The sequence below is a fragment of the Megalops cyprinoides genome, chromosome 17 (genome assembly GCF_013368585.1).
Source record: "Megalops cyprinoides isolate fMegCyp1 chromosome 17, fMegCyp1.pri, whole genome shotgun sequence".
Classification (NCBI taxonomy): Eukaryota; Metazoa; Chordata; class Actinopteri; order Elopiformes; family Megalopidae; genus Megalops; species Megalops cyprinoides.
In genome coordinates, this window is record NC_050599.1 from 6124477 (window position 1) to 6196565 (window position 72089).

Genomic DNA, 72089 nt, shown 5'->3' on the forward strand with positions numbered 1-72089 from the left:
ATCTGGAGCATGTAATTTTCGGTCCCTCTTATAAGCACCCCCCCCCCCCCCCACCCCCCATTATCTCATGGCTCACAGGGAACGCTGCGGTGAAAAGGCTTGGGGGGGGGGGGTACAACGGGGGTCTTGCATTCGTCTTGCGGGAAACGTCAGCCGTGAAGCTTGGGGACCGATAGCACCTCCCGGTTCCCCTCTCCCCTTGCACAAGGGGAGTCATTGTTCGGTGTCACTTAGCAGCAATTATGGCCCGTCAAAATAGTTTTTGTTTTACGACAACGTGTTAATGGGCCCATGGCTGGGTGCGAGAAGTAACCCAATCATTCACAGCACCCACCCCCTCACCCCCCCCCCCCCCCCCCCCCCACACACACACACACCCACAGAACAGGGGTCGGAGGTTAATGGAGACTTTCTGATGTAGCGGATGAGATTTTCGCAACCTTTTGCCGGGAGGGAAACCGTGAACAAAGGGGACATAATGTGATACAATTAGTTGGACAGCTACTGGGTCAGAATTTCCCAGACGAAACAGCAGAGGCCCGACCGAGTGAATCGGACCAGCTGGGCCACCTGTGTCCCAGTAAGTGCCAGAAATAGCTTTGGTACTCCACGCTTTGGGGAGCCGAGGAGGTGCATTGAATCTGAAAAGGGCACCAGCGCGAACAATGCCAAGGTTTTTAATTTGAATTCTAGTGATTACTGTTTCCGAAGAAAACTGAAGAGCAGCTAGTCTCTTCTGTGGAAGCGTTATTACGGTGACAGTATTATATTGTGTGCAGTAAGTCAGCTTTTAATAATTCATAACGTTTAAATGTCAGGCCTTTCTCACTTTGACATCACAGAACACGTCAATTAAATATTTCTCGCAAAGCAAGCTCTGTTTATTCACAGTGTTAGCCTTGCCCTGATGGTATTCCATTTGGCCCAATATTGTCTGCCCAAAGAGGGACAGTTACAGCGTTTTACCACTAGAGGCTAGGGCTGAATCAAAAGGGCCTTTCATTATTTTCATTTAGCAGATGCTAATTCTGCACCTTACAATTTTATCCATTTACACAGCTGGATATTTGCTGAGGTAATTTTGAGTTAAGTACTTTGCTTGCTTCTTACCACCATGCCACACTTCTGCCTCTAGTCTAGAGGCTACAGCTGAATCAAAGTGACGTGAGTTACCTGTTTACCCTGTGGTTACAGTGTTTATCAAAGAAATGGCAGATTCTCTCAGGTAAAATAAAATGCAGTACTAACCATATAAAGTCACCATAAGAAAGCCTGAGCCCCTAATACCAGTAATGAGAGAGCGAGGCTTCATGAACCTCAGAAGAGGTGGAGCTATTGTGTGTTTTCAGTGACTTGCTCTGTTTAAGCCAATCATAGTCTTTTGCTGTGAATAACAAATTTATTTGATTGGTTCATACAAAATCTGTGAATTGCAGTGCAACTGTAGAACTACCCATTGTGGTATTCACAAAGTCACCACCTTATGCAGCTCACAATCTGCCCAGCAGCTTCATCTGAGTAAGCAGCCCTGATTATTGGCTCCCGGTCGGACCTCTACGATCACCGCTCCAAACCAGCTTTACAAGGAGCCAGAAATGGGTGCTGGCTCTGTTGGTGGTCTCTCCTATGTTGTGCACGGGCCTGGTCTAGCATCTATGGGCAGGGAATGGGAACCATGAGCCTGGCACAGACAGACTTGACGCAGTTGAGGTCTTCTAATTCCAGGTCACCGCAGTTTGGGGATTTGACTATGATGGATGGATGGCACAGAGCAAACAACAGGTTTTATTTATTTTTATTTTTTTTTTCCTGTGGTGGGCAAGTTGCCTTTCAGGCATCTATTGGTAGGATTGAGGCAGAGAAACAGAGAAGCAGATCTGCAGTTTTGTGTGTCAGGAGACAGCTCAGCTGAAACATTCACTTCTTTAGCTCTCATCATTTGATGAGAGCTAAATGATGACAATGATACAAACAAGCACGCTTCTTATAATTATATTTAATCTAACAAGATTTCATCCATGATGTTGTGACTGAATAACCAGAAAGAAGTGAATAATTTCTTCAGTTTCACACAGATTAATGAATAAATCTAAATATGCGTAATAAAACTGTTTCTCATCACGCACTTGCACATTTCCATTGTATTGATATATATTATAATTGTTAATTGATATTATATGATATCTTAGCTGATGGCCTTTTTCGAAGAAAATTCCATGGCTTGCACCTTAAACCTTCTGTAATCAAGGCATGCTACATGACTTTAACTGGCGGATTGAAGCACAGCATCCAGGTTCACAACAGCACTGTTTCCCTTAGCAACGTTCAAACCCACAACCCTCAAATCCAGACTCTAGAAGCTTAACCACTGCTCCACATGTTGCCCTTTTTAAACAAGTCGGCCATGCCAGTGTAGGCTCTAAAATATCTTTCTAATAAAATAAATGGATGCTGATCCCAATCCCAAAAGCAAGCAGCAAGCAGCAATGCTGGATCTGCTTCCTCGGCCTGCCTCTGTGAAATAATTTATAATCTATAGCCCAAGGACACAACTGGAAGCAAATCAATAACTTGGGCTTGGAAGAATTTTATATTTTCTTTTCCTTTTTTCCCCTTTCAAATGCTTTCTAAAATATGTCTTCACGTACAATAAAACATGAAGTAAATCTCCCACCACTTTCAACTATTTGGGTTTGGACGTCTCAGTGGTACTGGTAGCTCAGACTATAAATCTTGTGCCGATGTTCTTTCGGGTTATCGATAGTGTTAACGACCTTATAAGTTCTGTCCTTGCAGCGAAAAATCATATTGTTTAATTTTTCATGGTTTGAATGAAACATAGTTGTTTGGTTGGGAACATGGGGATTTTGTGTTATGAAGTAATACGGTCACATGGCTCTGAGGTTTGCAAGCTTGATCCCTGCTCAGACCACATTGGTTACATGCAAATCTTATTTTCTGTATCTTTAAGAAACAGGAAATATTTTAGACAGACTTCTGTAGTGGAAAAAGCCATTCTAGGAGTGTTATTAAGTAGTCTGCCCTGTGAGATATGTAGTGTAGAGCTGGTCTTTCTCAGCTTGGAAAGAAACAATCTTTTTCAGCTATACAGACTACAGCGTAATGGATCTGCCTTGGGTGTTGCCTACCTATGATTGGATAACCTTTCTAACCCATGGCCCAACCAGAATGGCTGTTTGCCCTTGCATTTGTGCCCTTCCCTGCCCAACAACCAATCAGACACCTGAATACACTGAATCCAAGTGCAGAGAGCCGAAGACAAAATAAATAAGCAACACTTCATTAATATGATCTGTTAAAGAAAGGTGGCATTCAGTATTTTCCTGAAGATCTTTGACTGCTACCTTGAGAGAGAGAGAGAGTTTTTCCAAGAATTTTGCAGAGCTATCTCAAGCCATAATCCAATGCAACTAGTTTAAATGGGAGCTGAGCATGAAGGAACATTACTCATTATAATAAGCTCTTATAAATAATGCTCCTTCCACAGGATGTTTGGACACTACCGTTTATAGAGCAGCTTCCTCCAGGCATGGTCAAAAAAAGCATATGAAATCCACAACCTCTTTTCTCTGCATGGCGATGAGGGGCATTTTGCATATCTTTAAGTGCAGTCCTACCTGACAAATTGCCTGACAAGATGGTGTTCTTGGCACCTTGCAGCTGAATACAGGCTGACTATCCCATCTGCCCAATGGGTTACGCTGAGAATGACTGACAAGACATTTAGGCCACTGCTGAAAACACTTCATCAAAAGACCTTAAATATTACTTTGTTGTAAGATCGCAAATGCCCCAGCTGGGTCTGAAATGAGCACTTCCTTCGGCTGGGGCCAGCGTGAGCGCGCAGGGGAAGGGACAGAATGCTGAGCCACAGATGGCATGGTAGCCGATGCTAAAGGTGTGTAGCATCAGTTAGCACCTTCACTGAGGTGTAGGAACTCCAGGGTCGGAAAGCTGCTCATGCTGGTTTCATGGCAACAGGTTGCCATGGTATCTAAAGTTGGGAGGAGAAACAGGGATCCAGCCCTCTCGGATGAAAAGCTTTGGCTTCCCTGGTTGCCTGCTAAACTGACGTCTATATTTATCCCACATACAATGCACTTTCTGCTTACTCTTGAGTAATTGTTTTTAGCAAGTGTATTGGTTTCAGTAAGTGTTTTAATTACACAACAGGCTTCCTGTCAAGCTTGCAAACTATTTTACTAGTAGCGTGAAATAGATCAACAGTACCAAGATGGGAACGTAGCAGTTTTTTTTTTCAATCTCTGTCCAGATGAGCCAAAATGATAGAAAATCTCTCTAACCCTGGAGATTAAAACTTCAAACACAGACATTTGTTCACATTGCTGACACAGTTAATTTAGCGTACGGGTTGAATATTTACACAGATGTAGTATGCATGCGGCATTTATAAAGTCTATATCAAAGCTTTTAGTTTAAAACTACCATTGTGTGACTAGGATTGATTTGTGTCTCCCGATATGCAAAAAAAGCAAGTGGAGTCCCCATTTACTAATAGCTTCCCCAAAAGCTGGAAGCTTTCACAGATGAAAAGATCAACAATGTGGTAATGTTTATGTCTGGCCAGTACTTTATATTTCCTGTGTTTAAATAATCAACTATTATCTGATTTGCAAAAGCTACAATTTGTGTGTGGATTAGATTAAATCGCAATTTGTGTGTGCACAAGCTTGAGCGAAAGGCACACAGCTAAGGATATTTGCAACTGTGGGAAAACTATAAACGACCCATCAGTTCTCACATGAAACCTATGCCAGCTAGCAATCAATGGAGGCAAAACAAGGCCTTGCCTCCACTGTAATTAAAGGCCAAAACATGTAATCTGGCAGTACACAATAGAAGATTTTTATTTTCAGATAAATTTCTTAAAATACTCTTTTTGTGTCAGCGGAGGAATCTTCTCAAAGGCCTTCCATCCCGGCAGACTTTCTGTGGCTCACATCTCTAACAAATGACAGGTTTGAATGGGGAGGTAATTGAACTGGATCTCTGAACTGGATTTGTTTAACTGCAAACAGTTCAAATTTACGGTGTCCCTAAAACTATAAGGAGATTTTGGGGGTCATTGATGTTACGATTTGGCTCTGATTGCCTAGTACAAAAGCAGGAAAAGCTCTCAGTTGGATACAGCTGCTCCACTTGACTACCAACCGTAGTCTTACTTCAAAAGTCTTCTGATTGGTTTATACAGATCATTGTGATTTGTATGAGTGATTGCCAGCACATGTTAGCTCCACCCATTATGGTGCTAATGAACTTGAAGGACTCTCTGACTCAACACTTGCTTTTTAATAAACTCAGGTTAATACCATCATTCCCAATGACAGTGAAAGGAAAAACTATTGGCTATTGTGCAAATTTTTAACGTTTAGAGCAAAACGGTGGAACATACAATGATTCAACACCCCACTGAAAAACATGAAGGAAATTCTGTATCTGTGAAGACACACACCGCATCCACCTACACACTCTTTTGTAGCGTGTAGGATGCTTTCCGTAGCTTTAAAACACACACCCCTGTTTCAGCGGGAGGGCATCCTATGGCCTTGAGTGGGAGGGCTTGTTAGAGGAACTCACAGCGGGGATTACAGTGGTCACGGGGTCACGGAGGTTCATCAGCTAATCTGCCGGCCTGTCTCCTCTCATAGGGACCACGGCGGGATGAGACTGGATGAATCGTCTCCGCTGGGGTGCGGCAGCCTAATCAGGGGGCGCAGATTCATTTTCCTACCCTCATTACTCTGCCCTCGCCGTGTCCGCCCCAAAAAAGTGATTTAATGCCCCCACCCCCCCCCCCGCATGGTTCCCAGTGAGCTGTGTAAACCATGGTGACAGGGCGTAATGTGACACTTTGAGCTTCCAATCAGAATCCATGCAGGGAGAGGGTTCTGTTCTGATCATGGCAAACAACTACAGCCTTACAACAGTAACAGCCGAGTGATGTCAGAGTACATATTAAATACATATTTAAAAATATATTTATTGATTTTTTTTTTGTTTAACCCAATTTGTCTGAGCTAACACTCCCTGAATTGACACACAATTACCCAGAAGCAGTCAAGGCTCTCAGCTGAATGGCATTCACTTTGAAAGCTCAAATTTTCCTAAATAAATTAATTTTACATCCTCGTGCCACAAATAAATAGAAGTGTGCTTGTGAGACCCATCCAATGAAAATTCAATCTTTTTTATTATTCATACAACCATGTTTTTATTTATTATTACTTTTCAATTTCAATTCTATTTTATTCAGCCATATAGCTTTTCACACTGGTTTAAGTATGTTTTACAGTATTTTACAGATGGTTTCCAATTGTTTTAATAAAAATGTATACATTGTCTCCATTTGTCTGTTGTTAAAATCCAATTCAAGTGGTTTATATGTTACCACATTTTATAGTCTCTTGTCATTGAGGATACGTGTAAAACCATGACCATGTTAAGATGCAATATACTCTTTACCAAAAATGTTTAAAAAAGTCTAATGATTGAGCTTATTAAATAACTGAAAAAGCATTTAAGGCAGAAAAATGCAGAAAAAATCAGAATCACACACCTCACTCCAGGAACCGGAGGCTAACAACCTGGTTGAAGGAGATCCACATACTGTGTCTTTGGAACAATGTTAAAACCAGTAAAGGACACAAAATATCATCATTGCCCAGATTCAAGGACAGGGGACTTATTTATTATCTATATCACCTTTCATATAAGGCCAGATCCCCTCTCTCGCAGGGCTACTAAATTTGACTTCCAGGAGGGTTGCTGGAAATTGATATAAACCAAAATTATTTCAGATTCCAAAAAGGTCTTTTTCTTTGGCAGCACTGTGGTATTCCCCTGCGACCCCACTCCTCAACAACCTTGATAATATTTTCATATAATTCTCCAGTAATTAAATCAAGATGGGATCTAGAAGGCTTAAGGTGGAATGGTGTCTCTCCTCTGTCCTGTTCCAACTAATGCAATCCTCTGTTCACCTTAAAATAGCCAGATGTGGCAACACCACAGTATCTGGTCTCCCAGGGAGATCAATAGGGCTAATATCTTATCCTTTGCTCAGATTAAGGCAAAATCACTACTTGAATGGTTCTTCATCTACAGATATTTACAACAAATGAACTACACTCCACAGAAACAACAACATTTGGGCCAGAAAATCTCTCAGCAGGTAGGAAATTATACAGATATATGTTGGTTAACAGAACAGAAGTGTCAGCTTGTTAGCAATGTGTTACCAGATAAGTAATGAACATGTAATATATGTGTATGCATTCCATGACTTCAGAAAACAGCAGGGAATTTAACCGTATAAAATATATCAGTTTAACAGTTAAGGTTAAACTTATACTTTTAAAATTGCGTCTGAATCCATCTGGAACTCAACAATCTGTTACTATCTGGTTACCAGTCCTGCTACCAGACGGAGACAGGACCTTTACAATCAAGAAGAAAGAATGCAGATAAAAGAAAGATCCAGCAGCATTCACCTGAAGGTACAATGTATTGGCTTGTATTCTCAAGCAGCAACATTTGGAATCGCAGTGGGAATGCATGAAAACATGTTGTAGCAATCATAAAATAATGTCATTAGCTAATTGGATCACCTCCGCACACTCTTGCCCGACGTAATTTCACTCAAACTTTTATCCTCATGCTCACCACCTTCATTGAAATGCAACACTTTGCGCTCTGCAGATTGTTCCATTTACTCCTGTAGAAGCGCTGAATTGGCAAGAGCAGCTTTAAGTCGTCCCCGGGACTGGCCGCTATCCCTCATCTCCCACAGTTCTTAATCAAATGCACACATTCTGAACATTTGAACTGTCATGACATCTATGCTGAATTTCATTATAAACCTGCAACTTATTGTGCCGTGTCCTTTACTGTCACTATTTTTATTATTGTTGTCTATTGCTATTATTATTAATGTCCATCGTGTCAATTTCCTCCCCCTACTCATTTGTAATGTGGCATATGTTAATAATATTTTGCTAAATGTTTGCCATGGAAAAAAATCATTTTAACTAAATGTTCATAATTGTGTATTGCTTTGTATTGCTCTGTGTGTGGGACTGTCAACCAATTCAATCTTCTTATTTTGACTTTGGTGGTTGTGTGGGGTGGGGGTTCTTTTGGATATTTTGCATCGTAAATATTCCTTTGTCCCCTGTGACATGTTTATTGAACCTAAAGCCAATATCCAATCTAATAAGCTGGACTTAGAAGTGGACCAAGTTCCAGAGGACCATCTCAAGGACTGAGCTGCCTACATTTTCTATGGTTTCAATAAGAGAACACAGACTCCAAAACACATAGTTTAAACACTGTCAGACAGTTTATATATATGTTGTATTGCATGGTATGTAATGTATTTACCCCAACAGTCTTTTGGTCAGGTTTATTCATGAGTAGGGGAGGTTACCTGGTGTACCCTGTGTTACAGGTATGTCCATTCTGTTGCCTGTCTCACCTGTCCACCGATCTCCTCTCTGCCTTTTCTTTTCCTTTTGTGAATCCACTGTACTGCATGCATTGATTACATACCAAACACGCTTTTTCTCCAGTAATAGCAATGTGCCACTGTACGGTATGTTTCCTAAGGCAGAGTCCCAATCCACATTATTGTGCCCTAAGCACTTCCCCTCAAAAAGGCACAGAATCACGCAAAAGTAACTTTCACTTGCCCTCAGCTGCTCCCTTCCAGCGAGCGCACAAGCTCGAACCCTTCACATTTGCCTTGCCATCCCGGGATACCAAAGTGTGGGTTTGCACAGATCATTTTTTGGGGGGAATTTGCAAATTCGAATAAACCACAGGGGGACACCGAAACTGCTATAATGTTAGCACAGATTGAATGTTACTGACAAGAAAATGTAATGAAAAAAGTTGATGGGGGAGATTCAAAAATGAAAGCAAAATATTGTAACATGCATATGTTTGTGCACATATATATATATATATATATATATATATATATATATATATATATATATATATATATATATATATATATATATATATACATATATAGATAGATAGTGGAAAATCTTGAATGAAATGAAACAGATGTTTACATACACCTGACTTGTAAAATAAAATGCATAAACAGCACTGGAATAAGGAATATGTTGGCCATATTGGACAGCACTTCATGGCCAGCACACCTGCTACTGTTCATTTCAGAGGAAATGGACACTCTTTGGATGCAAGTCTCCTGGCCTGGAGACAAAAACCACAGCAACTCAAAATTGGAAACAGGATAAAAAGTGGGGAATGCTCAGATTAAAAGCGTACATCCCATATGGACACAATATACTGAAACTCTACACCTGCACTGAGAACAAAATAAAAGGCGTGCACGCAACCCCCCCCCCCCCCCCCCCCCACCGCCCCCCCCCACACACACACACACACACACACACACACGCACATGCACCAACAAAAGTCTGGTGTTGTTAAAGTCTTGTGCAGCGAGTAAATTCCAAACAAAGATGACAAAGTGGATAAAGGGGAACTCCGCCATAAACATTTGATATATTGCATGAAACAGGCTGAATATTTATTCAAATATTCCACCATGTGGCATCAAATATTCCACCATGCGGCATCAAATGCATCGCTTGGATCAATGATTAGAAGAAATATACAGAGTTGTATTCTTTCTCATCAATATTAGTGAGGGACAGCCCATGGCCCTTTGCATATAACAGAACATTCATTCATTTTACTAATGTTCCTGTCCAATAGTGTGAGTGACTGCAGAGCTCATTACTAACAAAGAAAACACCTCAATATTTGTATAATTATTTTGGGAATAAAAATTGAGGATTGAGGTTTCATTGTACAAATACTAAATTCTGGAAGCCATAGAGGCTTCAGCTGGTGTTCTCAATCCTGTGGTCTGTCCTGTCTCCAGCTGAGCACCTAAGCCTACTCTGAAAGCATTAGTAGACTGGTTTTGCAATGTCTCATTTTCAGGTTGCGAGTGATTCCTACAACAACTTCTTTTGTTTCATTAATGTAAGGACATTAATGTATCTTAATACACAGTATTACCCTCAGCTCTGTAAGACACATTACCCACGATCAATATTCAAGATCAAAGCTATCCTATTGATAATCTGAATTAAGATATGTCCATGCTCCTGGGCTGCAGGTTGAGCATAATCTAGCTGTTAAGTGTTAAATTCAATTTAGCATTTCAAATTCACATTTGAAAAAATAACCTCATGGACACGCCAAAGTAATGAGCTAGAGAATGGATTAATTTCAAGTCTTTGATGCTGCTCCCTCAAACCACACCCCTCCAAAGCATTGTAATGAACTCTGACCCTTTTTAATTGACAGTTGGGGTGATTATTTTGCACTTTGAATGCAACAGAACTCTGCAAAAATTAGTCAGAGGTTTGTGGCATTGGACAGCTGGAGCAAAATAATGCACATTAATATCCAGCAAACAAAATATGCAATTTTCTTAGTCTGTACAAAACACCACAAAACTGAGAATTCCTTCACTCACATGGACTTGTTTGTACAACGTGGGATCTTTCAGCGGTTGTGTGCGATAGGTTTGGGGAGGAATGTCTCTCAGTGGCAGCAGCACAAACTTTCCCACAGAGGAGCGGTCGCGCTGCCCGGCCTGTCAACGGCCAGCGAGGGGAAATAAATGAGGCAGAACTGGCCCGAAAGAGGAAAAACGAAAAACGAAACTTCAGAGCAGTCTGTGAATGTACTTGAAAGCCGAAAGGAAAATAATATTGAAATATGCTCGCTGTCCTCCGCATTCACCTCTCACCCCAACATTAGCTCTTTCCTGCCCCTGCCAGACTTGGCTATTTCCTCCCTGACCATGAAAATAAGCGATAATGCGCCGATGTTTCTGAGACGTCTGGTTCCATCTATACGTTTTCAAGGAAATAAAATGCTGTACAAGTAGGAATTCTGGACATCAGGAGGAAATGCTTTGATGAAGTAGAAGATGTGGAACGCAGAGATGTTTAAGTAAAAACGTCTGCGTATGTTTCTCTACTTTTGGGGTAACAGTTTAGGGGTACAGTTTCTCAAAGATGGATGAAGTAGCCAGTCAGCAACCCCAACCCCCAACCCCCCCCCCCAGCTATATCTTGAAATTTAGACTTTTTCAACTTTGTGAAACAAGTTCAAAACAGGCTAGATTCATTTCCATGGCAACATACGGAAGCTTGATAAACATGCAGGATGGCTTCATAACTCATATTCTGAATTTCATCGTGAGACTGTGCACAAGTCTAAATGAACGAAGCCTTAACATAGTTATGTACAGAGAAACGTCCAAGATGCCGACAATTTGGTGTGAAAGGAAAATCACTTTATAAGTTCCAGGAAGGGCTTTGTGGATGATTTTGGTTCCAGGAACTATGATTTTAGTTAAATTACACCCATAAACAATGTAAATAATGCAGTATTAATAATTAGTACAAATTGGCTCAAGTTATTAGCTCCTGTGACTGTGCAGAAGTTCCAGATTTTTCTGTTGTAAAGAAACATTTTCTTGTCATGAGAGAAATGAGCCACCATTTTCAAAAGGAAAGGATTGTACCAATGTGTCAGCCCATTCAGTATTCGCTGTTAACTGATGTAGTGTAGCCAACCTGATTTCATGGGCAACCCTGGTCCTGGAATGACAAATATATTTCTATTTTTGTTCCATCAGAGCACATGATCATCTGTATTAATCTAAGGGAATATTCCAGTTTATTATGTAATCTTGAAAGATCTTGAATAAAATATTACTCATTGTGTATCCCTAAAGTTTCTTTTGATCCATACATTTATATACAGTATATATAAAGGGACTGAGTACAAGAGAGAAGAGAGGTCATAATATCCATACTATTACACTGTTAAAACTAGATCCAAAATAATAACTGAAAACAGTGATTTTTAGAAAATAAATCTTCTGACATGGGATGCTGGCGACATCCAGAAAAAGTTTCACGTGTGTCTGTGGATGACACTATTTATTTGCTTGGCAGGCGTCGGCGACTTGCATAATGCCACTTGTAATTTACAGACACGTTCTGCCTGCTTATTCAGCTGGGCATTTGAGCCTTTCAGGCGAAGTGCTGTCGTCAAGCCTGTGAGAGCGGCATGTGTCACAACCAAAGATTTGAATCTGTGACCTACACCCTGTCATCCCCACTGTTCCCCAGCTTTTCTGAGTGAAATTAACACACACACACACACACACACACACACACACACACGCGCGCACACCTACTTACACTTACTTACATGTACTCACTCTGTCCCCCTCTCATTCACCCTCTTTAAAATTCATTTTCAGATCCAACAGAGCAACAGAAGAAAACTTCCATCAAGCAACCTGAAAATGAAACTTAAGCAACAGAGGAGAAGATGGAGACCACACGGTAGGGCACCAGGTTGTAATCATAGTCGGAGAGTGCACTCGTCTCTGGTTTTGAACATGTCCATACAAGACGTTCCTTTTGCGAGGATGGATTGGGGGGGGGCTGGTCCAGGGTGCTCTTGCTGTGTAATTATGCTCTTCGCGTGGTAGTGGAGAGTGCAGGCTGTGCCCGGTTACAGTTTGGGGGGTTAGCTGGAATGGGACAGTCCAGGGCAGCTGTTTTTGAGAGCCTTTTTTGTATGGGGGGGGGGGGGGGGGGTCCTTTCCCTTATGGCTATGAGTTCCAGCCATGTTTGGAAAATTACCTCCAAATAATAGACGAGAAGCAGTAGCTTCAGCTTGCCCTGTAATTTAGGCCTTTAGACGAAATTCTTTATTCATCAAGTGGAGGAGAGCGTTGCTTGCGACAGCGCTCGGTGCTGTGACTTCAAGCTGAAACGGAAAGAAACGAAAGCTGTTATGTTCCGTATAATGCCTTCATTTAAAATAATGACAATAAATGAAATTATAGAGCCAAACCAATTCCAGAGGGAAACAGGCTATTACTATACGTTTAAAGCTTTGCATGTCCTCAGAAATCAGTGCACATCAAACCAAGAAAAATGAGGTATAAATTTTCTTGCCTTCACTGTTTATTGTGAATGTGAATTCCTGAGGCTTGTGAGGACTGTAGATGGTTGATTTGGGTCTGTATGACCACTGCCTTGAATGATTACAAGCACTCAGAAGCTACTCTCAAACAACTGATTATTTCAAACAGTCTTAAATAATCAGTTTTTAACATTTTAAATGCTACAGCCTGGATTGAAACTTGAGTTTTCTTTGACTGAGGAACCCTGCCACTTCTCCCAAACTTTGCAAAATATTTCAGATCATGGAAGTATCTCCTGCTTCCATGCACAGTGCACTCCAAAGGCTGGAAACCGGCCTGAAGCACGTCAGACCATTGCACAATACAACACCGTGCAGCACTACATAGCATTGTGCAAACAGACCAACTGTGCCACGGTTTGCTCCTGGGTGTCTGTGTCTCTTTCAGTCTCTCCAACATCAGTGAACATTACAAATGTGAGAGGCATCCTCTACATGCTAACCCGATGAAGAATGTTTGTTGAACCAGATGTTCTGCATCTGGAGTGGACTCTTTAAAAAAAGAGTGAAGGCAAGAAACAGCTAATTGAGTCAGTGGCCTGAAGCTCCACATGGAAGATTAAAACCCATCTCCCTGATAAATGCTCTGCAGCTTTGCCCTATTCCTTTCCTCTTTCGGTTTCAACGTTTCCCAGTCACACTGCTGTTCAGGAGGGGCTCATGATAATGCAGAAAGTTTGCAAAACAGACTGTCGTGATTCTTGCCGTTCTCGCTTCTGATTCTGGTATGGACTCTATGATTTTCACAGCTATAAAATTATCACAGGCAAGCTTTGGTTATGTTGCAATGTAAAGCAGAAAGGACTCTCCTCAAGCTGGAATCATTCTTTTATTGTGGAAAACAATACATGCATTTGAAAAACTTTCACACTCTGCAGACTCCAGCTGCAGACATACGCTCTTGACCTGTCCTTGCTCCCCCACATTCTACAGCATTTTCACACTGTGGGAACATGTTTATGTAGAAGACACAGTTGAAATGTCTTCATTCACTACTGCTTAAGAGAGCACTCCAACAACAACAAAGCCTTTGCAGACAGAATCTCATTTGTACCATTCCATTGGTTTTTTTTGTGAAATATTGCAGATACACATTATTTGTATGGCCTTATTCATTTTAGCATTAAACTGGCACTTATACCAAGTAAGCACCTGTCCTCAGGTTCAAGCACGGCATGTGTTCTGTTAAAGACGTCTCACCCTGTGGTTAAATATGAACATATGTTGAGATAAAATGACACATTTTCATCTGAGACATTACAGGTCTGTGCTTTCCTCAGCTCAAGGGCTTAGCCGACACAATTGAGCCTGGACACAGAGTAATCTTTCGTGTGCAAGAACAAGAAGAGAGCATCGAATTTCCTTCATTCCATCCAGCACAGAAATAACTTACACGAAGAGTTTACAGAAAGGAAATTAATCATTTTTTTAAGTATTTCAATTCTGTCCAACAGGAAAGGCTGAAACCCAGTCAATATTGCCCTCTGGAAATATTTTGTATTAAAGTTATTGATTGTCCTTTTTCAAAGTTGTTGCTGTGAATTATTAGGTTCATACTCCTTGAAGAGAAATACACTTTGAGTTTTTTTTTTATTTTTGTATTTTTGCAGACAATACTCAGACAAGCAACAGCATTCTGGGCAAGAAAGAACAAATCTACACTCATTGAGGTTTTAACCAGGCTACTGTGACCCCAGACAAACATGAAATATTGATAAGAATATTTCAGTACATGATATCAGAGCATCTAAACTATCTGAAAAAGGAAATGGGTATAGGATTAAGCCAGAAATTTTCTAAATTCTCCTTTACCAAAGGGTCTTACTCCTACTGAGGGCTGGAGTGAAATGTTATGATACATGATAGCATAATGATAGATCATATCTTTTCACATAATGATCTGCTTTATGGGGGCACCGGATAACTCAATAAATTGATTTTATCATATTATTTACTTGCTTGGCTCAGACATCCTTATCCATGGTGATTCACAGAGGTGAAGTTTTACATGTTACACAGGTGGATATTTAGGAGCAGCAGCTTTCAGGTTATACACTTTGTAAAGGTACAGCAGCCCATGTGGGAACTGATCCAGCAATGTTCTGGTGACGAGTCTAGTTCTGTTATCCACACCACACTACACCACTTCCATGTAATCATGGCCGCCTCAAACCTCACTCCCTTCTGTGAAAGACTACAGAGTTCCGCAAGCACAGGAATACAAAATCACAATTTGACACCTGCACCTACAGGGTAGTGCCCATCACAGGAGTGCAGTTGGTTCTTGGCACAGGGCCTGTAGCAGTAATTGCATTATGCCTAATCTCAATGGCATGAGTAACCATGGTATTTCACAAGAAACAGACAGAACCAAGGGGCACCGAATGTTTGTAATTAGCCAACACCAGTTCTCACTTTGCCAAATGGAAATTTCTGCCCAGCTGACGGCCGTCTGCTGTGGAAATATATTTTCATTTTCAGATTAGAGTAGAGGCTAGAGTGAAAAACAAACAAATGTGTGAGTTTTGCTAGACTGCATGAAATACATAATCAAGCAATACGCAGCAGCGAAACTTTCCGGATAGGCTGTGACGCCTGTTTAGGTGCTGAATCTTGAGGCGTGGGTGCACAGCACCCCATTTCCTGTCTGATTTGTCACGCTGGTGGGGCGCTTGTGTGAGGCGGGCATGCTGCAATGTTTGATGAAAAGTTACCCCTTTGAACACCTGTCCCTTTTTTTCCACACATCCATGCACCTTGCGAGGCTGGTGCCTGCTGATGTCATTTTTGTGTCTGTCTTCTTTTTTCCATCACCCCCTCATAGAAAACATTTCCTGCCCTGTGCTGTCTACATGGAACACTTTCCTCAGACGCACTTAACAGGATGGAGTTTGGAGTTTGCAGATCTGAGCTGAGTGGATCCATAAAAAAGATTGAATTGCATTAGAAATGCCTTATTTTTTTTTAAATTAACTGTCTGGGACAAAGGCTTCAAGGAGCGGGATGGGGGGTCACGAAACCTGCCTTTGTTTTACTCGCTTGACTCTTCGGTTTGAGTATGAAGAGATAATAAATATGAATTAGCCAAACGCCTTCTGCTCAATCTGCTCTTGAAGAGAGCCGACAGCCCACGATAAACAGGCAATTAAAATGATTGATGGCGAGGCTGCCACATCTGTGCGCTACATCGTTTTGCTTAATCGTGTCAACGGGCCAGTAGCTCGGACACAATCTAACAGCAGTGCACCATACCCTTAAATCTAAATAATGATATTATTTAGATATGATATATTACAATATTTGGTTAAAGTATTCCCTACTTATCATCAGTGGGAGCTGGTGAGCAAAAAACAGGAGGAACAGAAAGGTTACATTTATTTGCTCACTTCTAATTTGTTTCTGTTTGTTATAATCATAATCAATAAGCCCTCCAGTTTAAATAATTAAATGATGAAACTTCTACTGTGACCAGAGAGGCTAAAATCACACGGTAAAAGGTTTACTCAGACAGTCCTGGGTGCACAGGAAATCTGTCTTTCATTTCCAGCCCGGGCATCTCATAACAGTGTGTGATACTTTACTTGATTCTTTCTGACAGCTTTAAACTGTGATCATAAATGGTAAAGGTGATGAATGTCAGTCATTCAAAGTGAAAAACACTGCAGGAATCTTCAGCTTTTCCTCTGCATTCAAAACCAGGAGTCTTGAGGTGTGTGCTGTATCTGATAGTTATGATGATGATGGTGATGGTGATCATCATAATCATCATCACCTTTGTCGTCATCGTCATCATCATTATCATCATCGGTAATTTATAATATTTCAAAGACACCGTTCAGTCGCACACAAATTCTGCGTGCTGTTTTATTTCCCTTGGCACACAGCATAAATACAAATGACTGACAAATAAAATCCTGCAGGGTCTGGTTGAACAGGAATCGCACAGCAGCTTTGAAGCATCTTATCAAAGCAATCGTGCCAGACCTTCAGAAAACGTTAAACACAATGCAGGCGGGGGATGGTGTAAGGCCAGCGCTTTGTCGGGTGGGTCTGAAAGCAGAGTTGTTATCGTTGGCTCGTCAGCTAAGTCTCGTATAGACAGCTTATTCCTACCTCATACCCAGACAGGCATCAGTGCTTCCCTCAGGTCTTGTTCCAAGCCAAAGGCTGTCAGGCTCCAACAGACTGCCGTCACTGCCAAATGGCATCCAACCCCTTTTCCAAAGCAGTATGCGTTTGAGCTTTGTTTTTCCTCTCCTCCCTGAGATGACGTTTTCAAAAGGTTTAAAAGCATCCCTCTGCTTTTATCATCTGAATTCCTGGGTCTGATCTCCGCTCACCACTTTGCAGAGGTTTTTGCGGTTTAGGTCTGCCTTTGTTTTAGCACTCTTTTTTGTAGGCCTAGCTGTAAATTAACCTTTGGCTACCAATTAGGCTTAAGCATGACATGCTATTTATTTATTTATTACCAAGATGAATGTTGCCAAATGAAATTAGAATGCAGATGTCAGTGAATGGCTATGTTTCTTTTAGAGGTGCTGAAACTAACTCATACTGATGTGATAAAAAGCTGTATTGAAAAAAAATTTGTGTAAGCATTAGTTCTTCAGGGGTCCAAAATCTTTGGAGCAAGAGAATGCGCATTCAAGTGTCTAAACTGTACCTAAATGTGTATAAAATGCAACTACCTTCAGAGATGTTTTTATAATGATCAAACAAAAATAAAATAAATTACAAAAATGCTTTTGATATGTGCACGTGTCATATAGGATTGGCTGTTTGCTTGAGTCAGAATTACAGCTTTACGAGACGCGTGAGACTTCAGTTTTGAATCAGGCCGCCATCTATTATATGAAGACTGTAAGGACAGGAGGGAGGACAGTTTCCTGCATCTAAACCCAAACGGAAGACTCTGTTTCAGAGTACCGGAATCAGCCGGTAACATGAGGGAGAAAGGATACCGACTACGCTGTAATTTGAAGCAACAGAAATATATTTACGGCGGATTGCTGCTTTTGTATCAGAATTATACGATGCAACTCAGCCCGTCAGGTCGGTGTCGCAGCTGCACCTGTGCGCGCCCAGCCTCCCAAAGTACTGTTTTCTTTTCTTTCTCCTCACCTTGCCTCCATCTCGCCCCTGTGAATCAGTTAAGGAAGTGACGAGTGGCAGGAGCAAGCACCTTACTAAAATCTGCCATCAATTACCCAATAAAGACTGTAAAAAAACGCTGAACAGTTAACAGGGTTCCCTAATTGCTCCTATATAGGCACTCCCGGGAGACAGATATACAGTAACTAAATGAGCCAAGTAATACGGTGCTGACACAGTGTATCCAGATGGAGACTTGAAGAACTCATTACTTAACACTGTAAAAAAGAGCCAAAAAACAGAAACTTATAAAATAATCCAGAAGAGAGGAAAAACCTCTCCGGGACTGGCCCAGTACGCCCTAAAAAACATGTGGGCGAGTGTATTAAAACCTTCAGCACAATTTAAAAAATCACATTTATCATGGAAGTTACTTTTTTTTCATTTTAACAAGAATTTCCTGGAGTAAACTGTTTGATTAATTGAGATGTGTAAGGGCAAAATTTGATGTATTACTTAATTTTGCACACTACTTGACCAGAAAGTGCAAATGCAGTGCAAACAGCAGCCTCCTCCTTTTTATAGAATATAGAGTGTTATTATATGAAGCAGAAAGTGAAAAAATCACAATTGTTACTACTATTGTAGTTATCAATAATTTGGCACGTAGATTGCATTTATCCTGGATCTCAGAATTGAGTGAGTGAGTGTGTGTTTTGGGGCTGTGACTGAGATCAGCCAGAACCGCTATGTAGTTCCCACCTATATTACGTTATTGTCTTTTAGCACACGCTCTTACCCAGAGCAACTTACATAGATTATAGTTTTATACGTTTACATGGCTGGATATTTTCCTGAGACAATCGTGGGTTGACTACCTTGCCCAACGGTACAACAGCAGTGTCCCATCAGGGAATCAAACCAGCAACCTTTTAGTTACCAGCCCTGCTCCCTTCCACTACACCACACTCCTGCCCACGTAGTCCCATTTATATCTGCTGGCTGAGGTGAAGATTTATCCATTTGAACAGCGGGGGGTTAAAAGGCCATCTTGGTAGAGTCTGTCTTTGTATTTGGCTGGGCTGCAAAAGCAATATAGAGTATACATTTGTTTAAGTTTAAATTGTTCTTGTTACCATGTAGACAGATTGTATTGTGGGGACAGATTGTCCTGTGTGTCCATGCCTTAGGTGCTAAACTGAGTGGATTGTGTGTCTCCCAGGCTTAAGAGCTCCACCCAAGGGTTAAAGTCAATGTGCTTTCAATTAGCCTAATCTATACACAGCCCAGGTTGACTGAAACCCAGAATGTACAGGTTAGTCCAGAACAGCCATCCAGAACCACTGGACTGAAGAAAACAGATTTTTTTGGATGATTGCTTTATTTTGCTCCCTTATAAACCAGATCAAACTATTGGACATCTCTGCATCATGTCATGGTCAATGATATCAGCACGTTACTCCAGATTGAATCTGTAAGGGGTGAAGTGTGTGTGTGTGTGTGTGTGTGTGTGTGTGTGTGTGTGTGTGCGCGCGTGTGTGTAGGGGGGAGACTTCTCAGATGCAACGTTCAACTGGTCACTCTGACACATGGAACGATTGTGTGTCCGTTTAAAATATTTTACAACACAAATACAATCTTTCACAGAGGAACTTTTGACCTTGAGGGTGAAAATGCGGAGCGTTAAGAGCTGAGAACGCTCCTCCAGGGAGGGGAATAACACAGGAACAACGTAATAATGACCCTTAATTTGTGGGTAGGTGACAGAGTTCAGGTCTCCAGCAGTAAAACCCAGAGTGTGTTTTGCACTGCAGGTCCAAGGAATGTAAACTGAGGCAAGAGAAACACTAAGTCCTACAGTCACACATAAGGGCTCGACATATGCCGAGTGTGTAAGGTCAAGAAAGGCTTTTTTTTCTAGAACACAGCAGTTGTTTTTTTCTTAACAAATGAGAGTGAAAATGTATGTATGGTGTAGAACCATTGGGAGTGCTAGCCTGGAAATTGAAAACCTGAAAAAAAAACAAGATTGATTAAACAAAACTAGCACTAGAAATGTGGTGTATGAGTACTGAGAAGGAGTTGAATGAAAACTTCCCACGAGTTACAGTGCATCGCGGCTCATTGTTTGTTTTTGCAAACAGACAAAATGGGATATTAACAAGGTATGGCTGGCACAGACTGAAAACTGTTCCCATGTTAGGCCGTAATGTGTTCAAGAAGGTCCTCCTGCACTTGTTAAAGATGCAGCCAAATTCAAATTGAAACCTTCAGCTGTTTCGCCTATGGAAATAGCTGTGCTGCTCCAATTAGGCACAATACCATCGAATAAACGAAAACTTATGGGAAGCAAGCACAAAATACCCCGCAGCCCTCACGGCCGCAGTTACTATACCCCAGGAGTCAGAGCAGGTAAGGATCTTTGCGGCTATATATAGTCTTTTCAATGCGTTAGTTTGAAATATATAATTGAGTCTATCTCTTGAGTGTTTTCAAATACCTCAGAAGACAAAAGCACAGCGCTGGTCTTTCCCTGCTGAAACACAGGGGTGAGAATAATAAAACACACAAACCAGCAATATCGTGTCCTTGAATAAAAATTGGCGGGTGGGTTGACAGCTTACATAATGACCTATTATGTTGTTTTAGGGAAAGAGAAGCAGGGAAGGGTAGTGGGGGGTGAATTTCTGCCACGCCACCCAAGGAAACTGATTCTGGCCCCCCGCAGTAATCTGTTCTTTAGAGAGGGTTCAGGCCCAGCGCATTCTTCACTGATAGACCACCAGCTGTGCGTCTGACAGTAATTCAGACCTTGCCATCGGAGGCCGATATTACATCTCCTTGAAACTCGGAGCCCTTTCAGTGAAGCTGTAGATCAGAAGAGACGGTCCGCTTAACTGCTACAGGATGACACTGCCGAGAGAACAAAGCAGAATAGCAGTTGCGGAAATACTGTTGAGAAACACTTTAAATAAAAAAAGCCTACAGCCTGCTTACATGTTATCTATTTTTTTTTTGTTTGTGGTGGAAACAGAGATTCTCTGTTGAAGACTCAAAATGAGGTTTTTGTATTTTTTCAGTTTTCATCCACAGCAGATGTTTTTTGAGGTATTTTCCTCCCTCAAGATGTGCACCTAAAAGCAATCTGTTCCTCGGTTAGCAGTTCATATTCCAATTAGCAGCACATGCCAGAAATTTCAAATTGCACCCATTTTCCCAAGGGCACAGGGGAATCAGTGTTCAGTTCCACCTGACAATACACCAATTATGACTTTACAATGCACTTACACAAAGAACTATTGAACTGACAGCAAAATACAGATTATGCATGCATAACTTTATGAAATAGTGAGTGTATTTGTTCAATTGTCTAAAAATAAAGAAAAACACTACTGATCTTTGCATTTGCATCCTTCTCTCCAGCAGAAGTCCTTAAGTCAATAGTGTCTCTAAGGGACATTTCAGTGAGCTAAACATCTAGAATCTAGGCCAGGACTGAGTTGTCTCCCTCCTATATAAATAGTGTAGCTAGCCAGTAATCGTTCTGCTGAGTACAGCACAGATTCACTTATCCCTAACTTATCTGATTGGCTCATCCTATTCACTGCCCCCACTTCAGCCAATCCACACTCTGGAAAGACCAGTGACTATGCACAATATTCTAAGTAGCATCACATCTTGAAACATGACTAATGAATTCAACCAAAGGTCATAAATAACATTAGCCATTACAATTTCTTCCACATTCTCTCAGACAAGGAAAGGACTGTTCAGCACTGGCATAACATAAATGATGAAGCGATAGTTTTAAGCTGGTTTGTATAATGTTATAAATTCACGTCAGACTGTATTTATGGACTCATTTTTGCCATCTACTGGTGGTATTCAATGAAAAAAAACCTTGACATTTTGACAAAATATAAACAACCAGAAGGCAGACAAATAGTAACCAGTACTGGAGGTTTAGCAGAGCATGATGGGTAAGTAAAATCTGCATAGGTGCATGTGTTCATTTTTGAATATGAAACTGAAGGAGAAACTGACAGCATGTTGGCCGACAACAGTCATGATCCTGATGTTCTGGATCCTCCCATTTCACATCTTTGGTGGGTTGCAACACTTCAGTGATTTTTAATGAGCTGTCACCTAAATTACCTGACTATTGCTACGCTTCACTAGCAAATTGGTCTCACACACCTGTAATGATGTCATAAGAGGTATGCACAATTGCCCCCCCCCCCCCCCCCCCAGGTTGAGGATAAAACAAACAGGAGCACTGAAACCTTTGAAATTCTGCTGTCCCATTGTTTGCGAACAGCACCAAGCTGCATCTGAAGGACAGCAGACAGCACAATCGGTGGAAAGGGATAACCAATAGCTGAAGAGAGGGGTTTTTTTTCCAGCCAATGAACTCCCAGCTACAGGGTTGCAGGCAAGAATTCTGCTGGCAGGCTTAAGTTATGCAGCTATAACGTAGCTATTAAGTCAACAAGGTCTGCGATGCTAACTACTACTCACCACTACAAGGGTGGGCCGCTAAACTCCAGCTTTCATACACATGCTGTTTTGTTTGTAAATGTTTACAGACCACCTGGGCTTTACTCTGTGCTCTTATATGGGTTTGTTAAACTTTTGATCTGTCATTACAGTCTTGATTGCAAGGGTCTTTCAGAGGCCCTTTTTGGAGAGGAAGAGGATTCCTGCAATCCTCTGTGTTCAGGTACGGAATCTATTGGCTTTGCTTGAAAACTTGAGTTGAGTCCACCTAATTCTTATAACCCAACCATGCATCATATGTAATTATTAACGGTCATGTAACTAAAAATTGCAACAGGTGCGTATTACCTTTGCTGTAGTGGCCGCATGTAAAGAATTTGACTGATTTTGAAGTGTCACTTTTTAACCTAAGAGGCATGAAACAGGCTTAGCCATGCAGGCCTGTGAGTGCTCCCAATCCCCCATAATCCTCTCTGATTCTCCAATTCACAGGGAACAAACTCTCCTGTGGTGTACTTTGTCTTTAACTTGGAGCATCAAGCACCAAGAGGAATTCAAGTAAGTATAATATTTTTAATATTTGCACAACATCTTGAGTTGTGCAATCAAAAAAGAGCTGTGACGCTTCTTAGGACAGAGTGGATGCCAGTTAAAGCAAAAGCTGAAAATTTGAATGCGGACTGAAAGGCATGCTGTTTGTCTCTCCAGTTGATTGAAATAGTGGTGACTGCAATCTTATGTCCGCTGAATTTAAGCGGCAATGGATTGCACCTGGTGGTGCCCACCTGCTCACTTTGGGCTTCAGGTGTGCAACAGGTTCAAACTATTTTCATGGCTACAGGTCCTTCCTATCCCTTTGCCAGGGGAAAAAAAAAACATCTGCTCCCAACATTTCTGTTTCACAAAGGCAGCCCTCCATGGAGATTTTCACTATTGGCATCTGTTTTGGCCTCCTTCCTGACTTCACCTTGTTTCTCCCCATCCCCTCATACTACCCATAATCCATAATAACCCCCACCTCCCCATTTCCCCGCTGAAAGCATGGTGAATAATAAAAAAAAAAAAAGATGTAAAAATAAGTAACATCGTAGAGAGCAACTGGGTCACTCTGGAATAGTCATTTCTGTGTTGTTTCCCCCCCTAAATGTGGATGCAGGGCTGTTTGATGTGTGTTTGAGTGACTTCCCAGATGCCACATTTTCAAACATGTTGGACATCAATTCACTGAATGTTCCTGAAAAAAAGAAAAAAAAAAAAGATGAGCGCCACCTCTAAAATTAGCGTGCACTGCAATGGAACCGCAACAAAAAACCTGACCCTCTGCCCCCTCTCCCTTCCACTTTACCACAATGCCCTCCCTGGCACCGTACCCAAAACCAGAATATGCTCCCCAGGCTGTAAAACTTTTCAAAAGGTAGGGAACAGAGAAAAGTATGCTTCAAAGGCACACTGAAATCTGGAAATTACATTTCATTTATCCACCAGTCTAGTCAAAACAGCTTCAGATGTTTTTAGATGGATTACATACCATGAAACTAATCAAATTAGCATAAAAATGTAGTTTGATTGGGAACGTGATTTAATAGATTCAAGTGGAACAGGGACATTCCAGTATCACCAGTAGACTTAGTTACTAGTATCAGTAGTAGACTTAGTTACTTACCTGCTGTTTCCAGAAGAATGTTCTATGGATATTAAGTTAGCTAGCTATGTTCTTCCCGGCCCCCTAGTGGTATAACCAGTCCCGATCACAATTTTTCTTATGTATTTCCATTAATATCTACCAAATCATAAATTTGTGATAACCTTATTTCATAGAAAAACAAAATGAATGAAATCAAATGCACAAAACACATAGTAAATAGATTGATGAATTAAAACAATAAACTTGTCAAGCTCAGCTGGGTTTCCAGAATGGGGGTCAGATTGCTCTTCTCCGCATTGACCCCGAGACCTCGAGAAGTCTCGGCAGATGAAATTCGTCATGACTCAAATGATATTTGTGATTTCACAGAATGCTAACCCTTCCCTTTGAAGGGGTGACAGAGCAGCCTTGTGAACATGCTGTGGGCAGTGAGAGACCACAGGGGAGCCCTGCAAGCCGCCCTAAGAAGATGAAGGATCCACACCTGTGCCCTGGCAGAAGAGCACGTGGAAATACCCATCCCTGAGGTCCAAAGACAAGAACCACTCCCTGACTGCACGAGCTCCAAGATGCACTGGGCATGTGGTGGTGCTCAAAGAGGAAGGTTTTTAGGTGGGGTGTGAGAAACCATAGGTTGAGGATAGTGCAAATAGGTAAAATACTATATTTTTTATTTCAAAATTTTGATCAAGAGGATGGAAAACAAAGAAATGCAACAGCTGAGTTTGTATGGGAAATTCTGAAATTCTGAAAAGACTCAAGCTGTTTCTGTCCCTGTGCTGTTGCCATATGCCGGACCAGAACTGCTTTCCACCCCAAAACTTGCGCAACACAAGTTATATATTTTCTTTTAGTTTTAGTAAGTGAATAGGGCGTGGGTCACTGGTAATATAAGAAAACTCTAAATTCTGTGCTCAAGACTTTGATGGAACTCACTGACCCCTGTTTTATAAGGCCATTTATATTGGAACAGACCTGTATGTGGTCCAATATGTCTAAGCAAATGCATAAATATTTATGAAAAATGAATGTGCATCGCTGCAAAAGCATTTTGGGAGCTACACCCATGACAAACCCATAGATCGTCAGGACAGGACAGTCAGTGCACCTGTCTGAAAGCACATTTCATTTTTAAGAGGATCACATTTGATTCACTTCCTTTGGGAGCAAAGCCACAGCACCTGAGCTATGTGATGGAGGTCAGTATACATTTTAAATTTGCCCAAGCCAAACAAATGGCCAGAACAAGGGTAGAAAACTTTGAGAGTTATAAAATCCTTAAACGTCACGCAACGGCAGTGTAGTATAGTGGTAAAGAGCAGGACTTGTAACTGAAAAGTTGCTGGTTGGATTCCCTGCTGCGGCACTGCTGCTGCACCCTTGGGCAAGGTACTCAACCCAGAATTGCCTCAGTAAATATCTAGCTGTATAAATGGACAAGATGTATAAATTGTAACCTATGTTTAAGTCCCTTTGGAGAACAGCATAATGTAATGTAACAATACCCTGTATTTGAGAGTTTGCAAAGATGGAACAAAAAGGGCCTTTGTATAAATGGACATCACTTACTTGGTATCAAAAATATCTATAACTGATTAATATCATATGGATTTAATTGCTTTCACTAAAATTTTGAGTCTTTTTCAGATATGAAAGATATGATACAATATAGTAGAGGTCAGGGATTCAAAAAGTGAACTGCAGAGTGTCTGATTATCTTAGTTTGTGCCACAGCAGTGATCCCTCTGTAACTCCCTAGACCTCTGTGCACCTGGTTGCATCGCTAACAGAACCGCCAGAGCTGCATCATAGCTCCCCGAAAGTAAACAAGCGGCACTTGATTTCTACTCTGGAAATCTTCTAGGGCACAAACCATACATCAGGGAGGAAGACAGGGAAGAGAATGAGCAACAAGTAAATAACACAGTCTGGATTCCCTGCTATCTGCAATTACCTGTCCTCTCAACGTGCACTTTGGAGATATAAGCCCTTGTGTTTACATTTACGATAGGACACAAGTGAGTTATTCACTGAGGTCAGACACAGAGAGAGAGAGAGAAAGAGAGAGAGAGAGAGAAAATTAATATGTGCACACCATGTTTCCTGCAATAAGATGGCTGCATTCCTCAGCAACTATTGGTATTGCCCAACGTCAGTTTACAGCAAAAAGCTTTTTGAATATTAGAAATATATACATCCATGCTAATATAAAATTATAATCCCTCTGACAGCACTCTTACTAAACAGGTCTAGCCTGGTTCGGCTCAGCTTTGAGAGCGCATATTGCCTGCACCCGGGTTTCAGAGACATTTTAGGTCATAGGCTGCTTAAGGCAATCTTTTAGACCTCTTTTTTTCTCATACACACTGTGGGTCTGGCTCTACAGAAACCTCTCAACCCTTGGAGCAAAATACAAAGAAAGAACTATATAGGCTACATGTGTACACACCTATGAGCCTCCTAAAGATTAGGCAGCAGTTTCGTGACTTATGCAACAGCCTCAAAACAGAGGGGTACATGCATGGCACTGCAAGGTGTTCTATATCATTCTTTGCCATCACCTTATTTATGAGTGATCCTATAAAATACTCTTGCAGCGGACAGAAGAGAGACTGACACGACCAACGCTGATCTCTGCAAGTTGCCCTCTGAAACTAAGTACCAAAATGACAGAATCGACTGTGTGCAACATAACGTTTGCAGCAAAGCTGGAGTGAAGGCGAATCAATGGAGGCAAGCATTCTCATATGCTCTATGATGTGCGGCAGAGACGCTGGCCATTAACTTGATAATAAGCGGCAGTATGATCATCTTACTTTATGATACTTATTTCAAACATCCAGTCATCTCAATGATATACAATCAGTATATTAGTGTACTTTATTTATTCATTACTTATTATTTTATCTGACACTCTAATCCAGTGGGATTTTCAACAGTAATCCTGTGACACTGTTCTTTAATGCATTACTTTTACTTTGTGCAGACAGTAAATAGGGGCAAATTTAGTCAGTGATGTCAAGGTGGCAGAAAAGCTCCCTGTATCCATATTTATGCATCGGTCTGTCTGCACTGCCTTCTGGGAAGCGTCACAGTAAACTTCACTGGGTACACTCCGGGGATCTTTTTTTGGGTGGCAGGGACATCCCTACATTTGGTTCAAGATAAAGAAGGGTTTGGTAACTAATATGTGGTTGAAATGCATTTTGTGAGAAAGCAGCTGAATGTCCACACAGCCTACTTGAAAGGTTTATGGACTTGAGCCATAAAGAAAAGCCAATCAAACACTTTCAGGAAACACAAGCTGTTTTTGTTTCTTTTCCTCTCTCTCCCACCCCAACGGGCACTGCAGAATGCCTCGTCTTTTTTTTTACAGTTTCTAGTTTCATGATTTTCATAAGAAGCTCAAACTTAAAGAGTCAGTATGAGGCAATTTGCTTCCTCCTGAAGTCAATAAAAAGGGAGGAATTGGCCACCGGTTCCACAGTGAAGCCATTGATTCTGCTTTCTCCTTTGGGCTGTGGCCAGAGTCCCTCCAGAGCAAATGCTCTCCAGATGGGAGATCCAACTTCACAGCAGCAAGCGGAATGAGAGGCTTCGGGACAAATTTAACCCCCCCCCCCCCATCACACCCTTCCCACCGTAATCAACCCCCTCGTGGACTGTGCAAGCGGGGAGCAATTGGGTGCATCATAAGGACGAGGAAGTGTTATTGCAGCAAAGAGCGCACCAACCCAGTGAGGTTAGTAGAAACCCATGTCATTATTTCATCCGGGAATTTCATCAGAAGTGCACTGACCACATTGTGCATATATATATATATAAGGTCGAAAAGTGGAATCCCCCTATCCGCCCGACCCCCTTGCCCAATGAAAACATCGCTGGCAAGCTGGCTGATGACTCCAATTAGTTTGTGCTGAACACTTTCTCAAGGTTGTCAGTCATGACCATAGGAGATGGGCTTCGAAACATTGCACTTGGTCAGCATATCAATTTCTGCCAATACTGCTTCAGCCATAAAGGAACACAATTCTTACAAATAGAAAGCAATCCCATAAGGATTTTATGTGATGCAAACCAAGCAACTGTTCTCTTATCGCATCATCTAGAACCGGCCTACTGTTGTTCTGCAACCTGCAGCATTGTTAACATATTATACACATCACTCCTGGTTTCGCATTATATGAACTTGTGTATGTCATCGTGAACTTGCATGCACTTACGCGTGTTATTATGTACTTATGAAATGTCATTCTATTCATGGGAGGATTATTGGTGAGTGAGCAATTGTTTTCTACGTAACTTAGTGTCAGGCCTTGATTCAAACTCACAACATTGTTCTGCATCCTTGTCCTTAAGTAGCAAAGTGTTATAGTATGTGTTTTTAATAGTTTCATTCTTGCATAGTTCATTCTTGTATAAAGACACTTTCTTTATTAGCTCCTCAGAATTAAACACAAAGTGATTTTAGGACAGTGTTAAGGACATAGATAGATCAGATCTGTGTGTTAGGCAAGTAAAACACTGTTTTCTCCACTCAGGTTCTCCTGCAGCTTACAAAAACACTTGCAATAGGCAGCTGTGCAGTAAAGTTGTAAGGTATTTTACACCCTACCAGCTGGTAGAGTACATCATTTCCTTTCTAGATGGAAGAAACTCTCTAAAGCTCACAGCCCTGTACTTGACAGAGTAAGGGTTCATAACTTCATGGAGTTTTCAGGCGATGGCAAATCCTGCATTTTGCATAGATTAAAAAACATTATGACCTCAGCTCCTCTGCGTCTAAGGCCTGCAGATTAAGTTTAAGTTCCTCTTCCGTGATGTACAGTACTACTGTACAGTATGCCAATTTGTAACTGCACGTAACGACAGTCACCATTAACGTGTAAGAAAATCCACAAAAGAGGATCAAAAGCCCAGCCTAGTTCTGAATTAAAGATACCATGGTAGTGCATCAGCAAGCGGACGGATCATCGGTCAGGGCAGTTTTATTCTTGCTAAGCAATTTAGCTTGACTGCAGTACCAATAAATGATTCATTTACACTGATAACTGTAATTCTGTGCAGTATGATCCATGGTAAAGCTTCTGGACTCTACTGTCACCCAACTGTAGTCTCAGGAAAACAGAAGAAACTCTTTGCATAACAGATAGTGCTGCCATGAAAGGGTTTCTTGCAAGTACATGCATGCACCTGTGTGGCAATCAACATTCCACGATTAAAAGGAAGCGCAAATAAAAATCTGTTTGGAAACAATTTCTCTTCAAACGGTGTCTGCAGCAGTGAAAAAAACAGACACATCAAATCTTGGAATAACACATTAAAAAAAAAAACATCTCAATAAGAGCTTGTCATTCCTCATTCCACAACCTCGTTAATGATTCATTCATACATTTGGGATCGGCTGGAAAAGTTCTTAAGTCTGTCTTGTAAGACTTTGCATGTGTAAAGCTCTATTAAGATGTCCAATAATTGCACAGCCAACTTGAAGGGTGTTAATGCTTGAACTTAAAAGCGGATATGTGATCCATTTCGCCTTTGGCTGCTCTGAAACACCCTGCAGCCTCCAGCAAGCAGCTAGAATTTTTTAAAATTGTTTTTTTTCTCTCAATTACCATTGTGATAAAACCAGGCCCTAGAAAATTCATCTAATTATCTAAAAGCTGTGCCAAACGTCTAACGTGACATGATTCAAGGAGGATAAAAGAGCACTGAAGAGAGTTGGATGTGTCTCAGCATGAACGCCAGCAGCAGCTACATATGTGATTGTTCGGCTTTATAAATAAAATTCTGTTCTAACTATTGGCTCAGAGTCAGAATAGCAGTCTGTTGGCACACGTGTGTGTGTGTGTGTGTGTGTGTGTGTGTGTGTGTGTGTGTGTGCGCGCTATTAGGCATTTGACTCCAGGTAAAAAGGAGCATGGAGATACAATGTTCAACAAGTCACTGCAAACAGAGCCATTCACAGTGCATGTGTTTTTAGCAGCTAAAAATTTCCAGAGGCAACCTTTCAAAACAGCTTTCAGCAAGGTCCTCGCAACTGCATGTACTCTTTTGAAAGGCTGAGATTGTGTTACGCAGGCAGTGGGAGAACAAATTGCATTCTGTATTCCAAATAACCCCGAGAAAATGACTCAAATATTTGCAAGCAGCCAAACAGTTCTTTCCCTGGCTCCACCACTATTTCTCCTGTGTTCTGGACAGAGTGCAGCGCTCTCTGATGTTTAAATGCCAAGTCATTACAATAAACCACATGGCCTCTGTTTCGATTCTGCAGTGCTTGACAAATGAATAGGTAAAGATTTTTTGGATATATGTCGTGGGAAGCTTAAGGACTTCTGGGAAAATGATGTAAACGCATACCCTTGAGTTTATCAGCTACAGTCCTGAGCACTGTCACCTACCTCTCCCACTCCAGCAAGATTTGGAGCATCAGATTAGCTCATCTCTTCATACATTTTCTTCACAGCATTCTGCCACCCTTCTCCCTTCAGTGCTATGCCTCTATTCCATCTAACCACAATGCTCCATATTTACATAAGTCTAATTTTTTTCTGTTTGCTTTTGTTCATTTCAGTAACTAAACTCAAAATATTGTACAATGAACTGTAACACTGGCGTGTAAATTTGTTGCCCAGAGATGTAGGACAAAGCACATCGGAGTTAAACTGAATTAACACCTTGCGTGAACAGTCTATCCCATAATCTTCTTTGCTTTGTCTGCCTGTGTTTCTGCACTTGTGCTGCAAGACAGATACATATTTGTGATCTGCCCCAGTGTTATAAAATGCAATATTCCATGAACGGCATACTCACTGTGTAATAAATGTATAGTATAATTCCTTTTCTTCAGTTTGGAACTGTGAATACTGTACACAAGCAGTAACTGTGTCATTTTAGTACTGATGGATATCATTCGCCTATGATGCTGTATTTCAAAATATAAATATGTGTATACGCTTTCCACTAATAAAAATGTTTAAGCCTAGAGTTCCTAGGCTCTTCTTGTTCCACGTCTTTAATAAAAGGCATACGGTCTCAAATCTACTATTTAAAGAAAACACACACAATTAAATCATCTCTACCTTTGTGGACATACTCATACCCTATATTTTCTCAGGATTACACATAAATACACATTACTTATTTACAAAACAAAGTGGTTATAATAGAAATAAATACAAAATAAAAATCTGAGCATTATACTTCATGTGTGGTATTGCACCCGTTTAAAAAATGTACATCAGAAATACATTTTAAAACCATAAAAGAAATAATCCTCTGATTAGAATATTTATTTTCCCAACATTAAAGTAGACATAAATATAATCATATATAACTTTTTTTTCAAAATAGCTGTTTCGTTTTGTATTTCTTTAATATAAATAAAAGTCTTCATTGTGAGAGTGTTGTCCTCGGCTATGCAGCTACGCGGCTACGCGGCTACGCAGCTACGCGGCTCTGTGGCTCTGCATCTCTGCTTTCACCGGCAGCCGCAGCCCTCCACCACCATGTCCTGGTAGTTCTTGAGGATCACCTTCTCGTACTCGTCCAGGTAGAGCAGCGAGATGGGACTGAGCTCTGTGGGGACGCAGCAGGCCCGGGGGATGTTGGTGTTGACGGAGTTGACCAGCGTCTGGACGATGGCGTGGTTGGTGGAGTTGAGGTGGTCCGCCAGGGGGAAGGGGCAGTCCCCGTGGCAGTAGAAGGCGTGGTACCCGGGCGGGGCCACGATCCAGTCGTTCCAGCCCACGTCGCTGAAGTCCACATACAGCGAGTGCCGCCGGCAGCTGGCCCTCTGCTTCTTCCTCTGCTTGGCCCGGGCCTGGCGCTTCTCGCGGCGGTGGAGGACGTGGCCCTTGCCATCGTGGCTGAACGTCACCAGCAGCGGCCGCACCTGGGGCCAGGTGTCTTCGTCCCCGTGCAGGGACCGGCTGACCCGCACGTGCCTCCTGGCGTCCCCCTCGTCCCCGTCCAGGTGCACCACCTCCACCATGAACCCGTGGTTGGCGTGCCCTCCTGCGGTCCATCTGGACACCGCCGGGCTCACGTCGAAGCTCTCCCACATGTCCGGGGCATGCTGCACTAGCCGCGTGTCCAGCAGCCGCGCGATTGGCTCCTCCGAGGGGAGGGCGGGCTTGAAGACCTCATAGACGTTGATGCGGTGGAGGCCGGCAGCGCTGCCGTTGGCGGCGCCGTCTGTCATTACCTGGTCCCGGAAAATCCTCAGCTCCGCCGAGGTGACCAGCTCCTCCCCGGGGATGGAGGTGAGGTTGAAAAAGAACCGCTGTGTGGTCTTACCGCTGAGCCTGGACAGCACCTCCTGGGACTCTGTCGGAGGGATAAGAGATATGTGTGTTTTACTGAGGGATCCATGACGCTGTCCAAACCCTACTAACAATTCTGGTGTCTACGTAAGTACATAAACCAGATTCTCTCTCTTTTTTTTAAATTTGGAATGCCTACTGCTTTTTTGCTCTTTTTCTCCTAATCTCGAATGCCCATCTGCATCACAGAGATGCTGCTCATCACCAACTCCCTGGCTAACAATGTAGGGGTAGGCAAAGAACTGAAGGGACATTTTCAATGTTTTTCCTTATTTATGTATGATGTTTTTTGTCTTCTCAAGAGAAAGTCATTTAGCCCATTGGATATTTTACTATTTATAACTGTAACATGTCCCATTGTGACATATTTTTGTCTTGAATCAATAACATGTAATAAGTCCATCTTTAGATGTAATCATCATTCTGGATGATTTCTTTTACACTGTTATTCTCTTGAGTTCTACCAGTCATGGCTGGAATGTAATTGATGTAACTGAAGGACTGACTGGTTGATTGATTGATTAACAACAACATCAAGGATAAAATACGATGTCCTCTGTGTCTGCTGGTAATTGTAACTGACGGAGCACTAACATTGTTAATATGTCACCATAGATGCATGTTTCATGCTATATGAATCACATTGAAGAAAGCTTTATGGCATTACAGCTGGGGTGTTCCCCAAAACATACATGTCTGTGCGTCATATTGGGAGTACTTCCTGAGTGGAATTTGGAATTTGTTTCAAGTACTGTTCTGTTCCTGATGGATTGAGTCTCTTTTAGGAAATGTGGTGTTGAATGTTGAGGTTTCATACATAAACACACACACACCCATATCACACACACTCATATGTATATATGTATGTATATATGTATATATATTCCATGATCAATATCTTTAGATAAGAATAAGTAAGCATGCCTCTGCATGTCACTTTAGGAATACTGAATAACATACAGCAGTCCCGGCAAAGTGGTGTTCAAAAATAACCTGCGTCAAGTTATCTTCCTGCCGCATTGTTACTTTCTGTTCTACTTACAATGTTAGAAACCAGTGGGCTGCACACTTTTTAAAACTTTCATACGTCCACCTATGAAACTGTTCGAAAACAAAACGACGTTTGGAAATTCCGTTTCCACAACCCCCCACTTCAATCCGGCGCGCAAGACACAAAGAGCTCAAATAAAGCTGCCATTTCACATTTGATCTGGGAAATCCCCAGCCTTTAGATCTCTCTCTCCCTCTCTCCCTCTCCCTCTCTCAAAAAAGTTTACTATTGGCTCCTCCCACCTCTTTTGAAAGAAATCAGTTTTTCTTGGGAATTGTTCTCAGAACATGCTACAGCTTGCTCTAAACTTGTAAACCACAGATATGAGATATCGCCATCCTCGATTTCTGTCTGCAGTTATGGCAGACTAACAGTAACGTCTAATATCAAACCACACATTGCAGTAACGCGTTGGCTTAACCGTTCCAATGCGAACGTGTCCATAGCAAAGCACACGACGTGCAGTCACTGTCCTTGTTTTCCAATCATGCCTGTTGATGTTCTTCTAGAGTTTAAGGAGCACACGATGCAGACAGCAGATGTGCTCCTCTAAATTGTGATTATTATATGAAATATTGACCAAGGTTCTATAAGAATCAGCCCCTCAAAAAATTATACATCATGTTCAATACTGTAACTCAGATACTGTTTGAACTTCAATCAGTTCTTACTTTCAGGCATGTGCATATGAAGTCTGGACTGCAGAAAATAAATAAATAAACAAACAGTCGTATAAAATCATTCTGGGCAATAAATGGAAATTTTAGAAAATATATGTTCTAGGAGTGGATAATTTGTCTAAAAAACCAATAGCTTGTACAAATAAAGCTTTCTTACATATCAATATTGTAACTGCAAATATCATAAGTATCATTTGCCAATGAGATATACAGATATTAAATTTGGTGAATAATCATATTGACAAAAGCTTCTGTTATTTTCTGAGCACAATGATGTCACAAAACAAATTACTGCTAAACTTTTCAGCCATTTAAGAGAACCGCTAATTATGATAACCATCTGATAAAGTAACTTTCTGTAAGTATTTTTATAAAATGCTCTGTGGAAGTGACAGAACAGTAGTTTCATTACATGGATATTGACACTACAAGAGGCACAGTTACCAGTCGAATAATATGTGGCTACATTCCATAGCGTGATTGGTTGGTGTAAAATAAAATCCAGTGGCTTTCGAATACAACGCTGTGGAGAGATCGAATCTGACTCTAACTATGATCACAAAGAAATGGCACAGAGATGTGACAAACAGGATTGTGCTTGTTAGAAACGGAAAAATGCTAAACTGTTCGCATTCTGTCCACGTCAAAATGGTTTGATGTAATGTGTCACGTAGCACTGCTAGCGTCAGCTTCAGTAGCACTGCTGAGAGTAAGTCCTCAATGAAATCACAAGAGAGAATCCAGGAGTGTCAATCAACATTGACATTATTACTTATTCAAAGTGACTACAGCATTTCAAATGTTTGAATCTCTATATTGTATAAATGTACAGAAGGGATTAACAGTGGTTCGCAATATAAGTATGACCTGTAGTCATTTTGAAGATATTAATGTTTGAACATTAGAGCAAAATCACCGTTCTTTTGTGGCAATGTGCCATGCTGCCACTGGATGTCACTAAAGTTAAGTCCTTCACTGTAATTTAGATGTTCAGATTTACTATAATGTTCCTATAACTCAAGGCATTGTTACTGTTAGTGCAAATGAGCATCCATTATTTTATGAGCAGTAACCTTATCCTATAATATAAATTTGTTCAATTATGTCAAAATCTTTTTTCGTCTAACGCTCTATTTTATGAGCCACTTTGCCAATGTAATTACATTGTAACTACTGTAAGTACTATGGGAAATACTATTATGGGTCACTCGTTGTGCTGTATGAACACTTCAGGGAAACACAAGTCTGATCACTCTCCATGTCCGTCCTCATAAAATTCCAAACCGGACAGCCATAAGCCCACAGTGTACTCATGCAATCTTGTAATACTGACTTTTTTTCAGAGGACTCCTAATGCCCAAATAACTTAATAATACTTTTTACTGGAGGCCTAAACATACACACTTAACTCTAACACTTAAGTGATAGTTGAGTAATCCAGTTACATACGGTTCCAGTTGCATCACCAGGATCGTGCAAACCGATACATAAAGGGATTTTTTTGCAATGAGACTAGCTCTTATGAATGAATTCAAACAAGACACCTAAGTCACAGTTATACTCACACAGTGTGTGGGGCAATGCAGTGCATGGTAAAATACCAAAGTACATAGAGATAAATTAAACCATAAAAATCTGCTATTTGGTCTAAAAATTTTGTTATAGATACGATAAACTTGTACACAAAATTTAGGTTGTACTGAATATAAATATCTCCTCTTTGATACTACATGTCATACGATATGAACCTGAAAACTGACAGATAATGCAGCATATTTCGTCTGCACTGTAAAAGACGAAGTAAGTCTCTAAAGCATATTCAGCTCAAGTAATTTTGCACATAACACTTCCATACCTCATTCATTCATCAATCACAATGTCTTTGCAACTGTGACTACACAGCAAGTGACTGAAGGACCAAATACACTGTAAAGAAGCACCACCACTGTAAAGGGTTTCACCAACAACTGTAGCCAGCTGCTAACAGGTAGTGCACATTAAAACACCAGGTATGTTGTACTGACAGACTGACCTTTACACACCAAGCGCACATGCTTTTGAGACCATTCATGCCGCACAACATAACCAGGTGCACCACCTGTTATTTAAGTATCTTGTAGATAATTGTACACTGGCAATTTATTGGGACCTCCAGTTAACACAAGGGGTTTGTAACAACTTGGCCACATGTCAAACAATTCAAATATAAAAATTGTTTACAATACTCTGTGAAATCACACGAATGCCAACGAATAATTAAAATGGCTCCTACTGTGTCTTAAGAGTACATATCATGGAAATATCTGCTTTCAGCTAACCTGTTATACAAGCTAATACCGTTGTTCATTAATGTTAATGTTAGATTAGAGGTTGGTTTTGTAGCAGTGATGAACATCGCAAGGTGTAGTTGTTAGCATATATTTAACACTGTAGAGGTAGCCTCGCTAATGTCTGTAAGCATTGCCTAAAATTAATTATCCAGCTTAGTATTTTTTCTGGGTAGAATGATGGTTTAAACGAACCGGCGCACGCACGCACGTGTGGTGTGATTGTACTGTTGAAAGACATACTGCTTAAAAGAACTGACAACAACTTAAAAGCCCACTGCAAACTGTTCGCGTTCCCGCACTGAACTTCGCCGCGGTCAGAGCTGTGAGATGTCAAGCGTTGCTGAGGTCGCCACGCTATGAACCCCCCCCCAAATGTTCCCCGATCTTTCAGCCAACAGCTGGCGTGTGACATGAACTGTCCGCATAAGGAGAAAATTGCTTTCTGGCATCATAAAAACAATATGTATTACTTGTATACAACCAAAGACGCCAGAACCGCGAATCGTCCAAATACCTTTAAGAAAAGATCACCCGTGTCGTGTCACAAAATGTGCTCATGAAAGAACAGAAGCTTATGACTTTGCTGCGGCCTGTATATTGCAAATCAAAAAAACTCCCTCTGATTGCTTCATGGTATCGAGTCATATATTGATAACAATGTCTTACTGCTGTTACTCATGAGTGATCACCTGACAACGTCGCATTGAATTTGTTTAATATCAACAGGTATGTAAATAAATAATGCAACAGTACCCATGCGTGTCGAATACCTGTGATTTATCACTGTCCCACGGTCAAATTTACACGTAGATTTTTAATCCGATTTTTTTTTTTTTGGGGGGGGGGGGGGGGGGGGGTGACACACCGCCGTGTCTACTCGACCGGCCAATAATTATCCAAAGTACTCCCTCTTTAAAAAGTGGAATCTGTCAGGAAGACTTACCTTCATGGTGGAAACTCCTAATTGTGTTCGCCCTGCTGGCGGAGCGCTCAGATTGTTTTCCCATGGAAGAGTTGGGTCGGCTGAGGCTCTGGTCCCCATTCCCAGCGTGCTTGTGGTAGAGGTCCAGCATATACTGCGGGACCACGGCGAGCTTGCTTGGGCTCGGTCTCCGCTTCAGTCCGAACATGTTGAGGAGACGGAGCTCGAACTCGTTCAGAAAGCGATCCGTTTGCTCTGGGCTTTGGCCGGCCGATTCGCTATATTTCCGTCGGCCCACCTCTGGAATCAGTCCGGCCGAACCTCCGAGCAACACCTGACAGATCAGCAGTACCATGAGAACACGGACCCCGGAGACCATGATCGATCTCTTCCTGAAGAGAGTAAAGCTGGGTGTCAATACTCGGGTGTCGCTATCACATGAGAGCTACTGTCAGCGGAGGTTAGGGATGTTTACCGTGAGATATGGCCATGAGGACAGTGTTCTTCCATAAGAATTTAAAGCAGGGAGGTTAAAAGGAAGACATCGCGCTTTGAAGTAAAGAACAAAAACGCTTGGAAATAATATCCCCGCCGGCTGCAATAACTGCAGAGGGGATCTGATTAGAGTATTAGAAAGAGGCAGGAGATACACACATGATAAAAAGACCAGGAAATTATTTTTTTAAAAAGCGTTGTCAATTAAACAACAAAAAGACACATCAGGAATAAAAAAAATCAAAGAAAGTGGGAGAGGGGAAAGACAGGAGACAAAAAGGCGTAATTACTAGGAGATAAGAGAGTATTGGGGGTCGGGGTGAAATTAAAGATACCTATGTTCTTAAGTCTTCATAGCCTTAAGAACATAGGAATCATGAAAGAATATGGTGATAAAAAAGACTAATAAAGGTTGAGTCTACGGACGACAGACAGGGGCCGTTACACGTGTAGTTGCTGAGGCTGTGACGTTAGGTTGTTGTGTCTGAAATAAGATTAGATCATAGAGTTACTGAGAGACAGGCTCGCAGGTGTTAAATCTAAAGCGTTTCCCCCTGGCCAGCTGAAATCAAAGGCAAACAAAAGCAGCTCCGGCTACGTTAAAGATCGACTTGAAACGCTCTCAAACGGGTCCATTGAAACTCGTTCTACATGCGCACACCGAAAGAGGTGCTCCTTTATACGTCCAAAATGCACTCATTTGGAAAGGCATCCATATGCGCTCTGTCTAGAAGTTTAGATAGGTTGTAGTCATAGCCAGCGCCTTCGTCGAATGCCCCCCGCGACCTTTCTTTAAGCAAGAGCCGTTCTTCAGAAGAACAGGTTTTCAACTTAAAGTCTAGCTCGGTGAAATCAAACTCGCCAAACTTTGCTCACGAAGCATGAAGTAGATGTTTCGGCGCGGCGTTTCCTTCCATGGTGGGTCCGAGTTGTCGTGAAGCGGCAAACAAGGTGGTTATCAAAGTTGCTGTTACCTATGAGGAAGCGCTGTACGCTGTCGCTGTTCCTGCTTTGTAGTCCAACAGTTTCCACATCAGTTCGCACTCCGCACTGTTCTGCGGCAAACTGAAAGCGTCCACCACACGGACCGCCTCTTCTTCCACATATTCTCAGCAGCTGTGAAGCTGGCGAAATCGAGCAAGAATCAAGCAGTTTGTTGATGCGAAAATATCACTTGAGTTTGCCCTCTGGAAAAGAAAAGAGACCCAAATAGGCAGCACTAGCCTAGATCTGAAGTGCCGTCACTGGATGTTTGCAAAACTCCAGCGGTAAAAGCAAGTTTCGGAGAGTTTCACACTACTGCCCGCTCACTTGATTCCATGACTGCTAGAACTTCTCCAGCGTCTCCCCCGACATACCGTGCGATGATTCCGTAAGGTTGATTGCAGCCTTCCCTTCCTTCGACGAGTCCTTTTGTTGCTGGGTGATGTCACTGACGCAGGACTGTCAATCATATGCAGAGGCAACGCACCTCCTGTACTTTTCAAGCTTGCCTTTAACTGCGCGGGGCTGACCGACACTACGCGGGCGCGTTCTTAACATTTTTGCCCTTTTAGCTCAACGTCTTTCATCAGCGAGCTAGGTAATACGCCAGCCTGAATGCCTATTAATATAATCGGAACTCCATGGAGTCAATGTTTTCTACTGAGATTTGTACAAACAATACTGTGCCGTTTACCCGTGCTGCTTTTGAGATATGTTTGCATTTGCAAGCATACTTATAGTGTTTGAATATCCCTGACAATATCCCATAGCTTTTACTGTTAAAATTCCATTCCCTGTATTGCTAACATTCTACACTTAAGAAAAGTTACAATGGACTACTGTTTCATTCTTCCGACGCACCCCTGAATAATTCACGAATTTTGACGTTCTTAAATTTGATTACGTCAGTCGAAAAAAGGAAAACGACGTGCACAGGTTGCATTCCATAACAATGATTCAACACGGGAATCACAATGAAGAAAATCGCGTGTGTTTGATTACAATGCCACCAAAGATCTAATCGGATAGTAGACAGAATTACAGTGGATACAGTGCGCCAACGTGTGGAGGAAAATAAGGGCACATGTAGATTACACAAAGATCCATTGTGTGCCTCTGCTCCTGAATAAAAGTGGGCCTACGTGCGCTACTGGCATAAATCCGATTATCAGGTACAAATAGGAAGCGTTTTCCCCGTTTCTTAATCTTTTGAAGAGACTGTTATTCATACCAACAAACAATAAAGTAAACGTCCTGAAACATACCACAAGCAATTTGTGTCCCCTGTTCAGCTAAAAGGGGCTGCACCTGTAATGATCATATTCACAGTAAACTAAATAACACAGTGCGCTAAAGATTTCAGAGGTATGTGTGCAAACCCATTCAAAAAAAAATCTTTAAGTACCAGTGATTTCAGAGTAAACGAGTCTTAGGTGTTAATAAGATTGCAGATCCATTGTATTATGTCTGAGTTCATCTAATGTATGTGAGAATATACCGATATAAATGAAACCTTTACTATGCCCAGTGATGTTCAGGGGCAGGTTTATTTTATTTAATAAAAGGTTAATTTATTTAATGAACAAAATTATGTGAGAAAAAGAGCCAACCAGAAATTCAAGAATACAAGTAGGCATACTGAAATTTTACATTAATTTTATATTATTTTAGCTGTAGTAGCAGCAGTAGCAGTTTTCATTAAAACCTCACACTGTCACATTTTACAAAACTTCATTCGTAGCATCAAGCTTAGTTCCACAACTTCAGAAGTCCAGAATTTCTGCAACATTTTATACATTACACACAAAACGCAACATTGAAAACCTTAAACAACAATTTGGCAGAGGACCACATCCGGTGTCAAAGAAAACCATTCATTGGTCCCAGAAATTTACAAAGTGATACAGTCCACCTCTGAGAATTGAATGTGTTTTTGTGTTTTAGTGATGTTGTGCACTTACAGTGAGTATACACGCACCAGAAGTAGCAAAAGTCAGTCTGATTAAAACAGGGACCAATTACACGTTATGAAATAAAATGGACTATGCAATTATCACAATGTGTTCTTCAAGAAGTCTTTGACACAATGTCTTCAACAAGAGCAAAAGATTATAAAAAAATGGCTCTATGCACATATTATCTGATATTACATTGGGTTTTGATACATCTTTTTACATCTCCTGACACAGAAACATGCAGTAAAAAGACATTGGTTGAGCTTTTTACATACAAATACTAATGAATTTAAACTCACAATATTTGTGCACTTTCAGAAATATGCAGTCTCCCGTATAATTTGTGGGGAGGGCTAAGGCTGTTTCCTGGATGAAAGTTGGCCGTCCCCGCTGAAGCTAATTCAGAGTGCTCACAGATGATTGATCACGAGGTGTTAATTGGCGGATTAAGTCTTCTTTCTACAGGATCATTCGTAATGGACGAGTGGATTATGCAGATTATGAGGGGCGAATAAAATCTTGCCTTTCCCACAGCAAAAGATGAGAGAGAATGTCTGTAGCCGACCATCCTCCTCTTCTCCGGTGGAGGACACGACATGACTCGTTTAAAGACTTGTAAACGTATCTGCAGCCATGAAAGTCCCCTTTGAAGTGGTTTCTCAATGCCTGGTCAGAGCATCAATATGTTGCAACTTGCGCATATGTGTTTTACAGACTCAGAGGAAGAAGCAGAATTAATTGAATGATGCAGGTAAATATGATTAGGGAGAATATTATGTTACATTGTTAGATTATTGTCATATCCTATTACTTTATTGTCATTTAGCAGACATTCTTATCCAGAGTGACTTACATAGGTTACAGTTTATACATGCCAGCCATTTATACAGCAGGGTATTTACTGAGGCAGCTCCGGGTGAAGTACCTTGCCCAAGGATACAGCAGCAGTTCCACAGTGGAGAATCAGACCAGCAACCTTCTGGTTACAAGGCCTGCTCCTTACCACTATGCTACACTACCACATGTTGCAGCAGTCAGAATATCATTAGCACCTCAGAGCTGTGACACCACTTCATGTCAGTCTAACTGTTACACTGATCTCAGCTTCTGTGCCGTGATCCACACAGTCTGAGAGAACTGCAGATGACTACTCGTAGGCAACATGTTACTACATCTCTGTCATATTATTATGTTTGAGTTGAGGTGCATCCACAATGCCAAGCAATATTAGGTCCGGGAATATTTATAAAGACAAATGTTTCTTGCACTGTGGAAATCCGAAGATGTGACACCTCCTCAACATGACCTCACACAACTCACTCAGGAAAGCAACTAGAATGCACTGTTTTTGGATACATACTGTGCTGTGTGATTGGTCAACGCTACTGATGTTGGTGGAATCACCATATGAAAGGCCTCAGTGATTAAAGGTATTTATTTCAATTAGGTGATGATAGGAGGGCAGGAATGCTCTCCTTACAAAGGGGTGAGGGTTGTTTATGGCATAGACAGTAAAAGATTAGGCCTCTTGTGTGTAAAAGAGTTGTTTGGCTGTAGGACAGTAACACGACAGATTGTTCTGTGGATTATCTCATTTAAAAAACAAACAAAGAAGCCAGTGAACTCTGCTTAATTGACAAAGAAGCAGAAATGGCTGTAATAACATGACAAAGCATTACAAATATGTCAGGCAGAAAATATACTCATCAAATGGTTCTAAATCTAGGCTGAACTGATGTCAAGGGAATTGAATACTAAATGCACCAACCTATATATTACACAAACGCCACAAACGACAAAGTACAATGAATCAGTGGTTTATTTACACACTGAAATATAAAACATAATAGTGAGGAGTGTCAAGATCTTTAATGGAGTCAGAAACCCTGGCAAGACAAACCTGGACACAGATGCGGCATCACTCTAGAAGTCTTACATAGCATGGCTTTAGGTTTTAGTGCTATATTTATTGCTGTTACTCCTGTTGTCAAATTAATGCATGAGAGACAGCATACAAATACATTTAATTAATATTTTAGATACAGGAAAAATTATGGGCCAAGAAGTTCTGAATAGGCCGTTTTTTTATTTTAGCATTCATTTGTTCTTACAAAACTAAGAACAAAACTTGCTATAATAAGGCTTCAAAGTGGCTAACTGAGCTTTGCTAATCATGACTGAACCAAAACAATTTATTTCCTAAATAAATTAACCCTAAAGTCACACTTGAACTCTGAATAGACTTGGTTATCTCAGTATCTGCTTGGTTTTCCATTCCTGTGGAGAACACTATTTTAAGAGCTTCTAATGATATTAAACTCAAGTTGTTCACATGCTCTTAGTTTTCCATTGAAAAGAACAGAGTCTAAAACATTGTTTTTAAAAAGGTCCATATTGTCTGGCATCCTGCTAAAATTAAAATAGCTGAACTTTCCATTATCCATGCTCACTGCTGTATGTTAAAAATGGAAAAAGTGGAGTAGTTGTCATTTCTATTTCCAAATTGACATTTTGGTTCTCTGTAATGCACTTCGTAAGTGCTCTTTGAAAATTCCTTCATTAAGAACACTTTATTAAGTCAAATTTTATTGATTTATTAAATGCTCAGTATTAAATAGTAGCAATTCCTGCAACACTGCAAAGGAAAAAATCTTTGTCCAAATGTCCTGTTACATCAATTCAGTTGAACTGCTGGATTGTGCAATGTAAACCTATTATTACACAAGGGTCTGTGTGCTGAGGTCAGGGTTAACTAGTAAATCTAGACATTTCTACTTACGGACCTGGGAACATGACCGCGTGTGGAAAATTTGTATGGAGCTCATTTTAAAGTTAAAGGTGTGAAGTACAAGATCAAATCAAACAGTGAAACACTCAAGACCTTTTACAGCAGCACTGTGGACAAAATGTAAAATCTATTATGATTTACTTGGGGATATTAAAGCAGAAACCATGCTACTCTGTAGCCCTCTCTTGTCAGCTACATAGGGCTGGACTTGGTTAGCACTTGGATTGTAGACCTCCTGGGATAACCAGGTTGCGGCTGTGAAGTGGCACTCTTGGACCAGTTTTCCCTCTAGATCAATTTGAAAACCTACCATAAATTCCCACTGCAGTGATGGGGACACTGTGTTGTAGGAGTTGCCCTCCTGAGGTTGAGACATTAAACTGAGATCATTAAAGATCCACCGTCACACCTTTAGTAAACAGTGATCAATACCAAACAGAAATGTAAAATTCTCTTTAAGTCTATGTATTAACCCCCAGTGAACCATCTCATGTGTGAGAAATGCTCTGGTAGAATTGGCATCCCGGTTGGGGGCCACACATCAATCAAAGCCGAACCCTTCATTGTAAAGCATTTGCATATAAATGCAGAAAATTATCACCATTATTATGACAGATGTGTATGAAATCATTCCTTGTATGCTGAAAAACATGATCACATAATAGAGGACGGCAGTGTAGCATAGTAGTAAGGAGCAGGGTTTGTAAGGTTGCCGGTTCGATTTCCCACTGGGGCATTCCTGCTGTACCCTCAGACAACGTAGTTAACTCAGAATTGTCTCTGTAAATATCCAGCTGTACAAATGGACAACATATTAAATTGTAACCTATGTAAGTCACTCTGGATAAAAACATCTGCTAAATAACAATAATGTAATACTTTCTGCAATACACAGGCAGCGTTAATAATCCAGAGACATCTTCAGTGGTGCAAAGCCATGCTCAAGCGACAAAAACATGTCCAATCTTATAATGTTATGATAATTTATCATAAAATCACATTTATACGGTTTGTTGGGGAATTCCCCTTTAATCATGAGGTGAGTGCTTTTGCAGTATTGATTTTACTTGAATTTACTGTGTTTCTTGAACGAGCCGCTGTCAGCCATCCGAAGACCAAAAGCAGATGAGCATGTTAGCAGCGATCTGAAAAGGGAGTGATAATCACGCAGGCACAAGGTTGCTCAGCTAACCTGTTCATTTCGTCCCGTGCGGCGGGAGCCAGTGAGAGTAACTTTTTTCGGCTCTTCCCTTTCGCTCGTCACCTCGCCGCGTCCATATCCGCTGACGGCGAGAGGCGGCCTTCCTGTCATCAAACACATTCCAGACGTCAGGGCTAAAAGCACGGACAAGACACAGCTGACTGATCTCCCCACTGTCTCTCGCTGTTAACAGCTCCTTGGCTGAACTTTGGACCCACATTCCACTGCTCACATGCGGTGAACTTAAACATACTACAAGGGGTCCCGTGGGCAAGGGCTGAGCTCCGGGGATACGTGCAGAACAGAGTTATTATTATGTAATATTCCATCACTGTAAAACAGGAAAACTTCATATTCCTTTTGATATTTATTAGGTACGCTATTTGTTGGAATCCTCAACTGTTGTTAGGTAATATATTTACATTACATTACAAGCATTTAGCAGACACTCTTATCCAGAGCAACTTCCATCACAACAGAACATAAGTGTTTCAAGTTGAATGAACGACAGTGTCAGACCAGGCTAACAAGCATAACACTATTCAACCCTACTGCATGTTAGCTTGTACATTCTGACAAAAGCCAAGTATCCTACAATACAACAGCTCCTAGAACAAAAATTCATAATACATCATAACACTACACATAAAATTAACATCAACAGCAAGAAGTAGCAGGTGTTAGGGAGTGGGGATAGAATTGTTCCACTTGACTGGAGGGTAATCAGTGTTTAAACGATGCCTTTCATTTTGGTCAATAGAGGGTTAACCCTAATGTCAGACTGACTGTATATTAGTGATGGAATATAAAAAATAATTGGACACGTTATGTTCTCTGTTATGCTGTCATTGCAAAGGGTGCGACGCAGGTTATAAGTTCTGTTCCCAGGTGTGGCACTGCTGTTTCTGCCTTGGGCAGGATGTTTAACCTGAATTGTTTCAGTAAACTACCCAGCCATTTAAACGGATGGTGTGCAAAAAGTAACACATGTAAAACAGCCAAGATTAGAGTGTCTATAAGTAATAATTTTTCTTATACTCAATATTATTCCTTGGGGGTTTGAAATTGCCTCATTTGATTGAAAGGCAGACAGGCGAAAAATAAAATTATTTACTTTACCCCCCCTCAAGCATAGGGGACAAAAAATATCTTTAATTCACTGCAGCTATGAGTAAATACACTGTAACAATGGCTCACTGTAAATGCTATTGCCCTCAATATTCCACAGGTGTGTTTTGTTGGCAGTATGCAGTCGTGCCATGGAGACCAACCCTATTTTTGCAGGTATGAAAACAAATTGGCTTTGCTGCAGGCCTATAGACAAGATAGTCAACATAGTCAGGATGTAAGATTATTGCTCTCAATCCCTGCATTTAACCCCTATGAATGTTTTCTTGTAAAACACCCAGTTCAACCCTGTTACACCAGATCAGCCTCTACACTGTAATTCCATTTGTGTGTAAATCTCGATTCGCCACACGGATGAGGCCTGTTCTTCTGCCTTTCTCACTGTTTTTCTATAAACAAGGATGTGCTCTTTTTTGGTACTAAACAAATACACAGGTACAGATTCAGCCTTCCCAGTGTGGGTTGTCCCTAATTTTGAGTAAAAAAATATAAGCAAGGCCCAATATATTTTTTATCCAGTCCTTTCACAACACTTACGCAGTCACTGAAAATCAAAGACAACTGTGGAAGAACTGGAGAATTGAAACACTTTCTGAAATTTGTAACTGAAAGTTAAATAAAAAAAAACAACATTTGGGCCATTGTACCCATGCATGACTATTACTGTTTCATCATATTGTAAGGTACATTGTATTTCCATATTGCACTTGTGAATTTGTCAAAACATGTACATTATTAATTTGTTCATTTTGTTAGCACTAGTTATCATAGCACTGTGTAAGGCACTGACATGTTCCAGACATGGTCAACTGTGTTCTGTATGTACCATCTGCCATAGAGCCTCATTAGATACACTTTGTTCTCTTTCTTTGCGAGTCACTCCGGTTAAGAGTGTCCAGCAAATGAGCAGCAAATTGAAGCACACTGTTGCTGGCTTGCCACTGGGCCTCAGAGCAGCACATTGTGCCGTAGCTGTTGTGGTTATCCTGCTATAGCTCAGTAGGGTTAGTGTTCTTCCTGGGTATGGGACATTTTTATAGTGCCAAAGCTGGAGCATCGACAAACTTTAATTTTAATAGTAATTAAAGTAATTTTTAATTGTTAATCGTACTGGATAAAGGACACCACTGGACAATTAATTGATTATACAGGACCCATGTTTTATGTAAGTGAACTTTGATGAAAGATTACTAGTTAGTCAACATAAACCAGTTTCAGAAAGTTTACTTTTTAAAGGGGGCTCGGAGGATCTTTCTGGAAGGAAATGCCATGTATGTCTTTCATCTGGACACAATCCATAGGTGAAGCAATGTGGAACAAAGGCTGAGGGAACTGGGGTTTGTAACTACGGGGCCGCAGGTTGATATCCCAGATGTGACACTGTTGTTGTGGCCTTGAGAAAGTTATTTAACCTGAACCGCCTCTGCGAATATCCAGCTGTAGAAATGAAAGACGTGTGAAATGTATGGTGCGTGAGCTGAACCTGGAAAAAGGAATCCAACTAAGCAAACAAAAGGTAACATTAAAACTGCTGAATAATTGCTAAATAAAACCCAAAGTGAGAGAGCAGAGAGAGCAAACCGCTGGAGATTTCAGTTTCTGCAGCGCTTTCTGTAATTGCACGGGGTGCAAGTATCAAAAGAAACCGGGCTTCGTGATGAGTGATAGAGGAGAAAAGGATCGCTGCCGAGAGCAAAAGCGCAAGAAGAGCTACGGAGAAAGAGGTTTAACTCAAAAAAGGAAACCCACAGAGGTCAAATATAGCCCGCCAAAAAAGCTGGAGTAAATATTTATGGATTCTGAACATGTGGCACGCTCCTCTACCCTCTAATTTGGGCAACATGTCCACCTTCAGATTAAACAGGCCGTCTAAAAGCCCGTGAACATCAGGATTAGAAAACGCAAAAACGCAAACTGCTATTACCCAAAACACCCCATACTCACTGAACACAGATAAAGGCCATGGATTTCTCTTCCTTATTTTTCATTCCGCCTGTTACAAAGAGGCTAGGACCTTCAAAGAGTGACTAAAATATTTTTGTTATGTTGTCATATGCTATGTTATGTCATCATATGTAACTACAATACTCTACATAAAATCAAGACTGAGGGCACGTCATGTCAGAAAATAACACTTTGGTATTATGTAACCTACCTCTGGTTGCAAAACACAGATGCCATATAAAGGTTTTTTTTATAGACTTTTATATATATAAACCTTTTATAGGTACAATGGACAGCTGTCTGGAACAATTCAGCTTGTTTTAGCTGTCCTAGGGCCATGGTAAAGCATGTATTTATGTCCTTATGTTTCACTTTTTATTATAATTTATTTGGTAGAAATAGACATTTATTGTTGTCTCTGTAGCTGTCTTGACCTTACATAAAATAGGATTCCGAGAAGCTATTGAATTACAAGGCCTTTCTCCTTTCAACCTGTATTCTTTTAAAACAATGTGTTCCTCAGTGGTGCCCTACATTTGAAATGCTAATTTCATACTGAATTGTTTTGAAATAAAAGATATTAGTTCAATGCCACACTGAGAAATGCACCACCACCCCCTCCACCCAACTACCACCACGACCACCACACACATATACACTCTTACAATGAAGCCTTTACAAACACAAACACCAATGTACAACTTTTATCAAAACAGAAAAAAAAACTCTGTGAGTTCTACATTTAAGATTATGTGCATTCATTTATGTACTTATTTACATTACCAGTATTTTCTGTAAAATCTCAATGGGAGGTGGTTTAGGACTAATAATGTAATTTATTTCAATATTTTACATAATTTACAGCAGATGGATGGTACTTGAATTTATGTGACAATGCACAGACATAAAACATAAAGGAACATAATAAAAACACAGGAACATACTAAAACGCATAATTACACACAGAGCATATAGAACTAACCAAGCACACCAAAATGTTGGGAACACACCAGACCACAGGCTATGGGCTGAACACGTGGATCACACACTGACACACTGAAACACACCAGAACAGCCAAGTTTATTTTTCACATTTGGACCTCTTCTTAAAGGGTAGCAGTGTAGCATAGTGGTAAGGAGCAGGACTCGTGATCGAAAGGTTGCCGGTCTGATTCCCCTCTTGGGCACGGCTATTGTGCCCTTCGGCAAGGTACGCATAACTGCCTCAGAAAATATCTAGCTGTTTAAATGGGTCGCATGTAAAAAACTGTAACCTATGTGAGTCGCTCTGGGTAAGCGTGTCTGCTAACACAAATAATGTAAATCTGATGTATTCCCCAATCCATGGCCGCTTTGTATTACTTTTCTTGCTCAATGACCCCCTAAACCTATAACGTAGTGCAAGAAACTAACACGTAAAAAATAATTAAGCAATACTGAAATCCTACATGACTGACACGCGTAAGATTAAAGCGCAGCTAAGGGCTGAATCATTTACTGAGCTTGCTCCAACAGTTCTTAATGACTCATGACCTGTGCTGTAAGTTGGCTGTGAAAAAGGTTATCATTCTCCTCAGCCCTGATGTGCTGTCAACCTGTACAAAATACGGTCTGCAGGTCCTCAGCACAGCTACTGCATCAGTTAGCTTGTTCATCCAGTAACTTTCCTAAGTTCACAGTAAAGTGTTATTTCCTCAGTGCTATTCTTTGTTAGCGATGCTAACAAAAGAGGGCCTTTTAACATGCCAACAGCTAACCGCCTAACCTCTGCCAGTCACCTGTACGAGACTCTACCTGATAACCTATATGTGCCTCAGCCATGGGCGTCTGTCTTTCAGAATCACCTGGGAAATACTCTGTTACTACGTATAGCATGGCCGTGTTTCCACAACATTATGTGTGTACAGTACTGCACTTAAAAAACATCAGGAGCGGGGCTGTTTGGTGTCTTACAGATGGCACACAGACAGAAGAGGAAGGCAGAGGAATATAATTGGATTAAAGACTGTTTGTTTATTTAAGGGCGTAATGCGGCTGTAATCCTTTGTTTGATTTTTCAAAGGGAGCCGCTTCATTAAAGTCTTTGTTTTATTTATCCGACTACCCATAATGCTTAATTGAACCGTAATAACATTATGGATTAGAAGAGGAAACAGTTCAGTCACATTAGACTTTAGTGCATCTGGGAGGCATTGGGTCTTACTGCATAAAGAATGACATTTGGACAGGTGATGCAAATATCTGTTTTAGGGCCTAAAATTCAAGATTTTAAAACAAATCAAAACAAACACATTTCCAGCACTGATGTTCAAATAGTTTTTATATCAAGAATGCTCACAAAATAAGGCCAAGATTCAATCAAAACTAATTTTATCCTTATGCACATGGTGTTTTTTAGCTTAATTTTTTATTTTTTTTGCAAAGCACCATGCATTTGCGAGTCACAGAAATTTGATAGAAACAGCTGAATCCAAACAGAAAAAGTTGGTAAACTGAAAGATGCTTAACGCAAGACTTTACAATCACATTTCTATTTTGGAATAAAAATATATTCATTACTGGTCTGGGTTTGCACAGTAGCTGTATATAGAAACACTGCGTAAAACAAATGAATGACTTCTACTCTGTGTATTCATTTTTTGATTTATGAATTCATTTCTTTTCATTCATCAGTTCATTCATTTTTTGACCATCAGTGTGAAACTTCTGGCACATCGGGATACAACATCGCGTCACAGGATGTGTTTTCTGCTAAAATGTTTACACAGCTGGACATGCGTGTCTTAAGATTATTATTATCATGAAAAGCACTCAGCCTTTATGCTGTTGTCCAGATGCCAAAACACAATCACTTGTTCTGCTATTTTACTTCCCTAAATCTTTTTTTTTCCCAGAACTAATCTGGCTGAGTGGCCTCTTCATATTCTGCACAGCTGAAGACTTATTCAAAACAACTTTAAATTAAATGTTTCGAAAAACTGACAAAACAGGTTAAATTGAAACAAACAAACAACAACAAAAAATGTTTTCAGTTTGAATTTAATATCACGTTTACCCCCACCAAAGTGAAATAAAGCCGGCTCTTGACTGTTATGCATATACTATGCACAGTATGATTATAACAGGCATAAATAAAGTCAGTGGGGTTAAAACCCTCTACATTTTGTAAATTAAAATAGAATAGCAGCTGCAATTCTGTTCTTTAACACCTGACTCATTGCCAACCAAAAATGGCATAAGTTTCAATATGGCAAGGAAATGAACACAGGAGACACTTGTATCCGACATACACAAACACACATAAATCAGATAAAAGAATATGCGAAAGCCTGAATTCTTTCATTGAGAGAAATACAAAAAAAGTATTCAACAAATCACAAATAAGTGCTGAAAGTAAGGCTTAACTTCAAACATTAAGAGTGTTTGCAGTGTCTTATAATCACCTCTGGTAACAATGGGTCAACCTGTGTTTTCTACTCCTTGTAAATTGTGTACCCTTCCCTATAAACAGCACGACATGTGTGCATGAATTTGGCTCCCCTTTAAACAGTTTGGGATTCCTTTGAATAGGTTGTTTACATTTTTTCTATCTATGTGGATTTTAAAGAGACCAAGATAAAACCTTCAAGTGGAAACATGCGTGCCAAAAGCAAAGGTCATCTTTGCTTACTCTGCCTGTGGGCTTAAAGTGGGACAGTAATACCCAGTTACAGAACGGAGGAAGACATTATAGGTTTAGCCAATGGACATTATCACCTAATGTCCTATCCCCAGTAAGAGAGGGAAAAAATATCCCAACATGCATGCTCACAATAGGGGGGAAGGTATAGGGACAGTGGCAAACTCATAAGCATAATGAAAAAAAAAAACAAAAAAAAAAAACAGAGATATATTTCTGCCTGCACCAAGCTGTTAGTGGTGATGTTTTTTTCTGTAACAAATATTTAATTGTACATCTCATCCATCAATCTCAATTAGAAGGCCAGAGTGGAGTTTTAAAAAAGCTCTCCACCTCCTTGATTAGCTGAGATCCCCCCCTCTCTGTCTCTCTCTCTCTCTCTCCCTCTCTCTCTGGGGTAACAGTAAGCAGCTGGTTGTACTTTAGTGGTAGAATGTAAATCTTCACGCTGTCTGTTTATGTTGCCCAAGCTTCTAATCATGCAGACATATAATCCACTGACACATGGTGTCTTTACCAGTTTGATTTAAAGGGGAAAAAGGCTGCATACTGGTGTCTCCCTCCAAACTGGAAATACACAACTCTCCATTTCACTTTAACCCTTCAGAAAAAAAAGAAAAACAGAGCTCTCATTTACATGACTTGATGTTATGAAAGGGTCAATGCCAATAGCCCTTCATTGGTGCTACAGTTACCTTTCTGTTAGCTGGCGGTCTTCCCAGCCGAATGACCGAATCTGAAAAGAAAGAGTTCCTTTGCAGCAACCCAGAACAATTCATCAGACGACAACTTCTGCCTTGCTATGTGACTTTGCATCAAATAACCCTTAACTAGTTAACCACAACATCGAGTAAGCTAGCTAGCTAGATACTCCACATGTGTAAACCTTAAACTACAGTCTCAGTTAGATGGGGAAATTTGCTTTATTTAGTAATAACTTTATTTCAGTCACACAGTGTAACAGGCAGTCTCTAAAGAAACATTATATGCGTTCTTATGTGATATAAAAAAAAATTGGACTTGGACACCTAGCAAATGGGTCTAAGAATGATGACAGTTTAGGAGACATTAAAGAAGTTGGCATACAAAGAAAGATATTAACCACTTGCTTACTCTTTTACCAGAGTTGTCTGTTTCTTTACAGGAATTGTGTCCAGTCAAGGAAAATACCAAAAAGCAATTGGATTTAAATTCATTTCAACTGCACTTTGAAGTTTTACGACTGAATTTAAAGTGATGCATCCTCACTCAAATTAGCTTTTTTTGCAGTGAAAATGATTGTTTGAATGCTGTAAGATAATGTGGTCAGCCAAAAGAAGTTTCTTTTTGTTAGCATTTCTTATATTCAGCATTTGCAAAATATATGAGCACTTGCAAAACATGAGCATTACATTTTTATATCTTTCATATGCATCTAGGTGCTTGATTTTTTAAATTCCAAACTCCGTTTTTTTCTTTTGAAATTAGACAATATCACAAGTTATGCAACATTGCCCTATAAATAGACATATTTTTAGTCACTGTGGTTCCCAGCGTAATGAAGACAAGAGCAGTCTAAAATCCTTTCAGAGCTGCTCAAAATGTAGTCTGTCTCCCAGTGAGAGGGCTAATTCTTTTCTGACACTGAAGACCAGGAAAAGCCCTCTAGCTCCTGCGTTCACGCATAGCTCCACACTGAAAGTCAGGCCTCTGCTCTGTAAGTGCACTCTTACCAAAGAATGAAGCATTTTGTTATTATAACCAGGTTAAATAATCACATTACCTCAGAGGCACTGAAGTGATACAAACAGTAGCATATAACCTCTCCTTCTCCTTCAGCGCCTTGAGTGACAGGTTGGCTTTCTTCAAAGACGCCAGGATGAACTTTTTTTTATAACAAGAATAACACGGAGAGCAGGCACGCATACAGTAATTTTTCTCTGCTTCTAATAGTGAATATATTCTCACATATGGAACATCTGGTGGAAGGCAATTTCCACCAAAGTGTTTTAGTATTTCCTCATAATTAATTTCACATGCACATAACAAGAGCTACCGGCTTCCCAGAGCCAGTCCACAAAAGCCTTCTGTGTTCCATCCACAGAGCAGTGATCTAGGGTTCCTCATTAAAACACGCTTTTGCTTTGACGCCCGGGGTCTGTGAAGAAAGCACTGTTTCAGGGGCTGAAGTCACATTTCACATCCATGACATTAGGGTAGCCATGATGTAACCCACAGCCATGACAAATGCTATAACGTTTAAGCCCTAGAATGAATGAAAATGAAAATGTTATTTAAACTTTATAACGTAAAAGGAAATACATTGGCAGAGAAAAAATGGTCAGACAATCTTAGTAAGTTAGAGGGCAAGACTGTTAAACGTAAAAAAGAAATGCTGATTAAAAATACCTAAACATTTTTACACCAAAAGTTCCTTACTCTTTGAAATTGCAAACTAAACTTGAATTGGACCTTTTCCACCTCATATTTGACCTCTGTAGCAGTTTTTTTTTTTTTGATTGATTAATTTATTGATGCTGAGTTTTATGGTTCATTGTTTGATTTTTGTCTGAAAATTCACAGCTGACTTTGAAATAGCTTTAAATATTGGATGTGACCCAAAGTGATTCCAGTTATAAAGCAGGAAAGCACTAACTCTGGGATAGGATCATTGTCTCTCTCTCCGGAGATGACTCTTTCATATTTCAACCGAAAGGAACCAGGAAGGTAAAACACAACAGTCCTTGCTATTGCTTGCTCTGCTGTCATTCTCAAAGCCAGCCCCGATCCGCTAGCAGCCAGAGATGAAAGTCAAACGTTATCAACTTAATCATTAAGGAAAAAACATGCCCCTGTTGATTGCTTTTACGCGAACAGACCACTGTTCATTCAACACGCTTGTTGATTTAGGTGCGCTGGACCACCTTGTCGAACATCAGTTTCTTTTGCCAAACCACATAGCGGTAAATCACCGACAATGCCGTCTCCATGCAGGGGTTTCCCCCATGCACACTTTCATCTCCATCTACTGTTCAGAGACCTGAAAACATTACAGACCCCGCTGCAACAACAAAAAGACAGACCTTGTTCATACACAAATGAACATTAAGGAAAATGTTTTCAACACCGATGCTGAGCCGTGATAAAGACTGCTGTTGGTGTTTTGATGGCTTTGATGTTCTGATGCTTATCTGCAGCGTTTGAAGAAAGAGACACTTCCCTACAGACAGTGTTCTTCAAAATGCACCTGTAAATGTCTGTCTGAAAATGGCAAATCCCAGAGTTCAAAATGTGTGGTTCAGATCCCGGTTTGTAAGAGAAAAAGCAGTTCAGCATGAACATGAGTGTGATAACTGTGATAACATACCGCAACAAACAGGGGTCTATGTGTCACGGAAACCACAGTCGCATACCAAAAAAAAAAAAGACGTTTTATTCCTTCTTGTCATTACTTACATTTTTTTCTGGTTTTGTACAACTGGAATCAATTCCAATCACTAGACATTCCTGATTCTTTTTCTTGAATAAACACACAAAGAGTGTGATAAGGTTACGGGTAATCCAGCCAGAAACACTCAGGGCGGCAAACACCTATGAAAACAGCAGTGACTCCACTGTGAGTCAAAGCATGAGTAAACTGACTGACACAGGGGTGATGTGGTGCGGTGGGTGAGGATGTTGACTCCTAATCAGATGGTCATGGATTCCATTCAGATCTCCCCTTGGAGGACTGAAAGTGAAATGGGTGTAAATCTGCTTTGGGTTTAAAACCACAGTTCTCACTGTTTGCCCATACAATTGGCTTGCCAAAGTTGCCAGCCAAGGCAATCCCTCTCACTCGCTGTGACTTCCAGGTAGGGGACTGGTAACTGATGCTTCCCATCTCTGCGGCAAATGCATGGCGCCAAGGATCTTGCCACTGCTGATAAACTAGTGTAGAGAACAGGTGTTTTGAAATCAGGCCACGTTCACAGGTCTGTTATACCACACAGCAGGAATGGAGGAAAAGCCAGGGATCCAAAACATCACACATACAAAGCTGAGCTCAGAATCTCAAAACAGAGCCTGGAAGTGCCACTTCCAGCCCATAGGAGGACTCCAACTGCTACTAGAGCAAAGCCATTTCCTACTAACACTACAGGCAGTGGGGATTCACTACTATACAGTGTAGACAGGGAAAGATAGTGCATCTACATTAGATTGAAAGACCAGATCTTAAAGATTTGCCCCTTGGCTACTTCACATTTGACCTTTGCAAATAAACACTGTGTGATTTGTGTGATACCTTCACAGTTAATACTTTTGCCTCCTGTATTAATAAACAAAATCTTTGCAAAGAACATGTGCTTATAGGAACATTTTAACCTAAGGTTATAAGTCAAACTCATCGAGAGTGTTACGATTATGGGACATTCCATTGGTTCAGTAGCACACTACATTTCCATGAAAGAGCCCACGCAATTTTATGATGGATTTACTATTATGAGATTTCTAGACGTATATTTTTTTTTACTTTCAAGTACCTGTTAAGAGATGTTTTCTTTAAATTCCTGAGGAAAAAAAAACCCAGAAAACATAAAAATGCAAATGTAGGAGAGATCAGAAGAGCATGTAAGTCCACCTCAAGAGGTGATATTACTCCAAAAGAGCCAATAAAAAAGGATGACTGGTTCCTTTTGCTCAGGACTACAGTCTTTGGCTCAGCGAGCCAATATTACGTCTTACTGCAACCTTACTACGATTGTGAGGGCTGTGATACAAATGATACAAATCACACAGCCCAACTGCCTCCGTCATGCAATATTACTACTAAACTTAAATCAATATACTACTACTCCAGGGGATAATAGCCTTGGACCTGGAGGGCTGCGATTCAGCGTGTTTTCCAGATTTATTTCAATTAATAGCAATCTTAGAGCTGAGCCAAATGGCTAAACTGGTAAAATTAAGTTAGGTGACTGGCTACATCAAGTGCTTTGAAAAGACACCTGCTAGAAGACTACACTCCTGATATAAATCATATGAGCAGTATTACGAGTGAGATAAATGCTTGTTCTGTAATTCATTTTAAAATGACATTTTCTGAGGAAAACAAAGCCTTTTCATACATGTAAATTAACTTTAGGTATACAGTACATGCCAAGCAGACCTCAACTCAATGGCCCTCACAAGGATAATTCATAAATATTCGGTGCGTCCAACCAAACACCTTCCCTGGGTTTCATTTTCTCATGGAACCACTCTAGGGACTGTAAAAAAAGTTCTCACCTCACTAATTACTGCAACGGCTGTGTAGCTTATAGTTTACACCTCGCAGTACTCCCAGAGCTCCTGGACCCGGATTTAGAGCCTCGCTCCCTAAAGCGAACTCATCTAATACATCAGCACCACCCGTCTGCTCTCATATTGCACTTCCGGCACAGTGTTCGCGGGGCCCCAGGAACCAGGCTGCTCGTTTATCGTTTCCTCCATACTTCAGAGGGTTTACCCTGTTTATAACTGATACTTCCAATGATTAGACAAATGGCCGCCCTCAGGGGAGCCAGAGTGTCGTGCCGGTTTTTCTTTGTAGAAAAAAAAAAAACAAAAAAAAGCGGATAGATTTGGGGGGGGGGGGGGGTGCTTCTCCCTGCATTCACAAACATCCAGCGCGCCGCCCGTGACTGGGGCTTCAAAGGGGTTTCATACGGTGGCAGAGTTTCGGAGTCTTTGTGCGGAGGGTTATTTGTCAGACGATTCTGGAGTGCCTTATTTCATCCTGCCTCATAAAGGGACCAGCACGCCATACCCCCGAGGTCTAGGGTTACCTTTCAGGTAGAAAGATGGCAGGTTGACAGAGAGGTGGGGGGGGGGGGGAATTAACCTGGCAAAAGCCATAGAGGGATTCGATTATTGCGACCTGACGACGGACAAGAAAAGGAGGGGATCTGGTTGACTCGTTTCTGACAAAAACAGCAATAAATACCAGCGGGGAAACAACAGATTAAATGTATCCGAGTGTCCCACTCCCATAGTTACTGGGAAAAATGATTCTCAAAAGGAAACAATTTAAAGGTCCTTTGATCAATTATCTTTTTGAAAGACTTCAGAAACAGCGCCTCACTTGAAATGCTAAGCCTTGATGGATTGGGAAAGTCTAGAGCTTAATCTATCGTTTACTGTCCCCGCAGAGTGGTTTCTGAAATACTTTTTTTGTTACCACAGCTGTCAGCCATGTGTGAATTTAAACCCTTATAATCGTCTTGCTTTAGCAAAAAGTAACATTGTGCTAACATTAAATTTTCCAATCTTTCAACAATTTATTGTCTAAATACCAGCCAGCTAGCTATATGGTCATCCAAGGGCAGAAACTAAAAATATATAATACCACATTCTACAGCAAGATAGTTGTTATTATAGCAATATGACTATTAATAAACAAAACACGAATCACATTGATGGCCACCTAGTTATTACAGCTACTGAAATACAAACATTTTTAGAATGCCCTGCAATATTATTGTGCTGCAATGGATGTCTACCTGATGATAGCAAAGCAACACACAACACAATGCTGAACTAGCATCAGCAAGCTATGTGATCTGGTATAATATTTCAACTTTGTCTCTTGTTCCTGTTACAGTATGATGAATTGGCCAAATATTTCAACATTTTGATAACATCAACATTAGTGGAAACAATTCCATGTGAAATAATTGTGATAAAGTTTAGTAATGTGGTAAATGTACAATGCAACAATACAATTGTTGAATCATGTGACATCATCTACCATACTGCAGTTATACTGAGTAGAAATGGATTAAAGGTCAAAGGTTATGGTACATAATGTGAGCACACTTCATGACATTGTGAATGTGTTAATTAAGTAGCACTGTCTATCACATGCATTATTTTTTAAACGGATGTTGACATTAATGTTGTGTAATCTCTTAATACTGGGGCACAAACAAAAAAAAAAATGCTTCAGTGGTGAGTGGATGTCGACGGAATTACAGTAGACCAATGTACAGCTACACTCTGCTAGCAAACAGCATTTGGTGGTCCAATCTCATAGTGGCCCAAAATCACTATCCAGAACTTTCTCTGCCGTTGTCTCCCAATGGTGGAAGGAACTTCCACACTTCATCTATTCTGCCGTGTCCCTCTCTGTCTTCAAGAAACATCTGAAGACACAGCTCTTCTGCGCACACCTGAGCAACTGAAACACTGAAGGATTTTCTCACGTCTCAAAACTGTTTCCCACTAAACTATTAAAAAATGTAATCTAATGGCTTAATGCACTCATTATCTCTACCAGCTAGTTTGTACCTTGTCTGGTCAACCATTGAAACCTGGTCATGCAGTGCTTCTGATATTGTTCACTCCTTTATGGTTTTTTTTTTTGCTTGTGTCGTACTCTACCTCACTTGCAAGTCACTTTGGATAAAAGCATCTGCCAAATGAATAAATGTAAATGTACCGGGGCAGATGTCACAGCAGTGTGTATGGGAAAGACCTGTCAGTGTAAAGATTAATTTAAGAGCTGAGGTACTGGTGTGAATTTCCCATTTTTTTGTTGGCTTCTGTCAGCTCTTAACTTGGAATTAAAAGCAGTTTTTGGTTTGGAATATTTATGCAGTTCCTCTGAAAGTACAGTGCTATCAAAGAAAAAACTAAACATGATAAAAGATTTGTAGTTACCAGTATGATTCTTGAAAGCTCTAAGCAGCAGTTTTATAAAAGTACTTATCAGACTGTAGGCTAACACACATCAGACTATAGCTGCAATGCCATACAGTGTTAGAGGATATTTACATGACTGCTTACTAAGAGGTGTGGTCAGTGGCCCATTTCATTGAATTTATATAAATATATATCTCTTGATGCACAGATAACATTTGAGCGCCAAATAAGCATTTAGTTTAAAAAAAAAAAAACAATTTGTCATCAGCACAGTGACAATGGCAATTACTTCACTTTTGTGAAGAAAATGAACACACCCATGCAACCACCCACCCGCCCACACGCATACACACACACACACACACACACACACACACACACACACACACATTTAGTCGCCCTCTATTGTACTAAAATGATCTTTTCCGGTTACATTAACTCCCCAGGCTACTGCATTCAAGCGCTTTACAAAGAGCACTGGGACACCGCCGAAATGACCCACGTTAAAAAAAAAAAAAAACGAGAAAAGAAAAAATGGCTTTGTATGAAGTGGACGGAATGTTTAGTGTCCCGACTGAGATGGGGCTGCGGCTTTGTTTGTTTGCTCCCAAGGGTGTTTCGTGTAAGATGAGATTGGTACTGTCATTAGAGCCGTCCTGGCCAGGGCTCGATTGTGTGCATCCGAGGAGACAAGACTCAATGCAAACTTGACCCCTTTGGGTTAATTACCAGTTCCAGCTCACGGAGGAATGTGAAGAATTAGGCTGCCATGCTGCTTAAAGGAAGGACTCAGTGTGCTCAGCCAGGACCGAGGAACGGCGGTGTTCGAGTGCCTTTAAATGGCTACACATGCTTCAGCATTTACATCACCTCAAATATGATAGGGGTGATGTCTAATAATTAACCATAACAGCAGTGATTGATAGCAATTATGATAGCAACACCAATATATTACATGTATTACATCACATTACATTCATTTAGCAGAGCGACTTGCAGCACAAAGAGAACAGATGTGTATCCATTCGAGTTGAACGAGCAACAGTGTCAGACCAGGATAACAACACCCCCAAACCAATGAGTGTGAGGATAACGCTGCTCAAGCCCTACCACAAGTTAACAATCAGACTAGACAAGGGAAGCCAAGCGTACTACCATACATCAGTCACTAGATCACAGAATCCAAAGCACATCCTGATGGTACACATAAAATAAACAGCAAGTAATAGAAGTAGCGGGTGTTAGGTTGGATGCTACTGCTAATAACAGATGTACACACACTGTTGGTCATTTCTAAGAGAAAGAAAGGTCAAGGTGATGTCATTATAATGAGTGAATGTGCAGTTACAGCACGTTAGCGTTAGCACATCAGTCGCAGCACAGCACTCACCGTCTCCTCATCATCAATGACCACAGTACTGCGTTTGGCACTGCGTGTTCACCCGTAGCACTAACTCCTCATTATACACAAAATAGTTACATGTGCAAGGAGAAGAATACTATACGGGTTCATTCTGTTTAATGGGAAAAACAGCGAAGAGACATGTAGATTAGGCAAATGTGGCGAAAGTGCAATATACAGTATATTTGAAGCAAAATAATAATAACAATAATCTCCTGGTTATGTGGTTATGTGCAGAACGGAACAGCCTCAGCCTTTATGGTTTTAAGGAGCAGATTTAAAGAGTGGTCTGGGACTCAGGGACTGACATCGTCTTTGAGTTACTGGCAGAGATGTTGAAATATTTGCCATGCTGGATTTCCCCACTGGAATTCCTTGATCTAATGAAAGCTGCCAGGGTTTGGTGTAGTGGTTAAGAACATGAGCTTGTAAGCACCGGGCTGCAGCCACAGGGCCCAGGTGCCTCACCACCCTTCAGCAGCGTGCTAAACCTGGGTTGCTTAGCAAGTTGCCACGTGTTTTAATGTATTATATAGTAAATCTCAGCTATATAAGTCAATATATAAATAATGGAACAATGCAATGCAATGTGGCCTACTCTGGAGAAGCCCTTCCCTGCTCCTCTGTGAGTGCATTATTGGCTGTCACCCTATCTAAAGCCATCTCAGAGCTGCTAGACCTGGGCCATTTAAACCCAACCCCTGGCAGCTCGGTGTACTTGAGCCAGCTTATCAGTAACGTGACAGTAATTGCTTTACGAAGCCCAGTTTTCAGCGCTGAAGGAGCCCTTTCTCTGCAGGCCCACGGCTACAAGGAGTGGTGCCCTTGAGTTGAATACCACAGAATGCCAGTTGGATTATCTACACGCTGCTGTTGAAAGACGGTAATAAAAGGTACATCGATTAAAAGTGTTGAACAAGGTGTGTGTTATCTTTGTAGAGGTTTTTTTTTTTTGGAACATATTTAGTACTTTTGGAGAGGAATTTATAATTCATCGATTAACTATTTTGGTGCTGATTATTTATGTAATTACAGACAAGACCTTTATATGTAGTATATAAGTATAAGTGCTTTAAGTCTTTTACAATTATCACATATTGCAGAAAACCCAAACCCCTCGAAGCCCACCAGCTAAGCAAAGCAAAATTCCAGCTATGTATTTATGTAACTGGACAATTCTTTAAACGCCTATTCTCTGTAAAACAATGTCATTGACGAAAAAACCATGGCGTAAAGAAGTAAGACACTGTTTCTCTGAACACCAGGGTTTTCAACCGACAGGTGTGACTATGTGACTTTTCCCCAATAATTAGGGGCTATCCTTCGTGCTCTTTAAGGCCTCTCTGATAGTTACAGTTGCACAGAGATCCTAGACTGGAATGCGTTCCAGCAAATGAACACATGCAGCTTTGTACTCCCTTTCTGAAATTCCTCTTCTCCTGAGATAATTCCTCCTTGGCTGCAGCTGCCTTGGATCACCGCGTGTATCTGCACCGCGCCATTCTTCTTGACCGGTCCTTTCCGACAGACACGGGCAGGTCATTGTTACCTCCAAAACATTACACTGACATTCTCTGGGGCAGAGTGAGGAGGAAGCATTTCACCATGTTGGCTCGGCCAGGAGATGTCTTTCCCATCTGTCAGGGAGTGTCATCACTCCCCCCCCAGCTTGTCATCGGCCTTATCTACTGTAGTACCGAGAGATTTTATTTCTCTGGTTTCTTTGCTCGGTATCAATGAAAAGACAGCATTCATTCACCAGCTTACAGTTGGGATAAGTTTTGCCTTACACATGCCACAACAATAGCAGTAACAGTGACAAAAATATATATTTAAATGCTACATTTCTGTTGTTCCTGTTACAGTATGTTTAAGTTTGCCATGATTTTCATGAAAGCATAGAGATAGCATGGAGATAGTTATTTTCCAAACAGGAATGCCTGAGCTTTTTCTAAATGAAGGTGGTTTTGAATGTCTCTCATTTGTGCATTAATTCACAAAGCCAATGTCTTCCAGTTCCTTGCGGATGAACTTTACAATAACAGTCCATACACCCAAATGACATCATCTTACAACACAAGCACAAAAAAAGACTAAAGAAATGACCTACATGACTGGAAATGTGACTCCCTCAGGAATCACACCTGTAGTGTTATTTTTATAAACCCAGTTTTTTTTTACCATGCATGTTCATGTTTGGGTAGGGAGGTCAAGGTGGGTCTTTAGTCTGTGGTTGTGCATAGCCAGCGATTCCACTAGCGCCAGCCTGACCATTACTGGAAGCTTATTCCACCACATTGAGGCCAGAGCAGACACAGCAGGGGACCAGGGTGTGTGGCTACTTTTTATGGGGGGCACAAGGCTTCTTGAAGTTGCAGAATAGAGTGGCCTGGCTGTTGTGTAGCATCTAATGATGGATTGAAGATAATGGGGTTCCCCTCGCTGCCCAATAGGACAACACCAGCATTTTGACAGATGCCAGCTGTTACGGATATTCAGGAGGAAATTCATGAGCAGCACTTGATGCAGATAATCTTACAGGCTGCAGAGGTCTGATTACAGACACAGGGAAGCCAGCGCAGGGGGAACTGTAATCCAGGCAGAAGAGGACCAGGGCCTGGACCAGGAGCTGAATTTAGTAGGTGGTGAGGAAAGGGCGATTTCTTCACCATTTTCTGTATAGTAAGAATCTGCAGGCCATACTGGGTGACACAGTGTGGTCCACAAAGGTCAGTATATTGTCACGTGCCACCTTGAGGCTCTCGCCTGTCTTGGAGGCTAAAACTATGTTTGTTTATCTATGTTTTCCAGGGTCAGGTCCTGGGAGGGAGAACATTTAGCTGGTATGTGGAGAGGCCCTTTCTTGGCCAAGCCGAGTCTCAGGTGATGGTTAGACACCCACAATGAGACATCGGCTAGGCAAATTGAGTTGCATAGCAAAACCTGAGTGTCAGATTGGGGAAAAGAGAGAAACTGCTGAGTGTCACCAGCATAGCAGCATGCATGGTGAAAACAGAACAGTGACAAGCACAAAACACACAGACAATCAAAGGAAAATAGCAATCAACTACAGAGGATAATGAGATACTCAATTACACGTTTTATTTTGAGATTAATTTTGATTCACTATATATGAATTTCCATACAAACAAAGCTTGAAGGTTGTGTTTGAGGTTGTTATAGCATTACTTTGGCTTGGAGTCCAAAGAGATAGCACCTGGCCGTGGTCCAAGATTGTTGACCTCCATATGGACATCATAAACAGGGAAAGGAAAGGGGGCGATAGGGTGGAGGAGGGATGCCAGAAACAGCTGACACAGAAAGGAAGTACGATGTTTATAATCATGGACAGGACCAATTTGTCTAGGCTTTGGTTAATTGCGTAGGGACAGTCTGTAAATTCTCCCCCCGAATGTTCATTTGGAACATCAGTTATTGGTTTTACCTCTGCATCACTTGAAGTTGTTGCAGTTGTTTGCGAAAAATCAAAACTCAAGTCTCACTGGCTCGCCGAAGTCCAAGAAGCCCTTGACATGCTGTTGTCATAAAACTGTGGTGTGCGTTGGCAGGAAACTTTGGACTGGATGCGATGGCACCTTCTCAACGTGGCCTCTAGCGTATTGTTGGATGTGGCTTTGAGACTTGTGTGCGTCAGCTGTACAGGAAGATCTCCATCATTCATCTCTTCACATGAACAAAAAAAAAAAACACCATCTTCATGGGATTTAAGAAGTTAGCTCTAGCTGCATTCAGGGAGATCTGTTGCAGGAAAAAAAAGTTAATTTGGATTTACTTGGATTCATGCAATTAGTGGCATAGATGTGGTTAAACTGTGTGAGCCTTTTTGTTTGCACTTAAGTCTCAGACAGGAATCCCTCAGATGAAAAACAACGATGGTAAAACTACTTTTAATGTTAACAGCTACGACCTCCTCATCATCATGGTTTTGCCTCTTAATTTTACAAAAGTTTTTTTTTTTTCTCGCTGTTGCTGCAGGAAACCACCACTGCGGTCAACAAACATGCAATTGCCACAGTTTCAGATGGGTCCTATTTTCGATTGCGCCGAAAAACCCGTACGTGAATTATGGCGAGCGGCAATGGGTTCTTTTTCGGAAAGACTGTTGTCCCTCTGCGTTTCGCCACAATGCTTAGGTCTACAGATGCTTTGCATGACGGTAAAAGCATCCAGATTTTTTTAAAAGAAATGAAACGTCAACTGAGTAAAAAAAAAAAAAACCACGCAATCGTTCAAGCCGAAACTCAATAATAAAAAGCGTTCTGCTTGGTTTCTCTGGGCAGTCCTGACTGAGGGAGGGGAAATCTTCACTGCACTTCACCAAATCCAGGGGCTGCAGACAGCATTGCATGCATTCCTCTCTAATTGCACATTTGTTGTCTTCAAAGGGAAGAAGCTGTCGTCCAGATTCAAGGAATCTGGGATAAAACAATATGCCACACATCCGTCCTGCCCGTACCCACAAGCTATTTAAAGGTACAGTAGGCTGTACTCTTTGCCGCTAAGTGCAGCACCCGCCCTTCCGCCACGCTACATATTGGAAACAGATGCCCCGGGTTGCGATGCGTGGCTAATTTCGACGGAGAGCGCACCCTGCTGGTTTGCACGGGGGCGTACGCCGCCATTCCGCATGGAGAATGCGGTGTGCTCGCAGAGAGAGAGAGACGCTCACGGTTCTTCGGTCGACTCTTCTCAAATGCAGTGTAAACTGTGTTTAATTGAAAACTCAGTAAATATACTACGAACTGACACAATTACACGTTGCAGGTATGGGCATGATCATTAATTGTTTAATAGCTACGGTAATACACAAAATTGGCATAGTAATCATTTCATGATTTTGCTTTGCTTGAAGCACTTTGTGGGAAGTGTTTTACTAATTATGACAATGTTCATGCCAGAAATAACATCTCGCTGCGTACTGCATATGGGAAGGTTTTGGTACTTTTGACATAATGGTGCATACTTAAATTCTGTCATATCATAACTGCTCACACCGGTTAAGAGTGTGATGTGCTGGTTAGGGAGTTGAGCATGCAACAGTGTTATAGACTCAGTTTCCAGGTCCTGTTGCAATTTGTTGTACTCATGACCCTTGTATGGGACCACCTTTATCCAAGTTTTATACACTATCCATGCGCATAGCTGGGTAATCACTGAAGCAAATCATCTGCCTAACAATGTACAATCCAATGGAGTTATCCTTCAAATTTAGCAGCATCGTTTTGCTGGATTATCCTTGACATATGCTTTACATGTATGGAAAGAGCATTACATTACATTATTGGCATTTATTTGATGCTCTTATCCAGAGCAACTTACATTGGTTACAGTTTTATTTTTACAATGCAATCCATTTATACAGCTGGATATTTACTATGGCAACTGTGGGTTAAGTACCTTGGCCAAGGGTGCAGCAGCAGTGCCCCAGAGGGGAATCGAACCGCCATCTTTTTGGTTATGAGTCGTGCTCCTTAACCATTATGCTACACTGCCACCCTCTATTATGCGATAGATCATGTTTGATAGATCAGAGCACCATGTTTCAGTGTAAGAGCATAAAACCAGATAATGGAACAAAGAACATTGTGATCAGTGCTGTCATCCATCTGATCATCACCAGAGCCATTTCAGCATGCAGCATTTGTAACACAAAAATAACTGAAATGAGATATTCAGACCCTATCAGACTGTAGTGGGAGACTTCTCTTTGGTGGCAACAAGACACAAACTTAAACAGAGGAACACAAGCAACTGTCCACTCTTCGCTGAGTACCTCTTGGCAGAGCATCTTATTTGAGCTGTAGATGCTGTTGACTTTGTCTGCCTGGAAAATATGATCGGAAACATACTGTACCCAGTAACAATTCCAGCATAGGTCAAATACATTTACTGTGCTATTTCCCAGTTTATAGTTTGTCAACAAACATGTAAACATGCTTTTTGTCACCCAATTTAAACATGCTTTTTTAACTCTAGAGGAATCCTCCAAGGAGGCATGATGTGGAAAGTTCAACCCCCACCAAACACGCACTGTGGCCGCTTGCAGCGTGAGCAGTGGTGTTACTACCTGCAGTAGTGAGTGTAAACTGTGGTGTAACTCCCCGCAGTGGTTTTTGCAGCAAAGCCTCTATGTCTCCTCTTTTTGAAGAGAGAACCTTTGTCTAGAAAGAGAATTCTTGCTTTGAATGTTGCTTAACGGCACGCCCCATTTCATCTGATTTCCTAACAAACCTCTGTGAAATATCAAAAGTTTCACCACCACCCCCCCCCCCCCTCCCTCCTCAGAAATCCCCTCAGCCTCTTCAGCTGACAGGCAGGGAGTGGAGGGAATACCTGGATTTGCCTAATTACAAGGAGAGGGTTTTCCCATAAACAAGAGTGAGGAGTCATTTCTGGGACGTGTTTGTTTTGCATTCTTGGCGTATATTAAGCTGACGGGTCGTGATCAATTGCTTCCTGCAGTTGGCGGCCTCCCGATTCTCTGTGCTCCAGTCTGATGTTCTTGACTGCACGCTGATGCACCCGGTTACCTCTCCGATCTGTGACAACAATGAAATAACACTCCCAGCTGCCTCTAATTAAAAGGCCGGGCTGCCGTAATGACAGCTTTATGCCACGGGCCCGGTATCATTCAGAAAATGAATCCCGCACGTTCAACTCAATTATTTTTATGTTTTTCAACATAAAAGTTGCCACGCTGCCTTGCCCTGCTCAGATCTCATAGTTCTGTGGTAGTGCTTCTCAAACACGCCACTGACTGTTCTATTTTTTTTCCTAGCTCATCAAACCATCGAACCAGCAACCTTTCGATTAGGACTCTTGCTCCTTACCACCATGCTACACTGCTGTAATGTTCTCCATCAGGACAGGGTACAACACCGACTCTAAAGAGCACCTGGAGGCCATTTGCTGTAGAATGATACTATAAATACAGATAAATGTATTATTAAATACATTTAATAATAAATGGAGCTGTGATTGTGCTCTCTGACAAAAAAAACAAGAAACAAAATATGCTCTCCCTGTTGCTTTAAGTATCTACTGCTATGACTATGGATGGGTGTTCCTATTGCTTTAGTATTTGGCTTTGACCCATCTCATACTCATCTCAGTATTACCAAGACTGAGATGTGGAACTGCACATACAGCATGTTACAGTCACGGGCAAAGCGTTACCTCCCCATCTCCCACAGCCTCCTCATATACAGGGCTAAAGCACTTGCTAATACTGCGGTTTCTTTTAAATGGCCAGTGTAACTGATCCGAGTTCAGCTCCCCTGTCACACTTGTCGGTGATATGACTGACGTAACCGCCAGAGCCAAAGAAAAACAACATTTGTGACACACGGGAAAAATATGCCAGGAAACAGTTCAAAGGAAACTGGCAGCAGGGTAAGCAGGTAAAAATGTACCATCTCAACCTGTGGAAATGACTCACTCTTTCCCACAGGGAGGGAGGGGGGGTGGGGGGGGGGGGTGGGGTCAGTCTCACCCCTGTGACAACTAGCCCTTTGAGTAATAAGTATAAGTTTGTGTTACACTTTCTTAAACCTTGTAACAGTGCTGTTTAATGTAATGCACCACACATGAAAACGGCAAAGAGAAAAAAGCATAACAAACTTATTTTAAAAAGCCAACAAATAATCCCTCCCACCCCAGAAACCACCCTTTCCAGAGCCACTACAAACAGCTCAATTCAAATGTTTGATTCCTACTGCAGCAGCCACACACCAGTTTTAAAGCCTGTTGATTAGGCAGGTGAGGCTTGTTAACCAATGGCCTGTCTAACACTCACATTCCTCACATGGACAAAACAGCTATGCAGACTGATGAACTGATGATGAAGCTGATGGAACGAGTTTGGTTATTGACAAATCTGCAAATGGAAAAGAAAGATAACACAAAACAAACATTCTCCTCACATGTCAGCATAATAAAAATGCAGACTCTCAATGTCACAACAGTTTTTTTTTCCTCCGGTGGGTGGTAGTTATGGTTTAAAAGACAATGAAGGCCCTTCCTTCACAAGCCTGCACAACATTTTTATCAGTTTAATGATGGAAAAACTTATGATGATATGAAAAAATAAAAAAATATATACCTTTATTTTCCTATCATGTATTATCATATATTTTACCATGAAAAAACGTATTCTAAAATACTTCTTTTCCCTTTCAATTAATCACAAAAGGAAAAATAACTTCTGAGTTATAGTGTGTCTGAGTGGAATGTAAGACTACAGAACGAGAGATAAAAAAGTCAGTTTGAGGTTGGCTTGTTAGAAAATATATTCACTCACTTTGTTTAATGTGTAAGTCATGCCTGAGAAATAATTACAATGAAAATCCACCGGGAACAATTGATCCTAAATGTTAGCAGGTTTACTGGTATGCTGTGATCTTGACAGCTAACCAAACCCCTTGCCACAAGAAAGAAAAAAACTAATTGAAGTTATGCAAGATTTACAAGGATTTTTAAAACAACAAATTAAGAGCAGCCTTTAATTTTGCAACACAAAAAATCCACAAGATTTAACACATCATTGGCAGATAATTTGAAAGGAATTGAGACATGAACCTAGTTTTGAAGGAGAAAATAGAAGGTAAAAAAAGACTTTAAAGGGATTCACATAAAAGTGGGATGTAGAAAAAATTTCCCTCAGCACAAAGTAAATAACAATTCTAAGCATAAATAAGACTACTTAAAGCCCCCCTGGAAACAGTTTTATCCAAGATTAAACAGCATTCTGCAATCGATGTGTACAAAGCTTTACATAAATTTAAGTCTCCTCACCAAACATCTCTGTAGCAATGCTCATCTAAAGTTACGTGTGCCCTTGAGGTCGACATTCAAAAACGACAGCCTTAAATGTTTTAGCCAAGTTAATTTGAGTTAATTATTAATGTAAGTGGAAAAAAACACAAATGTACAAAATTCTACAGCCTTAAGTTTTTACAAATTTATGTTGGATTGTTGTAAGCCCTTTTCTATGTGGAAGCTACTTTTTGTACTGGAAGCTACAAGCTTCTACACTTCATTGTAGTTTGGTGGCGTTTGGTGCTGTGCTTCACTGAACTGGCTCTCCCAAGTTCCTACACAATTTTTTTTGGTACAAATGATTGACTCCTTTAAACATCGCACTGGTTGAAAGCGGCCACAGACCCAGTGTCCCAATCAGGTCTGTTTCCGGAAAAAAAAAAAAAAGCGTTACCTCGTCTCGGTGACAGGATTTTAGAGGACGCGGAACTCTGGCAGGCGGTGTCCGTGCAGGTTTTTGGGAATGATGAGCCGCGAACGTGTCGCTGGAGATCAAGACAGAGCCGTGCTTTGATGCCCCCTTTGATGTGGCGAGGACAGAAGCTTGCGGCAACTACATGAAGCGGAGCCGCAATGGAGTCTGCGGCAGGGAGCCTCATTAGTCAATAGGAATAATGATACATTGTGACAGAGGGAGCTGATGGCTCGAGAGAGGCCTGATTAGCCTGTCACTTCTTTACAACACCTTTAATCTCATCAGAAATAACACAAATGTACATGTCCTTAAAAAAAAAAAACACACATTTGATGTAGGTAAAAGAGTTATTTTGCACGGTCTGTCTCAGGACAGCCTAAAATCACTTCTGTAAAATTGGTCAACCGCTATGGTGGACTCGTTTCAAAACCATTTACATAAGGAAAGCAAAGCTTCAACACACATAGGAAAGTACTGGATTCTGCATACACTGCAACATAAATGTTGCCAGTCAGAATTCATCAGCTAACATCTGTGGTTGACAATGAATGACATGTCATGTAATTACATCGGCAAACATAATGTAAAAATATTCAGTAGTCTTCAAGATTGATGGCTGCATCATCTGAGTGACATGATGACATATTGTCTGTGTGTTTTGTATACTGATTACATCTTGACTTGAGAGAAATCCAAGTCTTCTTTTGCCTGTGAGTTGTGCAGGTTTGTACAAAATAGGCAGAAACTGGTTTATATTTGCTGGCATAAGAACACAAGAAAAATGTTAAACAACAAGGAAACTGAATAGCTAGAAGCTACTTACTAAATGTGTGATTTTTTAACTGCTTTCATATATATATAAAATATATTTTAATTTTTACATGAATACAAGATCTTGTGAAAAGCTTGTGAAAACCCAAGGGTGCTGAGAAAAGGATTTGACCTTTACCGTAATTACTCATCATTCCCAAAAAACACTGCCTCTACTTTAATGAGAAATTTGGGCAATTTGTTTGTTTTTATTTTTTAGTGCCAAGGCACAACCCTTGAGGCAAGTGTAAGTGTATGTACGCTTGAAAACCTTCCTTCAGTTTGCAGAAAAAAAACATAACCTCTTCCAATACTACTGTGAACTAAACATGTCCAAACAGGAAATAAGACACTTACTGGTGGGTTGCCATGCAGTGGACCTAGAGCCGTGAGTTAATAGGTTGCTTGGTTACCCTTATAGTAGCCTTTGGGTGTGATTAAGTGATGTTTACCATGCCTGTGTTGTGTACTTTTGACTTAAATGTCAAAACTATGACGGGAATGCTGGAGAGGAGGTCAGATCAGGTCAGAGGGCGGCTGCAAACAGCCACGGCTCTCAAAAGGAGTTAAGCACTCAAGGTGAGGACGTAACTCGGTAATCCAAACGTCCATGTGAGTGAGCTACCCATTGACACCATCAGGAGAGGCCAACAGTTGTAGTGGGCAGTTCAGGAATGAACTAATCACTTTCAATGAATCTTTTCAATGTACTGTATGCACTGGTTCGCTATTTGAAAAGATTTACTCATATAGGCGGCAGTGTAGCATAGTGGTTAAGGAGCAGGACTCGTAACCGAAAGGTTGCCGGTTCGATCCCCGCTGGGACACTGCTGCTGTACCCTTGGGCAAGGTACTTAACCCACAGTTGCCTCAGTAAATATCCAGCTGTATAAATGGATAACATTGTAAAGAACTGTAACCTATGTAAGTCGCTTTGGATAAAAGCGTCTGCAAAATGAATAAATGTAAATGTAAATTTGACTCACCAGTCAGGCAACTCAGGGCCTATAGAAAACTGTAAAGCTAAAAATGGCTGGGAGGAAAAAGTTGCAGGGTGCACCGATTTGTCCAGTGCCTACAGTTCATTCGTGCTTCCATTTCTTTCAGTGTGTGACTATGTGGGTCTGATGAAGTTCAGCCGACTCACTACTGATTCATTCG

General features: G+C 41.0%; 1 protein-coding gene across 1 annotated transcript; it reads right to left on the reverse strand.

Moving 5' to 3' along the window:
- Nucleotides 1-31699: 31699 nt before the first annotated feature.
- Nucleotides 31700-39575, reverse strand: bmp2b (bone morphogenetic protein 2b). The gene is made up of 2 exons (XM_036550500.1): nt 37670-39575; nt 31700-32669 (listed from the first exon to the last, which is right to left on the reverse strand). The coding sequence occupies exons 1-2, from the start codon at nt 38025-38027 to the stop codon at nt 31822-31824; spliced, it is 1206 nt and encodes a 401-aa protein (XP_036406393.1). The 5' UTR covers nt 38028-39575; the 3' UTR covers nt 31700-31821.
- Nucleotides 39576-72089: the final 32514 nt, after the last annotated feature.

Excerpts from the sequence above, each read along its gene's own strand:
- bmp2b (XM_036550500.1), bottom strand. The coding sequence starts at position 38,027 with ATGGTCTCCGGGGTCCGTGTTCTCATGGTACTGCTGATCTGTCAGGTG. Across the intron at positions 32,670-37,669 it reads TAGGAGTTTCCACCATGAAG|AGTCCCAGGAGGTGCTGTCC; the intron begins GTAAGTCTTCCT and ends TCCCTCCGACAG.